Source organism: Bubalus kerabau, chromosome 1 (assembly GCF_029407905.1).
Source record: "Bubalus kerabau isolate K-KA32 ecotype Philippines breed swamp buffalo chromosome 1, PCC_UOA_SB_1v2, whole genome shotgun sequence".
Lineage (NCBI taxonomy): Eukaryota > Metazoa > Chordata > Mammalia > Artiodactyla > Bovidae > Bubalus > Bubalus kerabau.
The window spans coordinates 14,038,874-14,110,962 of NC_073624.1; the positions used below are offsets into that span (position 1 = coordinate 14,038,874).

At 45.5% G+C, this 72,089-nt stretch overlaps 1 non-coding gene across 1 annotated transcript; it reads right to left on the minus strand.

Moving 5' to 3' along the window:
* Positions 1–20,630: 20,630 nt before the first annotated feature.
* On the minus strand, positions 20,631–20,737 carry LOC129642468 (U6 spliceosomal RNA). Its single transcript, XR_008709738.1, has one exon. It is a non-coding gene; the product is annotated as a U6 spliceosomal RNA (small nuclear RNA).
* Between the last annotated feature and the right edge of the window lie 51,352 nt (positions 20,738–72,089).

Genomic DNA, 72,089 nt, shown 5'->3' on the forward strand with positions numbered 1-72,089 from the left:
AGCTACGATTTTCATCACTATCACCCTGGCTTTTCCTGTAATAGGAGGATGGGGCGGTATAAAACTTAGAAAGCACTTTGGACTCTTGGGGAAAGGAACTCCTTTAAAATGAGCTGGTGACTTTATTACTTTACAACGCTTGACAATTAATGGCTTAATCTTAGGGCAGTGCGAGCAGCCAGTCCATGACCCTCACTCTGGAGACAGGAAGCCCCCAGGGGATCCAGAATATGCTGCAGGAGGTTGGCCAGGGTGGAACCTAGAAGCACTTTTCCTGGACTTGTAAGAAAGTGAAGCAAGAGGAGGGCTCTGGGAGGATCATGACATTTGGAAAGCTGGAGCTTTCTTTTTTTAAAAAACATTTTATTGGAGTATAGTTGCTTTACTTCGTTGTGTTAGTTTCTGCTGTACAGCAAAGTGAATCAACTATGGGTGCGTGGGTGCTCAGTCGTTCAGTTGTGTCTGATTCTTTTCAACCACGTGGACTGTAGCCTGCCAGGCTCCTCTGTCCATGGGATTTTCCCAGGCAAGAATACTGCAGTGGGTTGCCATTTCCTCTCCAGGGGATCTTCCTAACCTAGGAATGGAACCTGCGTCTCCAGCGCAGCTATACGCATACGTATACCCTCTCTTTCTTGGATTTCCTTCCCATGTAGGTCACCACAGAGCGCAGAGTAGTGTTGCAGCTTTCTATAATCTGCAGAAGAAATGGCTGGAGGGGATGGAGAGGGGTACAGAGGGCATAGTTAATACGTTCCAACTCAAAGAGGGACGGTGCAATGGCCACAAAATGCAGCGAAATTTCTGCTTCTACTCGCTCCGTGGTGAGTGGGAGTGGCCACTGGATGAAGCACAGTGAACTGAGGCTCCTGGGGATGAGGACTGAGGCAGTACTGGAGAGTGCAGAATTCTCAATTGAAAGTGTAGGTAAGTCTTACTCTAAAAGCCTATAGGTGCCTATGTTAGCCATTCTGGGGGAATATAATTGCTTTACAATGTTGTGTTAGTCTCTGCTGTACAATGAAGTGAAACAGCTATGTGTATACATATATCCCCTCCCTCTTGGACCACCTCCCATCCCACCCCTCTAGGTCATCACAGAGCACTGAGCTGAGCTCCCTGTGCTATACAGAAGCTTCCCACTAGCTAGCTATTTTACACATGGTAGTGTATATATCGACAGATGAGTGGATAAAGAAGATGTGGTTCATACATACAATGGAATATTACTCAGCTGCCTAAAGGAAAAAAAATAGAGTCATTTGTAGAGACATGGATGGACCTAGAGTCTGTCACGTGGGAGCATGTGGGTGGAACCCTACCTTCCAGGATGGATGGGCTGACCTCTGGGGATGTATTCTGCCGTCATTCGAGAACCCCCTGGGTCTCCTGTTTCCCGGCATGTTACGGATATTTAAAGTGCTGACGTCTAGGGGTCGGGGGTGGAAGGGTGATGCTGGAGCATGTGCAGAATCTGGCATCGGGACCCCCTTGTCCCTCAAGAGGCTGCTCCCTCTTCCTCTGTCACCGCCCAATAAACCACAGCTACTCTCCCACCTCTCCGGTCTGACATGACTTACAGCAACCTTTTGGGCACCAGGGACTGGTTTCATGGGAGACAATTTTTCCACAGACCACAGCAGCAGGGAGATGGTTTCAGGATGATTCCAGTGCACTACACAGATTGTGCAATTTATGTCTATTATTATTACATTAGCTCCACCTCAGATCACAAGGCATCAGATCCAGAGGTTGGGAACCGTTAACTTACAGGATTCCCTAGAACATTGTCATCCCACTAGGAATGCCTGCAGTACAGCAGCTTGTGGTTGACCGCATTCCCCTTGATCCAGTGTACATGCTCTGACCACAGCGTCCTTCCCGACAGAGCCGCCAGCGGGGATGTGCTCAGCTCTCTGTCTTCCCACGAGACTTGGGGCCAAGGGCCTGGACCAGGTCTCTCTCAACTGTGCTTTGTTCAGCAGCTCCTTTCAAGGACAGGTGCTAAATCAATTATTATTATGTTTTTAATCACTGTCCTGATGATACAATGAAAAGTGCCTTGGATTGGAAGTCAGAAGCTCTGGTGGAGTCCCTGCCTGGCCCCAGTGACTTTGGTGTGACCTTGAATCAAGTCTTGCTTTGCTTCTCCAGGCCTCAGTCTCCAAGAGATTCAAGGAGGTTTAGACCAGAGCATCTTGAAGGGTACCTCCAGCTCTGACATCTTCTGCTTTCTCAGGGGTGCCCCCCTCCAGAAAGACTGTGAGTTCCTCGGGCAGGGGAGACCCTCACCTGCAGGGCTCCTGGAGTGCCCAGCCCTTGAAGGTGGGGGTGGAACGGTGGGAGATAGACCCACCCACCCAGTTGCCTTCCAGGAGAAAGCTGACGATGCTCTAGGAAGAAGAGGCCTCAGGAGAGGCTGGAGGGATTGCCAGCTCCTGTTTGCATGCCTACTGTGTACCCCATTCTTTATCTCCCTCCATAGGGAGCTGCTCGGTCCGAAACACCACCCAGGATCTGGAGGAGAAGGAACGAGACGCCAACCTGTTCTTCTCACGCCCCAAACCAAAAATTGGGGCTGAGCTGTGAAGACCTGTAGAAAAATTCTCCTTACCTCTCCAGGCACTGGGAGAACACTATTTTTTTCTCATGATGGGGCGAGATTTAGGCTTTTTCTACGAAAATGTTCATGTAAATAGAAAGAATAGGCTAGAAAGTTCGGGCATGGAGCCGAGCCTTTTGTGAAGGGTAGGATTCCTCAGCTGTCATAAATATCAGTGGAAGGGGAAACAGGTGGCGAATCCGGGCTTTCCTGACACAAATATTTTAAGTGAATCATAAACCCCTCTGTTCTTCCAACCAGTTAGTCCTCACTGGGTTTTCATGCTCACAGCTTAGAATACCAGGAGCTTATTTTTTACCCCAATCATAGCACATCACTCTGCTAGTGCCTGCTGGTGTTTGCGATAAATAGATTTTGGTTCGAGAAGGCGGGCTTGGGACCTAATTCTCTCACTTCGATGACCGACGATGAAGAAGCTGGCCCGACCTCCTGGGCTTGACGGACTGATGGTTTGTCGGTGGAAATGTGTCTCGTTTTCTTTCCAACACCCGAGCCCGAGCACATAGGAGTTATGTTCGCCAGACAGGCAAGATGGGGAGTCTTGGCAGCAGCTCTGGGCGAAACCAGGAGGACGTGATGAGGCTGACTGAGAGAGGGCGTCGCTGGTTTCTGATGAGGGGGTGTATGTCAGGGGAGCAGCGCCTGAGGGAAGCCTTTTCTTGGAAGGGGGAGTGAGGTCCAAAGGGGATCCCATGACCTGTCCAGAGGAGGAAGATGCTCTGAGAGGTAGAAAGGGGTGTCAAGTGAGGAGACAGATTGTGGGAGGGTGTTTCAGAGTCATCAGATCTTGCTGAGAGAGGCAGATGGTAAAGCTCATTACGTCAGCATGCGAGGAGTCTGCTCACACCAGTCAGAGGGGAGAGAATTCTGGAACTTAAAGCTGCAAGGTCTCTTAAAAGTCTCTGGGTACTTTATTTTATACACAGCAATTTGTATCTACTGGGCTTCTCAGGAAACTCAGTGGTGAAGAACGTGCCTGCCAATGCAGGAGACGTGGCTTCAAACTCTGGGTCGGGAAGATCCCCTGGAGAAGGAAATGGCAACCCACTCCAGTATTCTTGTCTGGAGAATCCCATGGACAGATGAGCCTGGTGGGCTACATTCCATGGGGTCGCAGAGTCAGACAGAACTGAGCGACTAAACAACAAACAACAGTTTGTATCTACTATAAACTACTAATGTATAAAATAAACAACAAGTATATATTGTACACCACAGGGAAATAAAGCCATTATTTTGTAATAACTTTAGGGTATAATCTATAAAAATATTGAGCAATTATACTCCAACTAAGGGCTTCCCTGGTAGCTCAGTTGGTAAAGAATCCGCCTGCAGTGCAGGCAACCCTGGTTCGATTCCTGGGTCAGGAAGAGCCGATGGAGGAGGGATAGGCTACCCACTCCATATTCTTGGGTTTCCCTGGTGGCTCAGCTGGTAAACAATCTGCCTGTAATGCAGGAGATCTGGGTTCTATCCCTGGGTTGGGAAGATCCCCTGGAGAAGGGAACGGCTACCCACTCCAGTATTCTAGCCTGGAGAATTCCTGGAGAAGTCCATGGGGTCACAAAGTGTTGGACATGACTGAGTGACTTTCACTTTCATACTCCAATTAAATTAATTTTTAAAATAAAGTAAATAGAAATATTGAATCACTACATTTCACACCTAAAACTGACATAATGTCAATCAGTTATATTTCAATAAAAAATATTGCTTGCATTTTTCTTAGAAAACGTCTTTTGGACCAGTGCTTTCATTTGACAGGTGAAGAAACCAGGGTTTATTCCAGGAGTAACTGAGTGAACTTTTTCTAAGATAGGTGTGTTTAGTACAGCAGTGTGATTTGCGGGGGGAAAGCATGGAATCTTGTGTCAAACTGACTGGAGTGGGAATACCAGTACCTCAGTTACTAACTGTGATCTTGGAGGATGAAAATACCTGCATCTTGGGACTCTTGAGAGAAGTAAATAAGGAAATGTATGTGAAAGTCCCCCAAACTTGGCTTGTGCCTAACAGATTCCATCTAATGGATGGTCACAGCTCCTTTGTTGGGACTATGATGCCCTTTTCTAAATAATTTTTTTTTGGTGATTGCTATAATTTTTGGGATGGTTCATACATTTTCCAAATTCTTTTAAGTTTATAACTTTTATCTTTTTTTTCAATTGTGTACCATTCCGTATTGCATCTTTATTGCAAAAGTCAACACGCTTCTTAGAAATTCAGATTGTAATCAGTAAAACAAACATTATATATATGAATTTAAATGTAGAAACAGAAATTCCACAAGATCTCCTATTGTACTATTCCACAAGTACACAGTTCTGTAAACACTATAATACCGGTGCACTATACCTCTCATCGGAGAAGGCAATGGCACCCCACTCCAGTCCTCTTGCCTGGAAAATCCCATGGACAGAGGAGCCTGGTAGGCTGCAGTCCATGGGGTCGCTAAGAGTCAGGCACAACTAAGCGACTTCCCTTTCACTTTTCACTTTCATGCATCGGAGAAGGAAATGGCAACCCACTCCAGTATTCTTGCCTGGAGAATCCCAGGGACAGGGGAGCCTAGTGGGCTGCTGTCTATGGGGTCCCACAGAGTTGGACACAACTGAAGCGACTTAGCAGTAGCAGCACGCCTCTCATACCACGCTCCTCAAGGCCTGCAACATTTCCCTGACCAGGGACTGAACCTGTGCCCCCTGCATTGGAAGCGTGGAGTCGAAACCACTGGACCCCCAGGGAAGTCCATGACTGTGATGCCCTTGGCTAACAGCGTTTACTATCTTGAGAGTGAATGAGCAAACTGTACCTGAGTTGCTGCTGTTTGTCAGGCACACTCTTGTTCTATTGTAGGCATTTCATTAGTCACTAAGATCATATTAGTCTAATGAGCCATTATGAAATGATTAGCCATCGTGCTAATAAATAAATAATAACCGCCGTGGTGGTGGCAGTGGGGACACTGACTGCTCTAGGTACTGCAGGTGAAATGAGGCCAGAAGGAGGGCTGCCTTGGGGACCTGGTACCTGAGTCAGCTCCAGATTTTGGCTGCAAGGGATCTGAGGATTAAGAACCTTCCACATCACCCGTTCATCAGGCAAACATTTACTGAGGACCTACTACATGCCAGTCGCCGTCCTAGGATTTGGCGACTTGGTGGTCGACAAAAACAAGATCCTTTCCCAAAGTGGAAAATCCTGAATGCAGCATCCCGGTATAGGCAGTAAACTGAGAAGGAAACAGATCTGTTGTGAGGTTGTGGTGAGAAGTATGAACACCTGGGACTTGCCTGGTGGTCCAGTGGTTAACAATCCACCTTCCAGTGCTAGGGATGCAGGTTTGATCCCTGATCAGGGAGCTAAGATCCTGCATACCTCAGAGCAATTAAGCCTTGAGTGAGTATTGCAACTACTAAGACCCAACACAGCAAAAAATAACTAAAATTTAAAGAAAAAGAAGTGTGAACATAAGTGGATCAGGGCAAGGGGACAGGATGGTAGAAGGGAAGGCTGCCTGGTGAGGGACTGATTCTCTGAGGAGGTGACAGCTGGGTAGAGTCCTGAATGAGGCGGGACACGGTCGCGGGAACACCATGGGGTGGGGGCAGGGCGTGGACGCCAGGCCAGTGGAGATGCTCTGAGCCACAGGGAGACCACGTGTCTGGAATGTGCCTCCATCTGTGGCTAAAGGGAAAGCTTCTGCTCTAGCCTGGATGCAGGAAAATGAGCAACTCACTGTTAAGAGACTTCCTGCAGAACTTAAGAGACAGACCTGGGGCCGGGGGAGGCCTGCATGCATCTTGAGACTTTCCGAGAGATGAGGAGAGGCCATGAGGACTGCCCATGACATGGCAGGGAGACTGAGAAATAGCCGCTGGGTCAGAACACAGAGCCACGTGGCTCTGTCTCAATCTGGAGTCTGTCACCATCTGGCATCCGAGGCAGGGTTGGAGGAGGAAAAAATTGAACCTGGTATCAGCCTCTGAGAACTGGGAGCCTTCCCCAACTCCCCAGTTTTCCACTAAACTGCTTGGGATCATCAGGTATGACTTTCCAGTTGCCTTTAAAGATTTTCCCCAATAGCAAAAATTTCCCCCAATTTGTGTCTTAAAGTAGATCCAGGAGGGCAGGGGCCCTGTCCAATCATAGAATTCCCCTGGGGGAACTTCCCTAGTGGTCCAGTGACTAAAACTCCGAGTTCCCAATGCAGGGGACCCAGGTTTGATCCCTAGTCAGGGAACTAGATCCCACGTGCTGAAGCTAAAGATCCTGTGTGCCCCAACTAAGAACTGGTGCAGCCAAATAAATAAATATTAAAAAAAAAAAAAAAAAAAGAATTCCCCTGGGAAACAAACATTAGCACAGTGGGGCTGGGCGACTCTGCTATTTCTTCTCTAATAAGGCTCCGCAAGCTTACTTCCTGCTCACCTCATGAGTCCTGTCTTTTTCTTTGCTCCCCATTTTATCTCGTTCAAGTTTCCAGGGCCTCCCTGGTGGTCCAGTGGCTAAGACTCCATGCTCCCAATGCAGGAGGTCTGGGTTAGATCCCGGGTCAGGGAACTAGATCCCGCATACTACCATTAAGATCTGGCATAGCCAAATAAATAAACAAAATAAGAAATAAAAAATCTCCCATGATTACCCTGAAAAGCAATCTAGAAGTTTGTGAAGGCAGAATGTTTTCACCAGTCATGGACCTTTGTGACTCTGTAAACTTGTCTTTATCCACAGCCTTCTCTCTGCCAGTGATGAATTCTTCCAGATCCATGGCATAGTGACAAAAGCACAGGGCCAGGGCCAATGTCTCTAATGTTTGCTAGCCATGCACCCGTATAGCACAATCTCTGGGAGCCTAAGTTTCACCCCTGAATTTTACAGGGTGCTGACTAGACATTAGGACAATCCAGTCAGTATTATACCCATTTTATAAGCCCTGAAGTGTACACTTTAGGGGGTTGCATTCACACCAGCAACATCTCCCACCAACCTGCTCCTGATCATTTGAATTGTCTCTTCCTGAACTTTCCATGTGAGAATTTTTACTTCTTTCAATGGACAAGTGAACCGTGGATTTGTCCTAAGAGGAAATATTTTCCCCCTCAATTCTGGTTTTGCCTTTCCTCCTCTCTTCCCTTCCTTTTAGGAATCCCTGGAGCCCACTGGGTTGAAAGCATCAGGGAATAATCTAGAAGGGTCCCTAGGTTCGCTCCAGGGATGTGAATATTCAGAGCCTATTTCCTGGACATTCGAATCATTTCAGCTCTGAACAGGAGCTCCGGGTCTGGGTTGTGCGTTATAACTGGAGGCCATAGGAGTTGAAAGGTGAATGAGGGGCCATCCCCAAGCACAGGTGGAACGGGAGTGACGATGCACACATCACCCATCACTGGGAGACCTTGCACCGTCAAGCAGGCGGTGCTCCACCGGAGCAAAGTGCTGGGGGACCCGGAGGTGCGAGCCACCAGAATTGGCGGAGGGGATTCGGGTCCCCTCCTCAAGGTGGCCGTTTCCCGCCCCCCGCCCCCGGCTCCGCCTTTGCGTGCGGCTCCTCTGTCCTCTCTCCCAATAAAGCCTGATGGAATGGGCCAGGGGCCTTCCTTACCACCCAAGGAGAGGGTCTTATGGAGAAAAGGTACTCCATCCTGAGAGCAAGAGCCTCTGGACCAGTGGCTGGGGAGAGGCGGGGAGGTCAGGTCAGGGCTTGGAGGAAGGAATGAGCTTGGCCTGGCAGAGGTCTGCCCTGTTCCCAGACCTCTTGGGGTTTCACACCAAGGCCTGCACCACGCCACTCGGCTTGCACGAGCCCTGTCGGGAGGCTCCACTCGCTGGGAGTGAGAGAGGCTGGACCCGTCATTAAGACCATCCAACGGAGCTCGCTGTCCTTTGTCAGGCCCTGGAGGCTCCGTGTCCTTACCCCGTCCCCCACCCCCTACCCCCCAGAGCACTGGCTCCCCTCCGGCCTCATTACGCAGTGCATTAGCTGTGGGAACTAAACCCATTACAGAAAGGAGGGGGAGATTGGCACACCAGAAAAGAAGGCTTCTCAGCTCCAGCTAACAACTTGTGCCTGTTAACTAAAGAAGATCATTAGAAAACTCTCATCTCCTCCTCTCCTCTCCCCTGCCTCCCCGATCGTTCCCCACCCCGTCGCCGGCCACATCCACGTCAGCGGGGAGGGGAGAGAGGGAGGCTCGCATTCCAAGATGGCTGTTTTTGGCTCGGTTGGAGGCACTGACCAAAATAAACGAAGTCCCGCTTCATAAACATTTTACAACAAAATAGACCAGGGGAGATGCTTTTATTTCCTCTTTTCCCCCTGTGATGAGCGTTTTTAATAGTTACGCCCTTAGCAACTTTCAAACTGACAATACAGTGTTATTACTCTAGTCACCGTAGCATACATCACACCTCATTTGTCTTCATTTCTCTGTGGAGAAATAAGCTTCAGTAAGTAATCGCCCAGTGTGCTTGACCACAGCAAAAGAGGATTTTAATTTAAGGAGAATTCTTTGGTTTTAGTTTAATTTTTTTGTATTGAACTTTAGTTGATTTACAACATCATGGTAGTTTCAGGTGTAAGCACAGTGATTTGGTTATACCTATATGTATATCTAGTCTTTTCAGGTTCTTTTCCCTCTTGTGTGTGTGTGTGTGTGTGTGTGTGTGTTAGTTGCTCAGTTGTGTCCAACCCCTTGCTACCCCATGGACTGTAGCTTGCCAGGCTCCTCTGTCCGTGGGATTCGCCAGCAAGAATACTGGATTTGCAATTCCTTTCTCCAGGGGATCTTCCTGACCCAGAGACTGAACCCGGTCTCTTATACTGTAGGCAAATTCTTCACCGACTGAGCCACCAGGCAAGCCCTTCCTTTCCCTTACAGGTTATTAAAAAAAATACTGAGTGTAGTTCCCTGTGCTATACAATAGGTCCTTAATGGTGGGAAGCTTTTGTTTCTACGATTCAGTAATGTAAATATCAGAGCTGGAAAGTCACTTTGAAAGTCATCCATGTAAGCCTGTTTCTGCAGAGGAAGATACCAGCACCCAGAGGGAGTACACGACGTGTCCCACCCCTGGTGAGAGCCACATGTAAGTTGTTTGTAAACCTGGGGTCTTTCCTTTCCAACAAGCTTTCTCCAGTTTGCTCATCTTCTCTCTCGATTTTCCTCCCTCCTTGGCTGTGTTCTCAGCTAGGAACTGGACAGTGTCTTCCAAGACATTCAGTGAAGCACCTTGGACATCTGGCCACATGGGACATGAAGCCTCAGCTGTGGCCTTGCCACTTGCTCTTCTTCTCTCCCACATTAAAAAGCAAAAACCCAATAACCACCCCAAAACCCTCTGCAAAATATGGTTCAAATCACAGGTCTCAGGGCAAAGGTCCGCCTGAACTTTCTCTGTGTATTCCCCACCCGGAACAAGCTCATGGCTCCAGGGCTACCTGGGCGCCTCCCCCCAACTCCCTTTCCAGTTCCTGTGGCAGCCCCTGCCCAGACTTGGAGCTGGCGAACGTGTCTTCCAATGTACATGCACTTCTCCCCCTCTGAATGTTCAAGCTCTGTCTGAAACTACGCAGTGAAAGAGAGAGCTGCAGAGAAGACAAGCGATGCATGGCTATCCCCTGGGGGCTCCTCAAGTCATTGGAGGAAACCCCAAGACCTACTAGTGATGTAGGATGCTGAGAAAAGAGATGTTTCTCCTTAAATCAGAGCCCCCTTTTAATTTGTGTGCATGTGTGTGAGTGGGTGCGTGCATGCATGTGTGTGTGTGTGTTTACTGTACTCTCTAAAAAGGTCTGATTAGCATTTCCTTTTCAGTTGGTCCTTCTCTGTCCCAGCTGCACCAATTGTGGTCAGGAAAACAGAATTGGTGCAACAGCCATTCAGGAAAGCAGCTGAAAGGGAAAGAGTGGAGAACGGACAAGGGGGTGAGTTGTCTTACAGCTTGAAGAGACTCCTCCAATTAAAAACACACGGAGAGAAGAGATGCGATGAGTTATTTGGGGGGAGTAGACAAATGATGCCCAAGATGCAGGAACCTGAATTAAAGCATAAAGGAGGGGAAAAGTGACCTCGACTACCTATGAGAAAAAAAATGAAAAAAATATATAGAAAAATGCAAAAATTTTTTTCAGAGCAATGGGACAGAAAAGGTATGTGTTTTGAGAAATGAAAAAGTAGAGATGGAAATTTCCTTTCCCTGTTCTTTTTCTTTTTAAATGGATGCTTCCTTTAATATATTTTTTCTAATAGAGGGAAATGAAATTGTCTGGTCTTCAGCCCCAAAAGAGAAGTGGCTTCGTGTGTGTGCTTGTGTGTGTTTGTGCTCAGTTGCTCAGTTGTATCCAAGTCTTGGCGACCCCATGGATTGTAGTCTGCCAGGCTCCTCTGTCCATAGCATTCTCCAGGCAAGAATACTGGAACGGGTTGCCATTTCCTCCTCCAGGGGACCTTCCCGACCCAGGGGTCGAACCCAAATGTCCTGTTACTCCTAAACTGGCAGGCAGATTCTTTACCACTGAGCCACCTGTACTGAAGAGTTTTAGACCTTGAGTTAAATAGACCTGTGTATGAGTTTCAGCTCCACCACTTACTGACTGAGCAAACTTGAGCACATTACTGCCTTCTCTAAGTGACTTCAATTTAAAAATGAGGAGATTTGTTTTTACTTACAAAACAGATACTTACAGACTTAGAGAACGAACTTCTGATGGTTGCCAGGGGTAGGGGGAAGAATGGGAGGGTGTAGTTAGGGAGTTTGGAATAGACATGTACAGATTGCTATATTTAAAATGAATAATCAACAAGGACCTACTGTAAGCACAGAGAACTCTGCTCAATGTTATGTGGCAGCCTGATGGGAGGGGGTTTGGAGGAGAATGGATACGCGTGTATGTCCAGCTGAGTCCCTCCGCTGGTCACCTGAGACTGCCACAACATTGCTAATTGGCTACACCCCGATACAAAATACAAAGTGTAAAAAATGAGGAGGCATTCTTTGCTACAAAGAATGGCTGAGATGATTGTTAAAATACATGTTCAGTACCTACCTTGCAATAAGCTCTCAATGAATTCTACGAATATTACATAATGGACAGACCAGGAGATGGGAGATCTGGTGTTGAAATATGCACAAGTCCAAAGCTGGCTCTGTCACTTTCCAGCTCTGTGGGCCAGGATAAGTTAACCTTTCAATGCCTTGGTCTCCTCATCCATAAAATGTGGGTAAAATATCTACCTCATTATGTGGCCAAATTAGATAATTTGTATGAAGAGGATGAGCCATGTCAGGTAGCTACTACATGACAGTGAAAAGTGAAGGGTTAGTCTGCTCAGTCATATCTGACTCTTTGCCACCCCATGTCATGGCCCAGCAGGCTCCTCTGTTCATGGGATTTCCCAGGCAAGAATACTGGGAAGGGTTGCCATTCCCTTCTCCAGGGGATCTTCCCCACCCAGGGATGGAACCCAGGTCTCCAGCATTGCAGGCAGATTCTTTATTTTCTGAGCCACCAGGGACGCCCTCCGATACTACATGGTGATGAGAGTGCTTCTGTTTATTTCCTAAGACTCCGGTGTTCTGCCTGCCACCAACTATGTAGATGACCTTTAAGATGTTGTGTAGTTTTCAATGGCCTCAGTTTATCTGTCTATAAACAGAGTTAGAGCTCTTCGTTCATTCCAACTCTGTGATTACATAAGCTTCCTGCTTTTATGACTTTTCTGTTTCAAAAATGCCTAGCAAGTAGCTGATTGAGTTTCTAGAGCTGCTTCCAGGATAACCTATAGCAGCCCCTTCTCCGTGACCCTCGGTCCCCCAGCTCTTTATTTGTTTTTGACTGTGCGGGTCTCGGTTGCTCTGAGTGGGCTTTCTCTAGTCGCGGTGCTCAGGCTTCTCAGGTCTTCGTGTTGTGGAGCATTAGCTCTGCGTTCAGGCTTTAGCAGTTGCAGCAGGTGGGCTCAGTAGCTGCGGCCCCCCAGCTCCAGAGGCAGGCTCAGTAGCTGTGGTGCACGGGCTTAGTTGCTTCGTGGCATGTGGGATCTTCCTGGATCAGGTGTGGAACCTGTGTCCCCCACATTGGCAGGTGGATTCTTAAACATTGGACCACCAGGAAGTCCTGTCTGCTCCCCTTACCTCTCTGACTCACTGACCCGGGCTTACACAAAAAGCAGAGACTCCTCAGAAGAAGAAATCTTCCTAGATGTGGTGACCTACAGTGTACTGAAGACAGAGGATGGCTAGAGATGCAAGAAAAAGGCAGGGGTTCAAAGCAGATCCATCAGTTCGAATAAAGCTGATTATAGAGAACTGGGATGAAGATCAAGGGCTCTGAAGTTCAAGCCTGGTGACGGGTTCGCATTCTGGCTCCAACCCTGACGACAGCTGGGCTGACTCCTTAACCGTTGACAGAATCTTGCTTTCCCCTTCTAATACAGCAAGGCTTTTAAAAATGGAATCGTTCTCGGGAGGATTAAGTAACCTGATCCATATAAGATGCTGGCAGGCACACTGGCTGGTATTTCTGAGCCCTGGTAATATTTCCTATTACGATTATTAATATTGCTGCTGTTATTATCATAGATAACTGGAAGAGCCTCACAGAAGAGACATGCCATGAACTGGGTTTTGAAGGTGCGGATGGGGAGCCCACGAGGGAGGGATCAGGGAAGTGGTCAGTGTCATGTGGAACGTCCATATGACCCTCCTTAGAGAAAGCCAACAGCTTAGGTCTTATTTCCTTATTTATTTTTGACTGTGCTGGGTCTTTGTTGCTGTGTGGGCTTTTCTCTAGTTGCGGCAACTGGGGGCTACTCTCTGATTGGAGTGTGCAGGCTCCTCATTGTGGCGGCTTCCTCTTATTGTGGAGCACAGGCTCAATAGTTGTGGCGCACAGGCTTAGTTGTTCTGCGACATGGGGGATCTTCCCGAACCAGGGATCGAACCCATGTCTCCTACATTGGCAGGCAGAGCCTTTACCACTGAGCCACCAGGGAAGCCCAACAGTTGTAGGTTTGAAAAGCTTCCCAGGTTTACATATGTCCCCTCACCTCCCACCTCCCGCCCCATCCCACGCGTCTAGGATGTCTATGGCTGACTCGTGTTGTGTGTGGCAGAAACCAACACAATATTGTAAAGCAATTATCCTTCAATTAAAAATAGAGCAATTAAAAAAAAAAAAAAGCTTCCCAGGTAATTCTGACACCAAGCCAGGACTGATTTGGAGCAACACAGTCCCAGGAGATTCATTAGTTGTGAACTCCCAGACAAGGAACTGAAATTCCTGGCCTCTGCCCCTAAGGAGCTGCCTGGCATGGGCAACCACACCTCATGAGATTCCAGTTCCTTCCTTTGTAAAACAAGGCATCTCTCGGTCTCCTCCCAGCTCTCTCCTGTTCAAGCGTAACTTAAATGGCTTTACTTGGCTGAGTGAGAATCCATGTCCAGGAGGTATTCGTGTTACTCACCCCTCCCATCTGTCTTTTGGATGCTTTTCTCAAGCTGACAGGCTCTTAGTGAGCCCTCTGGGTCTTCCCACCACACCCCTCCTAGGACACCACGTGGCTTCTCTTAGTTCATTTCCAGTCTGATGAGCTGCTACCTGGTACCATATTGAAAGGCAGTGTGCAGGAACTTGGGTGACAATCCAGGGACCAGCTTGCTAAATGACTTGGAACTTGGTAATTGTATAACTTGGGGCTTCCTGATAACACATTTTCTTGAACATTTAGGATGTGCCAAGCACTGCCCTAAGAACTTTGACTCTATTACATGGCTTAATCCTCACGATAGCAGGATGATGTCAACATGCTTCTTCCCAGTTTACAGCTATAGATGTACACTCTGAGGCTTAAAGAGATTAAATAACTTGCCCAAGATCACAGAACCGGTGTGTGGTGCAGGCAGGGACACGCCCCAGGCTCCGACATCAAGACTTTCCTTGGGCAGACCACGTGACCTCTTGCAAACCACAAGTCACAGTTTCTTTGTGCCAACGAGTGGATCACGCAAGAGGGGTGCAGGCTTGCTTCGCATATAAGGCGCTGCATTTGTTACCTTCGGTCCAGAGGAGTCTCTAGAAGCCATATACTTGTTCACCTTCCCAAGGAATCTTCCCCAACCTGCTCCAGCTCATCTTCTCCATCCTGGCTGCCTCTGACCACTGTGGTTTATTCGAATTGAGAATGTGCTCTAAGTATAAAGCACTCATCAGATTTCAAAGACTCACTAATAAAAAATATCTAATAGCACATTCATAATTTGTATGTTGACGACATGTTGAAATGATTATACTTTAGAAATGTGGATTAAATAAAATACTATTAAACTGTTCCCCTTTTATTCCTTTTTAGGTTTCCTGCTTCAAATTCAAGATTTAAAATTATGTGCGTGGCTGACATCTGTAGCTCACATTATATTTCTCGGGCCTGAAATAAAACCACCTGCGTTTGAGACTCCACTCTGCCACATCCTGTCTGTGTGACCTCGGGCAAGTTCACGAATCCCCGTGGGCTTCAATTTCCCCATCTGGAAAATGGGGGTAAGAATGAGGCCAACCTCAACGTAAGGTTGTTGTGAGCATTTAACGACTTAAATTTCCTCTCTTGGAAGCCGTTCCACTTCCTCCTCACTTCTTAGGGTTCTGCATCTTCCAAAACAGCACAGTTTCTCGGAACTCCTGGGAACTTCACATCGTCCTTGACTTTCTTGCCTTTTAAGCGGACATTTCAGTACGCATGCCTGAAGCAGCATTCAAAGCAGTCTGTGAGTTCCTTGAAATCAGGTCCCGTGTTTTCATCTCTGTGTTTTCTTTCCTGTTAAGTCTCCCAGGGATTTAATACAGGGCCTGCCCGAAGTGGTGTTGCATAAATGCTTATTAATGGACTAATTGATTAATATGCCTGCCCTGCCCCCATGCCAGGAAGTCAGTTGTGCAGAAAAGGAAGTGATCACCTTTCCTCTGGTCCCTCTCAAGCCATCTCCCCTGGTTCTTCTCTGCAGCATGGAACAACTCCATCTTTTTCATTCTAATCACCCTGCCACTTCTTAGGCTTTCAGAATGGATGGTGGCTCCCGCCGCCCCCCACCACCCCCCCTCCCCGCCACCCCGCCCAACCCCCGCCAGCACGTGAATATTAAGATCAGCTATAATTTGAACCCTTGAAAGAAGTGGCTGGGTTCATTAAACTCTAATTGCGCTGATGGTTAGGCAAGATAGTTGCTTTAATTAAGGAAGCCCTCCCTTGGCTCTTGCTGTGGTTCTGGTGGTACTAGGGAGGGTGCTGCCAGTGCTGCTGGGAGGCTGGCTATTTACATGGTGTTGAAGGGAGGAATTCAGAAGCCCAGGGCCCACCCTCTGGCAGCCCTGTCTCCATGTCTGCCAAGCATCTCAAGTCTGTCATTACCCTTTTGGGAACTTACCCGGGGGGAGGAAACTTCTCCTAGCTTTGGATCCCACTCGGAGTTCAGGGAACATGTCTTCCAGGGAAAGAAAATCCCCCCAGACAGCATACTTTCATACCAGAAAGTCCCCCCAGACTTTCCCTTTGAGGGACAGTATGCTGGCTTGGATGTCTCTCTAACAATATAGTCTTCCCTGGGCCTGGGCAAAGAGACCTCCAACACTGATAGCGAAATTGCACCGCTAATGGCCCTCTCCTTTGTATTAAACACGCCTTCCCTCAGAAACACCTTGAAAATTCTCCTTGACATTTAGAAGATGGCAACCTAGTGAGTTCTGAGCCCTTAGTATGGATTCATGCTGAGATACCAAAGCTCCATGATGCTAGAAGGAGAAGCGGATGTATAGGATGCTGGGGAGGAATGTGAGGGGCACCATGGGAAAATCCTGCCAGGTTTCCCAAGGCCAGTCCAAGAGCAGACTCTAGATAAGCTTTGAAGTGCCTGACAGGCCAGTGCAGGAGATGCTGTATTGCACTGCCCTGCTATCTGTTCTAGACTAAAGGATTAATTCCCATCCCCGGCAGGGGATGCAGCCATCTCCAAACTTGTCCTTGCTGAGGAGAGATGCCTCTTTCATGGACAGGCTCCCTTCTGAGGCAACAAGAATATAAGATGTGGCCCCGTGACCCAGCCCAAGTCAACCCTGAAGGACGTGTCTGCTGTAACTGATGGACTGGCTGAGACTTTGGGACTGCATTGCAGCCCAGCCCACCGTCTGCTCCTACCTGTTTCCTTCTCTTACCTCATAGGAGTTGATCTGAGGAGCACCTCCCAATGAATGTCCTTCACACTACTCTTCATTTCAGAATCTGCTTCCTGGGAAGTCTGACCTTCAACAGGGGGTCCCCTTCTTGACAACCAGGCGACTTTGTGCTGGTGTCCAACACCCTTGCTACCCATCCACCAGCAAGTGGTCTACATTTGCTACTCAGCCACTGCCAGGCGGTCTACACTCACCTTTCCACTGCCAGGTGACTTTCAGGATCCGTGTCTACTCTTGCACTTGGTTTCCTGCATGGGTGGGCTGACATCACATCTGCAGCTCTACACACCAACTGTGAGTTGAGTTTGCACCTTAACAGATAAGCATGTGCTGTTGGATCTCCAAGCCCTCTTACTCCATGGCCAGCTGGGACCACGGTCCCCTCCTCCACCAAGGAAGAGGAATGCGTCTCCTATGCTCAATGTATCTCCCCAATGAACTCAGTTGCAGACCCATTCTTTGGGGCAATAATTGGTGCTGCCTGTCAAGCCTGCTTCCAGAACCCTCTGGGACTCAGTGATGCCCTGAGCCATCACCAAAGCAAGATTCGGCTGTCAGTTTCTGAGGATGTTTCATCCACTTCTCACTGTCACAGGAGTTGTCCTGGGCATCCTTGAAAAGCAGCTGTACTTTATTTGGCTTTTAAATACAAAAAAATCAATGTATGTGTATGGTTGATTCACTTTGCTATACAACATTATAAACCAACTATACTCCAATAAAATTTAATTAAAATTTTTTTAATTAAAAGAATCAAGAATAGTCCAGATGTCATCTTGACTCACTGCCCAGCATGGGTCCTGAACCAATCCTGGCATTTTTGCATCTGTCATTAATCCCAAGCAGAGCAGCTTAGAGAGGTTAAGCCCACTGATAAGAACATTCAGGCAGCCAAATTGTAAGATGGAATTAGAATAAAAGGCCAAATACAGTGTATTTTGGTTTGCTTATCTAGAAGTAAACTTTTTGTTGTTCTTGTTGAAGTCGTATCCGACTCTTTTTGACCTCATGGACTGTAGCCCACCAGCCTCCTCTGTTCTCCATTATCTCCTGGAGTTCTCTCAGATTCATGTCCATTGAGTCGGTGAGGCTATCAAACTATCTCATCTTCTGTTGCCCTCTTCTTCTTTTGCCTTCAATCTTTCTGAGTATCAGGGTCTTTTCCAATGAGTCGGCTTTTCATATCAGGTGACCAAAGTATTGGAGCTTCTGCTTCAGCATCAGTCCTTCCCATGAATATTCAGGGTTGATTTTCTTTAGGATGAAAATGCACATCTAAATCCCACGTACCCTGGCAAATGCGGACCAATCCTCCACCGACCAGCTCCAGCATCATCTGCTTAAGCCTACAATCCCAGGAGCAGCTATGTTTATTCTTTAGACTTCAGTAGCTTCCTCTGACTCCCTGGCCACGCTTGTTCGTGCCTTTCCACCCAGATGGACAGGTGGGAAGTTCCTTCTGTTCTCCAACCCAAATCCTCCGACTTCCTGCAACACCTGCCCTCCACGAAGGGCAGGGAAGAGTGTGTCCTTCATTCCTCACGGACCTGCCTGCACTTGAAATGTCAGTCCTTCCAGGGAAGTGGCTCTGCTGGTGGGTGCCTCTGTGTCCACAGCACCATTCCCCAGGGCCAAGTGCCAAGTGACGAAAGTGTCGGGGCTTTTGAAATTGTCAGAGAAACTGATTTCCTTGTCAAGTCTCGTCCTGTAGAGTTGGAGGGCCAAATTCTACTTTCGTGTCAGCTGCCACGCAGATCAAAGGCTGCTGACAAGGAGCTGAAGCGTTCGTGCCTGGCCTGCTTCAACCTTTCCTCGGCCCAGCCTGCGGAATGCTCCTGGCTTTCGGCTCCCTTGAACTCTCTTATCGATCCCCCTTTGTGGGCCAACATATGAAGGGCCTGGGAAATCATTTTGAGGGACATAACTCAGGGAGCACATTCTTACATTGGTACCAGGCGGAGGCCCTTTTCAGATGCTGTGAACTCCATCAGATAGAAATCCCAAATATCCGTGTTTTTTTTTGTTTGTTTGTTTGTTTTTAATTTCTAGGTCTCTCTTGAGGATTTCTTGGTAGGTATTTAATAGTTACTAAACCTCCCAAAGGTTGGTTATAAAAAAAACTGAAAGTCTCCAAGATAGTCACTTGGCTGGGTAGGCACAATCTCTGCCATTCATTATTACTGTTGCCTTTATCATTGTTTTAACAAAGTATTAATAAAATTTTGGAGCTTCCCTGGTGGCTCAGTCAGTAAAGAATCTGCTTGCATTGCAAGAGACCTGGGTTCAATCCCTGGGTTGGGAAGATCCCCTGAGGAGGGCATGGCAACCCACTCCAGTATTCTTGCCTGGAGACTCCCCATGGACAGAGGAGCCTGGGGGGCTGCAGTTCATGGGGTCGAGTTGGACAGACTGAGCAACTAGACATACACATTAATAACATTTATGGTCAGGTGGTGCAGTGGTAAAGAATCTGCCTGCCAATGTAGGAGACACAGATTTAATCCCTGGGTTGGGAAGATCCCTTGGAGAAGGAAATGGCAACCCACTCCAGTATTCTTGCCTGGAAAATCCTATGGTCAGAGGAGCCTAGTGGGCTACAGTCTATGGGCCACAAAGAATCAGACACAACTGAGTGACTAACACACATACACACACAAACTGCTCTAAACAATAAAGTCTATTTTATAAACATCAACCAGGAGATTGGGGCCAAAAAAATTTAAAAAATTACAGCAGGAGGGAGGCCAGTGTAAATTGGAGATGAGAGTGGAGAGGGGCAGAGTCAGCCATGCCTCGGGAAACACAGGCATATTAGGAGTCCAGAACCGGGGGCCCAACTTCAGCAGCAGTATTGGAGGAGGACATGGGGTGAGACCCCCACAGGTTTCACAAAGCAAGGGCAAGTCTTCCCACTGCTCATTGTTGGGTAGGACACAAAGGAGATAACTTCTGAAGCCCCTTCCTGCAACACGTTTATCCCAAGACCATGAGGTGAGCGAGTGATGGACACGTTCACATTATCAGTAATCCCAGATGTACCTGAAAGTATATAAAAGTCAAGGTTAAGAGAATAGATGGGGTGCAGATGAGCAGCTGTAGAAAGCATCCAGGTGTCTCAGGAAGAGGCATGCCAGACAACTGAGACTGTGGAGCACGGTATCAGGACCATGTGCTTCTGGACTCAAGAGGGACCACCATTGGCTTCTTGATTCAAGCTTTCTCTTTGGTCTTTTTTTTCAATTGGCCATGCTGGATTTGTGTTGTTGCGCGGGGGCTTTCTCTAGGTCTGGTTCAAGGACTTCTCATTATGGTGGCTTCTCTTCTTGTGGAGCACAGGCTCTAGGGCGCCCAGGCTTCAGTACTTGTGTTGCAGGGGCTTAGTTGCTCCACAGCATATAGGATCTCCCAGACCAGGGATAGAACCCATGTCCTCTGAATTAGTAGGCAAACTCCCAACCACTGGACCACCAGGGAAGTCCCTCTCTTCGGTCTTTTGGAGAGTGCTAAGCATCATCCCTTGATTGCCCTCTCACCTATCCCTACTTCTCCCAAATATCCTCAATTTTTCTGACCAGTCACCATCAAGCTGCAGGACTCAACTGAACCAGACAGGGGAGATTCTTGGCCTTTTCTTTGAAACCACATTCAGGCACTACTGGAGACAACAAAATCTCAAAAAAAAAAAAAAATCTCCAGCAGAGATTCAGCACAGCATTGAGACTCTTCACTCAGAAAACTTCCTTTTTACATAGCTTGACTCTGGGAACTGTATTTTTTTTTTTTTTAAATATGGAACGCTTCACGAATTTGCGTGTCATCCTTGCGCAGGGGCCATGCTAATCTTCTTTGTATCGTTCCAATTTTAGTACATGTGCTGCCGAAGCGAGCACTCTGGGGACTGTAAAATCCACAGCCGGGAACCCTTATTCCTCTTGGTGGTCGTTTCTTCCTGCTCATTCTCAACTCATTCTCCTCCACAGCACTCACAAGAGTGCGCTTTCCCAGTCTATTAATTCTTGAGTCTTAACAAGAGGTTGGACAGTAAATCTGTATACAGAGGAGTCCTACATTATCTTAATCTATTTTGTTTCTGAATTTCAGGTAGCAGGTAGTGAGAATCCAGGCAGCAAGGTAAGATCTAAAAATTCATCTGAATCTCATAAGCTCTTAAGTTTGGGTAGCAACGTTTGCTTACACCTTTGCTTATTTCCGTAAAAGTGTCTCTCACTCGACAGCGGGTTTCTTGTGGGCAGACACCAGATTTCTCTTTGTTTCTGCCTGGCACGTCATGTACTAAGTACCTGATAAATAAATTCTACAAAAAGGGTAGAAAACACGAGCTAGACATTCGGATGAATGAACTTGATCAGATGGGATCGGACACAAGAGTAGGAAAAGCACTGGAAAAGATTCAGAATGTGAAACAAAGTTTTCAGTCCCAGCTGTCTGTAAGAATTATCCGGGGAACTTGTAAAACACACTCATGGTTGGGCTCCATCCTGGATCAATTAAACCAGAATGGAGCTTTTGAGAGTTCAAAGGTGATTCCAAAGGGAATTCAAGGTTGAGAACTATCGATTTTTCCTAACTTGCTGCTTCACTTGGAAAGCTCCACAGTGTGTCTCTCCTACTGGCACTAAGTTTAGCCTCTACCGGTTGACACATGTTAGGAAAATCTTTCCATTCACAGACATTTGTTTATTTGCATGGAGCCAGACAGGCAGCACCCAAGTTTGGTGAAGCATCTGGGCCATTGAGAATGTCAATATCACTCGATGACTGTCTCCATTTCATGAGGATTTACTAAGCCCAGCAGAATACTAGATGCAGCTTATGAAAGGATCTAAGGCAGAGTGCCCTGTTTCCGGGAAAGAAACAAGGCTAGGGCGGGACCTGCAAGCCTTTACAATGTGATGCGTCAGCAATCACATGCCAAAGTGGGGATCAAGATGACAACGGGAGTTCAGAGGACGCAGTGAGTTACACCAGGAGGTCGGTCTTGAGCTAGACTTTGAAGGATGAGTAGGGTATTTTTTTTTTACTTGTAGTATTTTTGCTTTACAATGTTGTGTGAGTTTCTGCTGTACAATAACGTGAATCAGCTACATGTATACATATATCCTCTCCCTTTTGGGCCTCCCTCCCTCCCCACCCCCACCCCACTCATCTAGATCACCCAAAGCACCGAGCTGAGCTGAGTTTCCTGTGCTTTATAGCAGGTTCCCACTGCCTCTCTATTTTACACATGACAGAGTGTATATGTCAATGCTACACTCTTCGTTTGTCTCACCCCCTCTTTCCCCACTGTGTCTGTAAATCCGGGACTGGACTGCATCTCCAGTCCCGCCCTGCAGATAGGTTAATCAGTACCATTTTTCTAGATTCCTCATATATGCTTTAATATATGATATTTGTATTTCTCTTTCTGACTTACTTCCCTCTGTATAACAGACTCTAGGTTCATCCACATCTCTTCAAATGACCCAGTTTCATTTCTTTTTATGGCTGAGTAATATTCCATTGTCGATATGTACTACATCTTCGTTATCCACTCATCTGTCCGTGGACATCTAGGTTGCTTCCAAGTCCTGGCTATTGTAAATATTGCTGCAATGAACACTTCAGTGCATATGTCTTTTTGAATTATGGTTTTCTCATATGGTATATGCCCAATAGTGGGATTGCCGGATTGGATGAATAGGATCTGAAGAGGTGGAAGGGAGGGACAAAAATACTTCTGATTCCAGGACTGGTAGTGTAGGACTTGAGAATGATGAATTTCTTTGACTCCCTCTGGCCCTTGGGATGCATCCAGTTCTCACTGATTCTAGATGAAAGTCAAACAAGAATGCAATATCTTTTTTTTCCCTGTGAGCTTATGTTTATTTTATTTTGAAAAATTCATTTACTGTAATTGAAGGATAATTGCTTTACAAATTATCCTTACCAAATATTACCCTCACCAAATGTTGTGTTGGTTTCTGCCATAGATCAAAATAAATCAGACAGGCACACATATGCCCCCTCCCTGGTGAGCCTCCCTCCCCACTCCCAGCCCTCCAGGCTGTCACAGAGCACAGGAAGGATGCAGTATCTTTCAGAGTCCCTTCCTTTTGTCCTCTCATCAGCTCCCCAGTGTTCTCACTTCCTGGTCCTTCAGGTCTCGGTCTGAAACTCCCCCCGTCCCTGTGAGTCAATAACAGATCTAGACTCCTTGATCTAACGGTGAGATGCTTGGCTCTTCACTTTTTTCCTTCAGCATCTTTGAGTTTGTTAACTGAGAGATACTCTCTCTTATGAGTGGCTCCTGGACCTCTCTCCAGCCAGGCTAGTCCAGCCTTCTGTCCTCCCCACCAGCTGTACCCCAGAATTCTAAGACATTGTCTCAGCCAGGGCCATGAGGAAGGTAACAGTCAAAGACCAACCCTAAAGAGCGCCTCTCAACCTCCCTCAGCATCGAGGGATGCGTGGAAAAGATGCGACAGTCACACAGTAAGTGGAGCTTCCTGCTCTCTGCTGTCTTGCGGAGGTGACTGGCCCTGAGGGGATGGCTATTTGCTCCCTGCAACCGAGCTGTTGAACACCAAGCCATGTCCCAAGCAATTCTGTTGCCAGCTGATGCCCTGACCTGTGCCAACCTCCAGACCATTACAACTGAGAAGTTAGGTAGCCCCCACCTTTGGGGAAAAAAAGAGGCAAACTTTAAAGAGATACAAACTTTAAAGCCAAAAATGAGACATTTTGGCTTGAAGAACTAGGCTTTGATCGTTTGGTAGGACACAGAAAACTGGTTCAGACTTGACTGAGAATGTACATCTTGTCACAGTTCCGAGAAAAGATGGAAATCCAAAGGGTGCCCCAAACGTTGCTTCTTCCAGATGGGGCAAGATCCTTCTCTTGCTAAGCTGATATGTTGTCCATCCACTTTCAGCTGGACCCTCTTGGCAGCCATGGAGGAAATGTGATCAGGAAGTGGGAGCAAGATGGGACGGAGGCAGGGGCCCAGCGCTGCTGCTCGGAGGTTCCATCTGGAGGACACACCAGTGTTCAGGCGTCCGTACAAAAGTTCACCGGGGTCCAGGCAGGAAGTGGGCACAAGCACCTAAGTTGACACAGTAGGATGTTCCAAGGATGGACACAGTATCCCAACAGGTGAGGGAGAAAGGCAGCAAGCAGCTCTAGAAACTTGATGTTCACCCAGGAGAGTGACTAGTGAGCACTGACTGTCAGACCCCTGAACCTCCAAGGCTAAGAATTAGTAAGGATACAGGAATTCCGTCTTCTCCCCTATGCTACTGTCATGCTGGGGACAGCCCAATGAAGGGGATCCCAAAGCCAAAGAGAATCACATCACCAGCCAGGCAGTCTGGATGGACCAGCCAGAGAGAGAGAGAGAGAGAGAGAGAGAGAAGCCTGGAATTGGAGAAGCAGGGAAAATCTAAGCTAGGGTACCAAATGGGCTTAAAAGTAAAGCAAAGAAACAGTCAAGAGTAATCGCATTGAAGTTTGGGGTCATGTGTTAAGTATCTCTGTGTTCCTATGCTAGCACAGAGCTGCCATGCGGTTGAGTTTCCTTTTTGTAATGAAGGGATGAATATAGAGCTGAGCCCAAGGTCATAAGGATCAAATGTCTAGAGGCACAGAATCAAGGGCTGCAGGGGCTGGGAAATCAAGTCAGGTCGACTTGCTATGTACTAGAAGCCTGCCCAGGTCATCTGGAAGCAAGCTGGGCTGGCGGCAAGGAGGGCATCACCAGTCTAGAGAGAACCAGGGCACAGGTACCGATGACAACACCACCTTACGGGATTCTGGGGTGCTTTATGGTTCACAGAGGACACTCAGGACCTTACCTGGAGCATCCAACCTGCACAGCGGCCTGCTCAGCATATCCAAGAGTGAGTGAGAACTGCTCCCCATCTTCCCACCTGATTTTACTTCCTTGAGTGCCAGCCAGTCAGATGGCTTGGATGCCAGTGGCTTGTTTACCGACAACACATGTGGAGTGGGAAGTCAAGAGGTGGGTAGGAGGGACCTTGGCTTCATCCGAAAGCCAACTGTGCAGGGAGTCCTGGTGGACAAGGCACAGGGGAGCCAGAATAAATATTGAACTTTCACTTTGAAACTCTGCGCCGCTGGGGCAGTCGCTGTTGTGATGGGCAAGCCAAGAGGGCTAAATATTTACACTTTCTGATTGTTCCCACCAACCTGCTGCATGCTCTCACTCTGCTGAAAGTTATCTATTTGGTCATTCATTCATTCACCTACCTTCTTATTTTTAAAATGTGTTTGTTCATTTGGGAAAAGAGATTAGGAGGGGTGAGGCGGCCAACTGAAGGTGAGTCAAGATTCTCTTCCATCTCAGAGAAAGGAAATAAAACCACAGATGGAAAGTCAAGGTAGAGAAAGTGCTGACTGACTTCCACATCATTTACTCGCAGTTCTTTTTTTTTTTTTAATTTTTTTTTTTGGGATAATTTTAGACTTATCAAAATATTGCAAAGACAATAGAGTTCCTGTATGTCTTTCAGCCAGTTTCCCCTTAAGTTAGCATCTTATTTAATCAAGCTACTCGTGTCAAAAGTGAGACAGTGACACAGGGGCCACACTGTTACCTAAACTCGGTGTCATCGGTTCCCCCATTTCTGCCCTTTTGCTGTTCCCGGAGCCAATCTAGGACCCCGTGTTACTTTTAATCATCATAGCTCCTTAAGCATCCTTTGATCTGGGTCAATTTCCCAGGCTTCTCTTGTTTCTTATGGGGCTTCCCAGATCGTAAAAAATTCGCTTGCAATGCAGGCGACCTGGGTTCGATCCCTAGATTGGGAAGATCCCCTGAAGAAGGAAATGGCAACTCCAGTATTCTTCCCTGGGAAATCCCATTGACAGGACCCTGGCAGGCTACAGTCCACAGGCTCGCAAAAGAATCAGCCACCACTGAGAGACTAAACAGCAACAGTGAACATAAATTTGAGGGGACACAAGTCAACTCAGTACAATCCATATGGACTCAAAGGTTTATTCTCTGGATTAGAATCTGTTTACTTCCTCAAATTGTTCCAGCTTTGTCCTTGGGGAGCTCTTCCAGCTTAGTGCTGGCATCTTTTTCATAAGTCTCCATCTTGCCTTCTCTTTTCTTCTATTTTCCTTCCTCTTTTCTGTCTTTTCCAGTCTCTGTCTGTCTCTGTGTATTTTCCTTACTTCCTAAGACTAAAAGATACTCCAGGCTCATTTTATATCGTCCCTGTCCCACCCCTGGAAGCAGCCATTTCTTTATACAGCCCCGATTCCTTTTATGGGGAATGTTACTTAGAAAGATCCAAGCGCAGGGGGTGTTTGTTGCTTAAGAATGTGGCTGCTTCTAGGCCTCTTGATAGAATTAGGAAACACGTATATGTGCCAAGTGATGTACACATGCCTATCTATGTGTACTTATTTTTTTTAAACTTTACAAAATTGTATTAGTTTTGCCAAATATCAAAATGAATCCGCCACAGGTATACATGTGTTCCCCATCCTGAACCCTCCTCCCTCCTCCCTCCCCATACCATCCTTCTGGGTCATCCCAGTGCACTAGCCCCAAGCATCCAGTATCGTGCATCAAACCTGGACTGGCAACTCGTTTCATACATGATATTATACATGTTTCAATGCCATTCTCCCAAATCTTCCCACCCTCTCCCTCTCCCACAGAGTCCATAAGACTGTTCTATACATCAGTGTCTCTTTTGCTGTCTCGTACGCAGGGTTATTATCTATGTGTACTTCTGTATCTCTAAATCTCTACAGGTACTGAAATAAATACGTTCTTTCTGCGGTCTGCAGCTGTAACCCAGCACCCAGGACTCTAGCCTTCCCGCCAATGAAATTGTAACTTCTTTTTCTGATGGTGAGAAATCTGGCTCCTTTTATCCACAGTTTATTTACTTATTTGTTCAGCCCCATATCTACACAGAAAGTAGTTTCAGAATTGCTAACCTGTACCCCTGTGAGAAACAAGCTTTCCAACGAGAACGCAGCGTTTTCTACAGTGCCTTTGTCTATAGCCTTACAGTTTCCAGTTAAAGCACCATTTCCCACAGTTACTCAGGTCAGCTCCTTCCCCATCCCCCCACCCACCCCACCGAACCCCCTTACCCCTGGCTGCACCCCCCACCCTCCTTCATGAGGTCAGGTCCATACATCTGCAATACAGTTACATTTATTTGTCAAAGTCTCCATGACATTCTGGGATCCCCCAACCTCTCGGTTGATTTTTTTTTTTTTTAAATAGACGTTATGGTTTAGAGCAGCTTTAGGTTCACAGGAAAGACTGAGCAGAAGACACTGCGATTTCCCATGTTGTCTCGCTCCCACACAGGCACAGCCTCCCCGCTAGCAACCTCTGCTGGTACAATTTTTATGACTGGGGAACATGCACTGACACATCACAATCACCCCAAGTCCGTAGTTTGCATTAGGGTTTACTCTGGGATTTGGACTAATGTATAACGACATTTACCCATCATTATAGAGTCATACAGAGTACTTTTTAGATAATGCAGAAAGCTGGGGGTGAATTTCTGGTTCGGGAAGATCCCCTGCAGAAGGGAAGGGGCAACCCACTCCAATATTCTTGCTTGGAGAATCCCATGGACAGAGGAGCCTGGCAGGCTATAGTCCATGGGATCACAAAGAGTCGGATATAACGGACTAACACTTTCACGCTATGGACTTGGGCGATCTTATTGAAGCATGATTTACATAAAGTACACTGCACTCATTTTGACAAATGTATAACCTACTAGATAACTACTACAATCAAGATACAGAACATTCTACTACCTCCCAAAGTTTTCTCATGCCCCTTTGCAGTAATTATCCATCCATTTCCATCTCCAGGCAATCGCAGATCTTTCTTTCACTATTTATTCCTTTGGCCTGTTTTAGATTTCAGTATAAATTAAACTATATGGTCTATGCTCTGTGTGTGGCTGCTTTCTTATCGCACAGTGTTTCTGAGACTCATTCATGCTGTAACATGTATCAATAGTCTGTTTCTTTTGTATTACTGGGTAACATTCCATTTTATGAATATACTGCATTTTTTAACCTATTCATCTGTTGATGGACATTTAGGGTGTTTCCAGTCTTGGTTATTATGAATAGATCTGATATGAGTGTATGAGTCTCTTTATGGAAAAATGTTTTCATTTCTCTTGGAGTAGAATTGCTGAATTGTATCGTAGGTGAATATTTAACTTTATGAGAAACGGCCAAACTGTTTTTCAGAGTGGGTGTACTCCTGCATTCCCACGAGAGTTTCTGTTGTTTCACGTACTTTTCAACACTTGGCTTTGTCCATTTTTTTTTAATTAAAAAATTTTTTTTATTGAAGGATAATTGCTTTACAGAATTTTGTGATTTTCTGTCATACATCAACAGGAATCAGCCGTGGGTACACCCATGTCCCCTCCCTCCCGAAACTCCCTCCCATCTCCTCACATCCCACCCTTCTAGATTGTCACAGAGCCCCTGTTTGAGTTCCCTGCGTCATACAGCAAATCCCCATTGGCTATCTGTTTAACATGTGGTATTGTAAATTCCCATGTTACTGTGTCCATGCATCTCACTGTCTCCCTCCTCCCCTCCCCCGAGTCCACAGGTCTGTTCTCTAGGTCTGTTTTTCCATTGCTGCCCTGAAAATAAATTAATCAGTACCATTTTTTAGATTCTATATATACGTGTCAGTATACAATATTTATATTTCTCTTTCAGCTAGAACATGGAAGCAACCTACATGTCCGTTGACAGATGAATGGATAAACAAGCTGTGGTACATATACACAGTGGAATATTCAGTTCAGTTTAGTTCAGTCGCTCAGTCGTGTCCAACTCTTTGCAACCCCATGGACTGCAGCATGCCAGGCCTCCTGGTCCATCACCAACTCCCAGAGTTTACCCAAACTCATGTCCATTGAGTTGGTGATGCCATCCAACCATCTCATCCTCTGTCGTCCCCTTCTCCTCCAGCCTTCAATCTTTCCCAGCATCAGGGTCTTTGCTAATGAATCAGTTCTTCACATCAGGTGGCCAAAGTATTGGAGTTTCCGCTTCAACATCAGTCCTTCCAATGAGTATTCAGGACTGATTTCTTTTAGGATGGACTCGTTGGATCTCCTTGCAGTCCAAGAGACTCTTGAGAGAGTATTGAGAGAGACTCTTCTCCAACATCACAGTTCAAAAGCATCAATTCTTCAGTGCTCAGCTTTCTTTATAGTCCAACTCTCACATCCATACATGACTATAGGAAAAACCATAGCTTTGACTAGTCGGACCTTTGTTGGCAAAGTAATATCTCTGCTTTTTAATATGCTGTCTAGGTTGGTCATAACTTTCCTTCCAAGGAGTAAGTGTCTTTTAATTTCATGGCTGCAATCACCATCTGCAGTGATTTTGGAGCCCAAAAATATAAAGTCAGCCACTGCTTCCACTGTTTCCCTATCTATTTCCCATGAAGTGATGGGACCAGATGCCATGATCTTAGTTTTCTGAATGTTGAGCATTAAGCCAACATTTTCACCCTCCTTTTTCACTTTTATCAAGAGGCTCTTTAGTTCTTCACTTTCATCTGCATATCTGAGGTTATTGATATTTCTCCCAGCAATCTTGATTCCAGCTTGTGCTTCATCCAGCCCAGCATTTCTCATGATGTACTCTGCATATAAGTTCAATAAGCAGTGTGACAATATCCAGCCTTGACGTACCCCTTCCCTGATTTGGAACCAGTCTGTTGTTCCATGTCCAGAAATGCGTTTGAGTCAGTTTTAATGAGGAGGACGAACCTAGAGCCTATTATACAGAGTGAAGTATGTCCATGATTTTAATGCTAGCCATTCTTGAGGGTCCAAAATGATACCTTCCTGAAATTTTAATTTGTACTTCTTGATGACAAATAAAATTTTGAGTATCCTTTCATGGATTTATTGACCTTTCATACATCTTCTTTTGTGAAGTGTCTGTTTAAATCTTTTGATCCTTTTTTATTGGCTACTTGTCATTTTATTATATGGTCATATATGCTAGATATCAATCCTTTGATATATTGATTGCAAATATGTTCCCTGAATTTGATAGATTTTTATATACTTGCTGTATTTCAGTCCACTGTAGTCATTATTCTTTTCAATGTTCAAATGGTTCGATTCTTGACAAAGTTTTTTTTTAAAAAAAGAACACGTATTTAAACCATTTTGTATGGGAATTCGTGAAATGCATCCCTGTGGTTTTAAGCAGAATCTACCGAGCCCACAGATTTTGATTAATCATGAGTGTCATAAATACTCATGATTTCCTTTAGGTCTGATGAGGGAGAAGATACTGAGCGTCTCTTTGATAAATGATGCCACATCACCATGGAATATGATTCTAAGGAAATAAAGTTGGGTTTATAACAAACATGCCAGAACTTCCCAAACAAAACATGACTTGTTCTGCATACGACCGGAGAGACGACCAACCTATTCCAAAGACAGTGATTGACGCAACTCAGCACATTTTTGAACCCTTCTTTGGATGACCTTCAGATTCCATTTGAGTGTCTCACAAGAAAATCCTCTCGTGCCCTTCAACTATAACTAAAAGATCCTTAAATATGAGACTTGACTCTGGGCCAGGCACAGAACTAGAGGCTTCTCATCTATTGTCATACTTAATCTTACACAAATCCTGGGAGATGGGTATAATTAGCTCTGTTCTACAGATTATGAAACCGACATGGATGGAGATGAAGTTACACGCCTGAGGCCACACCGTCACTGGGTGGCAGAGAGCGATGCATTCAAACCTGGTTCTTGGCACACCCAAGGCTCTGCCTATCACGGCATAGGATGCATCCCAGCGTTTTGTTTTGTTTTTTTTAAACTGGTTTCAGAAAAATAAAATTCACCTTAGATGGCAGAAGGTTGGTGAAGAATAGCTTGTTACACACTGTGGACTCCAAGGTGTGTTTGGACCAGATCTCAAATCTCTTCTTAGCAGTGGCGGCTCCCAGAGGAAGTGAACAGTCTCCCAAAGCGACCACTTGAGAAGGACCAAGAGCAAGTGGTTCCCAGGATCACTGCCTTATTATTTTCACACCAGCTCTTCCACTTCCTTCCTGTTCTATTACCTGTCGATTTTGACTCCTGCCAATGTTTCCTGGTATTTCTAATCTCGTGTTTTAGTTTTTCTTATTGCAGGGAGAAGGTTTGAGCAGTTACAGATGCTAGGGTCTCTGTGATCCCTGTTGACACTGAGAGAGTCTACGTTGTCTATTGCCTGATTTTGAAAGTGCCTCAGGTTGCGACGTTCGCGTTTTATTTTGTGGTTTTTATTTTGAGATAACTGCAGATTCACCTAATCCAGGGAAATCCGGTGTGCTTTTTACCCAACTTCCCCTAGTGGTGACATCGTTCAGCGTCATAGTACAATATCCCAACCAAGGTTGGACAGTGAGGCTGTCATGACATTTCCACTCCCACGAGGATTCTTCCTGTTGCCCTTTCTGAGCCATACCCACTTCCTTCCCTACCCCTCCCATCCCCAGTCCCTGACAACTTCTCATCTGTTCTCCATTTCTATGATTTTGTCACTTAAAGAATACATAGACCATGTAACGCTTTGGGATTGGATGTTTCCACTCCAATTCACTCCAATGAATTCTAGTATTCATTCACATGTTCTGTGCATCACTCGTTTGTTTTCTTTTTGTTGCTGAGTTACAGTTGATGCAAGCTTCCCAGGTGGCTGAGTGGTAAAGTATCTTCCTGCCAATGCAGGAGACGCAGGTTCCATCCTCTGGTCAGAAAGTTCCCCTGGAGGAGGGAATACCTACCCACTCCAGTATTCCTTTTGTGGGAAATCCCATGGACAGAGAAGTCTGGCGGGCTACAGTCCATGGAGTCACATACCGTCGGACAGGACTGAGTGACTGAGCACGCACACACACACATATTCCATGAATGGACCACGGTTTTAAACAAGCTTAGTTAAACACCATCCGCACAATGGAACACACCTAGCTTATTTCCAGCTGGGAGCTATTACAAAGAATGCCTTGATAAATATTCACACACAAGTTTCTGTGTGAATGTAAGCTTTGGTTTCTTTGGTGTAAATGCCCAGCAGTGCAACTTCTGGGTCACGTAGTGGCTGCATGTTTAATGTTTCAAGAAACTGTCAAACTGCCTTTCACAGTGGCGTGTCATTTTACATGTGCTGTATGCTGTGCTGAGTTGTGTCCGACTCTTTGTGACCCCATGGACTGGATATCACCAGGCTCCTCTGTCCACGGGATTTCCCAGGCATGAATACTGGATTGGGTTACCATTTCCTTTTCTGGGAGCAGTCGGGGAAGAAGGGATCTTCCCAACCCAGGAATTGAACCTGGGTCTCCTGCATTGAGGGCAGATTCTTTACCAACTGAGCTACAAGGAATCTAGTTTCTCTGCACTTTTTCACACGTTATTTTTAAAAATACACTTTTAATGTTAGAATTGAGTCAGATAGACAGAAAAGTTGCAAGGAAAGCACAGAGAGGTCCAGGTACCCTCACCCCGTTCCCTCGTGGTTAACATCTCAAGTTTGTGGGGTACCCTTTTCACAGCTGAGAAAACCACGTTGATACATGGCTTTAAACTCCACAGTTCATTCGTATTTTGCTCGTCTCTGCCCTACTATCCTCTTTCTGTTGGAGGATTCCATCCAGGGAACCACATCACCTTTCTCTGTCACGTCTCCTTAGCCTTTCCTGATCTCTGACAGTTTCTCAGACTTTCCTTGTTTTTGATGACCTGAACAGTTTTGAGGCATGTTGGCCAAGTATTTTATAGCATATCCGTCAGTTGAGGTTTGTTTTGTTTTTCTCCTGGTTAGACCAGCTTAATGGATTTTGGGGGAGGACAGTCACGAAGGTGAAGTGCCATTCTCATGGCTTCACATGGAAGATGCATGCAATCACTGTGATGGATGAGGTTAACCTTAACCATCCGGCTGAGGAAGGGTTTGCCTGGGGTCGCCACTGTCAGGCTACCTCCTCTGTACTTTACCCTTTGAAAGCAAATCTTCAGCACAGCTCACACGTATAAGGCTGGGAGTCAAGTTCCACCACTATGAGAAGGAAGTATCTATGTAAATTATTGGTGATTCTTCTGCATTATTTTTTATTTTTGCCATTCTGAAAAGGATTCTATGATACCTCATTTTTAAATAATAAATACAAGAGTCTTTAATAAATGATACCAAGGCAACTATATGGAAAAAACTATACAAAATTAGTGAATACAAACTATAGGCTTTTGGGAGATAAGATAGAAGAAGATCTTTATTAATTTGCAGATGCAGAAAGATATCTTAGACAAGACAAAAATGTCTACATGTTAAAGAAAATGATAAATCCAAAGACAGTAAAATTCAGTGTTTCTGAATGTCTCGTGATTTCAATTTGCATTACCCTAATGGCTAATGCTATTGAACATCTTTTCATATATTTAGTTACCATCCATAATCCTCCTTGATAAAATGTCTCTTGCCCATTTTTCTAATTGGTTGTTTTCGTTTTGGCTTTTTTTGTTTTGTTTTGTTTTGTTTTACTGTTGAGTCCAGGGAGGTTGTTTTTATACATTCTAGATACGAGACTATTTTCAGATATGAAGTTTGCAAGTATGTTTGCCCAGTCTGCAGCTTGTCTTTTCATTCTCTGAACAGGATTTTTCACAGAGCAAAAAAAAATTTTGTTTTAATTTTGATTCAGTCTAATTTATCAGTTTTTTCTTTGGTGCATCGTACTTTTTCAATGCCAAGTCTAAGAACTCTCAGCCTAGCCCTGGGTTGTAAAGATTTTCTCCTATTTTTTCCTACAAGTTTTGTAAAAGACTTACATTTAAGTCTGTGATCCATTTTGAGTTAATTTTTTGTAGAGCATGTAAGACTTACTTTGAGGTTCATTTTTATGTCTGTGGATAACCAATAGTTTCAGTACCTTTTCTTGAGAAGACTATCTTTCCACCAATTGAATTTCTTCTTCATCTTAATTAAAGAAGTTGGACCAACTTTTGTGGGTTTACTTCTTGATTTTCCATTCTGTTTCATTTATCTCTGTGTCTATCTTTCTGCCAGTAACACGTAGTTTTGATTACTCTAGCTGTATAATGTCTTAAAATTGAAAAGATTGATCCTCCCACTTATTCTTCTTTTTCAGAATGATTTCAGCTTTTCTAGCTTCTTTGCTTTTCTGTAAGTTTTAGCATAATACTGTGAATATACAACAAACGCCTTGCTGGGGATTTTATATATCTGTATACTGATCTGGGAAGAACTGACATCTTTACTGTGTACAATCTTCTAACCCATAAATATAGTGCATTTCTCCATTGATTTAGATCTTCTTTGATTTCTTCCATCAGCGTTTTGTAGTTTTCAGCATAGAACCCTATATATGTCTTGCTAGACTTACACCTAAGTATTTAATTTTTTTAGTAATTGTGAATAGCATTGTGTTTTTAATTTGGTGTCTACATCTTCATTGCTATTACATAGAAATGCAATTGATTTTCATGTGCTTCTCTTATGTCCTGTACTTTGGTTAAACTCATTTGTTAGCGTAGAATTTTTTTGTAGATTGCTTTGGATTTTCTTTATAAGCAGAATTATGTCATCTGCAAATGTGGGCAGTTTTCCTTCTTTCTTTGTAATCACGTCCCCTTTACTTCCTTTTCCCGTCTCATTGCACTAGTTGCAACATCAGGACCACGTCGTGTGAACATCTTTGTCTTGTTCCTGCTCTCAGGGAAAAGGCATTCCCATCTCTCATTATTAATAATAACATTAGCTGTCAGTTTTTCATAGATGTTTTTTATGAAGATGAGAAGTTTCATTCTCTTTTACCGCCCCCATGGGAATTTTTTTTTAAAACATGAATGGGTATTCAATTTTGTATTATACTTTTCTACATTGTTTGATAGGGTCGTGTCATTTTTTTTCTTTTGCATGTTAATATGGTGAGTTGACTAGTTTTCAAATATTAAATTAGCTTTGCATCCCTAGAATAAACCCCATTTGGCTATGGAGCATATTTCCTTTTATGTATTGTTGAACCTTTTTGGCTAATATTTTTTAAGGATTATATGTTGGAATATTGGTCTGTAGTTCTTTTTTATTTTGTAATGTTTTGCCTGGTTTTCTGATCAGTAATACCAGGTTCATAACATGGATTGGGAAGTTTCTTCCTCTTTTATTTTCTGGAAAAGATTGTGTAGAATGCATGTCAATTTTTCTGTAAATGTTTGGTAGAATGCTCCAGTGAAACCATCTGGCTCGGGAGATTTTTTTGGGGGGAGTTAAAAAATAATTATGAATCAATTATCTTAATAGTCGCAAGCCAGTTCAGAATTTGAATTTCATATTGGGTGAGTTGTGGTTTGTATTTTTTTTTCTGTTTTTTGGCCGCATACCATGGCATGTGAGATCTTACTTCCCCAGCCAGTGATGGAGCCCAAGCCCCATCCTCTGGAAGCACAGAGTCTTAACCACTGGACCTTCAGGGAAGTCCTGTATTATCCTCTTGAAGTGTGTTGCTGCTGCTGCTAAGTCGCTTCAGTCGTGTCTGACTCTGCATTGGGCCTGTTTCATTCCTGGTGCCCTGTTACAGCTCTGAGAGAATAGGAGCCTCTCCAAGGCTCCCCACTAGGTTCTCTACTCAGCCTTTGCTAGCCTGGGTGGAGATGGGGCCAGTGTCTTTCTGTGGCTTTCGCTAGAATAGAGCAGTTATTGTCTGAAACTTTTCTGTCCTGTTACATGGCCCCTTTCCTGGTCCCTTGGGTAGAGAGAAGAAGTTTTATAGGGGCTCTGCCTGTGTCCATTGATGTTTCCAGGTTGCCAGCTTCTTCAGTTCCAGGTCTATGATATTGAAGCAAATAATAATAATAACACCACCAATAAGAGCCAGCACCCAGGAAGCTCACCACCGAGCCATTCCTTGGGTCCAAGGTCCCTAACAGACCTGCCTCCTCTGCACTTTTCAGAATCTTCTCACGCTTGTTTTACACGTGATGTCCAGGGGTTTCCATTGTACTTAGTGAGAGAAATAGAGAATACTATGTCTCTTCCATTTTTGTGAACACAGAAGTCAAGACTTTTCACTGTTAAGTAACCAGACTGGTGTCTCCTAGAATCTCTTACATTAAAAAAGTTTATAGTTAAGTCAAGGAAATGCGATTAACACCTAGGAACAAGGGATCCATATAAGACCAAGTTTAATTTAGGACTAACTTGGGCTTCCCGGGTGGCACTAGTGGTAAAGAACCTGTCTGCCAATGTAGGAGATGTAAGAGACACGAGTTTGATCCCTGAGTTGGGAAGATCCCCTGGAGGAGGAAATGGCAACCCACGCCAGTATTCTTGCCTGGGAAATCACACGGACAGAGGAGCTTGGTGGGCTAGAGTCCAAGGGGTTGCAAAGAGTTGGATACGGCTGAGCAACTGAGCACAAAGCATGCATGATAAATCATATTTTAAGGAGGAAAGTGGGAGGGAGGCTCAAGAAGGAGGGGACATATGTGTGTGTGTGTGTGTGTGTGTGTGTATATATATAGCTGGTTCATGTCGTTGTACAGCAGAAACTAACACAACATTGTAAAGTGATTATACTCCAATAAAACGATTTTTAATAAAAATAAAAAAGAATGTTTATATACGTATAACTGATTCACTTCACTGTACAGAAGAAATTAACAGAACACTGTAAATCAATTATACTTCAATTTTTAAAAAATGAATTCACTCCAAGCAAAAATATTCTCAAGCGGCCAGGCTACGGGGAAAGTCCAGGGATCCAAGTGGCTGAAATCAAGGGCAGAAAATATTGGCTGTTATTTCTCTTGTTGCTTCTCTACAAGCTCCCATTGGTCATCTGAGCTGGTTCAGCCCTAGATATGTTCTCTAACACTGTGAAGCCAGGACCCTAGCGCAGTTCAATTCACAAAGCTGTTTCCTAGTCGTGACCCCACTGTGGGCCCCAGAGAGGTCGGGGTAAAAGGCTTTCCCACCACTTTTCAGGTGAAGTGGAGCAGACACGGCTGGAACACGCCTGCCTGTGGCCACACCGTTGGGGGGCCAGGACCCCCGACCTTCTGACCCCAACCTCATACTCCTTCCCCAACACCAGCTACCTAGACAAGTGACGTCCTTGTAAGTTTCGTAATGTAACGCGCACGCGTCTGCCTCTGTTGTCTCGTGTGGTCCTGTCACAGACACTATTAGCTGTGAACTCTGCGATGGGATGCCGCGCAGAGCTGGAGGCCAGCGGGCAGACCATGATGAGACCTTTATATTGGGCTGTATTGAGGCCCTTCACACATTCACACCGCGATCCAGCTGCAGGGTGCTCTGTGGAGATGAAACCCAGGCCGCCTCGGGCTGCTGGGCTGGGAGAACCAGTGGGTATTCCCTGTTGCTCTACTTCCCTCCACCCGCCCACAGGGCCTGGAGGCCCCTCCTGCCCACCGTGGGACCACAGGCACCCCCAGCAGCCCCGACGTAAATCACAAGGAGGAACAGAAAGTTTCCCGTGGGATTGCCCCAAGAAGTGTTGTCTTTTCCCAGGAAATATATTTGACAGCAGATAAAGGGCTGTACTGAAAACAAACTTCCCGATGCCGCGTTTGCTGTCACTGCTTGCACGGTCCCTCTCTGCTCCCCCGACTCCCTCCCCACCCCCCACACTCGTGCATCTGAAGACACCACACTGGAAAACTCCCTTTGGGGGAGACTGGCTTTCTGGAAAGCCTCCCTCTCTGGAACTACCTTCCCCCCTCTGATTACCTTCTGGGCTCAGCATCCCCAGACCCCACTACCCCTCCCAATGGACCAAAGCCCTAGCCTTGCTCACAAGTGTCCCAGGGAGGGACATCTCTTGAGACAAGCCGCCTTTGGAGACTTCCTGCGAATAGTGACCCGATGCCTAAGAATGTGGGGCCAATCCTTAACTCCTGGCCCAGATGCAGCCAGTGTCAAGGGCAACAGAAGTAGCAGCCAGCCTCCTCCTGGCCCTCGTGGAAGGAGCTCGCCAAGCAGGCCGCCCAGGCCCCCAGCATCCCAGCAGGGTTGGGGCAGAGACTCCATCTCGCCTGCCCTTTCCCATCCCAAGATGTGGACGAGTGTCAGAATATAAACACCCAGCTTCTAGAAGAGTTCCACTGGGACCTCAGAATAACCAGTTGGAGCATTCTGTGGCAAGTGGGACAAGAGAGTCCATCTCTGCTTTTTTCCAAGAAGCCCTCCTTGGTCTGCCCACTTCACAGTGAACATCTCTCTTTACGTTTGGGATGTTTGTCTCCTGCGTCACTCATACATGACGCCTGGGGACATTCGCTTGTTGATGACATACTTGCATTTGCCTGGCAATGTGCTGGGTATTTTGTACATATGCTTTTATTTTAATGTTCCCTACATCCCATTACGGGCTTCCCTAATAGCTCAGTGGTAAAGAATCTGCCTGCCAACGCGGGAGACTCAGGTTCGATCCTTGGGTAAGGAAGATCCCCTGGAGGAAGAAATGGCAACCCGCTCCAGTATACCTGCCTGGGAAATCTCTTGGACACAGGAGCCTGGTGGGCCGTAGTCCATAGGGCCACAGAAGAGTCAGACACAACTTAGCATCTAAACAACAACAACATCCCAAGAAGGAGGTTTTATCCTCCATCCCCATCCCCACTTCAAAGATGAGCAAAGCTAAGGTTCATGATCATTTGGTTTCCCAGTGACACACACACCAAGATTTGAGCCCAAGTCAGTGATGGAAGGTTTGGGGCCAGCAGTGTGGGTTCTTCGGCTCTGCCAAGGGAGTGGGGTCCTCACTCCTGCAGTGACTCCCTTCTGCTTCCCAGATCTGGGCTGTTCTTCCTGCTGAAGAGGGGTACAAGGACCAGAGTGACTCCTTTGGTCTATAAACCTTGCCGTGAGCAAACTGCGCAGCCAGCAGGTGACTGGTGAAGACCCTAGTCCTCGCTCTGCACCAGGGCCCCACCTCTTCCTCCTCCAGGCAGCCCTCCCATGTCTGAGCTGGGACAGCTAGTAAAATGCAGTTCCCCTCCATTCATGAAAAGGGCCCCAGCTGAGTCCTAACAGAGACCCAGGATGGCTGTCCAAGAGGGCTTACAACACTCTCTGGATCCCTTCCGTGCTGAGAAACCCAGCTGGCTGACATTCTTCTCCCAGTGCTCATAAAGTACAACAATCAAGAGGAAAGGGCCTGGCACCCACTGCGGGCTTGGGGTGGAGCACAGCCCAGCTCTGCAGACACTGCCCAAGGCCCGTGGCGACCTCCCCACTCTGCCCCCCTGCACCCCTTTGCCCCAGATGACAGGGCTCCTCCCCCTACTTCCCAGTTCAGTGCCAAAATGCTGTGGGGCAGTGGTTGGGACCTTGGCTGGTTTTGGTTTCATTTTTGCAATCTTACAAAAGAAGTAGTAGAATTTAAAAAAAAAAAAATAGAAAAACTGGGTTTGGGAGGTGCAGATTTAACCCCGGGTGAATGAATGGTTTTGCTGGTTTCAAATCCCACCTCGATTTCCGAATCTGTCAAAGAGAGGGAAAGCCCAGCTCTGAACCTCACAGCATGTTACAAGGCAAAGTGAACAGTAGGGTGATGGCCATCTGTGAGCCCCGAGTTTCTGGTTTCCTGTGAGCCCCGAGAGTCAGCGTGTGAATCAGAGCCCTGGGCTGCTTCCCCACCCACAAGCGGGAGGGCACTTAGGAATCGGAGGTTATAAAATTACCCTGAGGAAACCATAATTAGGAAGACAGATCTGCTCTGAAGATACACATCGTCAATGTTCAGGGCTCAGGGGAACCTGAACTTCATTTAATAAAATGATATCAAAAGTAAACAGAAATTGTGTTCAGGGGTTTTCCATTCCTTTAGCACCTAGAGTAGGGCTTCCCTCATAGCTCAATTGGTAAAGAATCTGCCTGTAATGCCAGGAGACCTAGGTTTGATTCCTGGGTTGGAAAGATCCCCTGGAGAGGGAAAGGCTACCCAGTCCAGTATTCTGGCCTGAAGAATTCCATAGACTGCATAGCCCATGGGGTGGCAAAGAGTCAGACACAACTGAGTGACTTTCATTTCATTTTCAGCACCCGGAGTGAGGATCTGACCAGGGCACAGCATCACAGCAACCTCCTCTCCCTGAGGACCACCCTTCATAAGGATCAAAATATTGTCCCATAAGACCTCTGTGGAGGAGAAGGGAGGCAGGATCCTTATCCTAATTTTTGCAGACTTGGAAACTGGGGACAGAAAGACAGTAAACGGCTTTGCCAAAGTCACACAGGAAACGGAACGTGGAACCGAAATCCCGTTCAGGTTCTCTTGACCCCTGATAGGGAGTCATGTGCCTCAATTACAGTGAGCTCAGAACTGTAACAGTCCCCATGTCTAAATAGGATACAGGATCTGCTTGTCACAAAGCATAATTAGAACAGGAAAAGGGCCCCTAAAAATAGCTCCTGGGATTTTGCAGTAAATAGTAAAAAAAAAAAAAAAAAAAAAAAAAAAAGATGAAAAATTATGCTACAGATTATGAAAGTATGCACTGAAGAAAATGAAATGGGTGTTGTGGTTGTCACTACATGTAAAATCACAGAATAAATAGTGAGTAAAAAATTGATTTGCTTGGACATCATTTTTCTTGCATGATTTTATAATGGCACCATGAAAAATTCATTTCAGTTAACTTTTGCCTTTCAAAATGAAGCTGTACAGAGAGCCCCTTCATTGCTTATCTCAAGGGCTCTTCCTTCATTCTTTGATATGCAAAGCTTTCTCTTTGGAAGCTCAGCCCCCTCTTTGTGGGTGGCCCCTTGGTACCGGCTCACTGGCTAACTCAGTCATGTCCTCTCCCCATGGTGTCTCTACCTGGGATCTGAGTGGTTCTCCAACATCCCTGTAGTTAACCTGATTGAATTCATCATCTTTTGTGAGATTTGTTGTTTTATTTTGTGAAAATATATTTGTATTAAATAGGGGTGTTGGTATACCTGAGACTAACACAGTATTGAAACTCAACTATACTTTAATTTTAAAAATAAAGTAAGATAGAATAAAATAAAATTTAAAACAGAAGGGATGCTTGGAGATGGATTAACGTGAAAAGAGATCGTTTGTGTTTTTGTGCTAGGGTGATTCTCCTTGTTTGTCTAACTCAAGGCTGGTGGAGTAGGCAGGACAGTCTTTTCAGATGACAAGGGCTGTTCCTCGATGTGCCTTCTCATTCCTGGCCAACCCCAGGGAGGTCTGGTTGGTTGGCTTATTTTTGACATGGGCCGTATGAGCTTGTCCATGAAGCCACGTGAGCCACGTGGGCTTCCACATCCACAGTGGCTCTGCTTTGGAGACCAAACAATTGGGCTAGATTCTCTGCAGGAGCAAAGTCCTTGGAACACCTGCTTTCTTTGCCCTGGACATCACTTCCAGGCTGAAAGTCTATGTTCCCTTGGTACCACTGCTGTTTTCAACGGTCATCCCCTTTCGGCTGTTAGGCCAGGTGAGGACTAGGGCCACACAGGTAGAGAGAGGAAAGATGGAGTCTTGAAATTGCAGGCCAGTGGGTAATGCCCCCTCTCCACCACTTCATCCATTCATCCACTCATTCATTCACATGTTCCCTCATTCATTCAATGAATATTGCTTGAGTGACCTGGAAGGAAGCAAATGGTTCCCCTAAGTCAGGTAGCACTTCATCCTTCATCCATTCATGTATTCAAGTCAATACCCATTCGAGAAACATGTATTGAACAGCTAGGAAGCAGTAAGCATCATTCTCAGTGATGCAAGGATAGAGATGAGTGTGGCATAGTCCTTATGTCCATTGAATTTAAATTTGGGAGGCGGATGATGGTAAGAGCTGCACAACAGTGTGAACGTACCTAGTACCTCTGAACCGTGCAGTGAAATAGGTTAAAACAGTATGTTTGTACGTTATGTGACTTTTACCACAATTAAAAAAAATTCAGAAGGAGACAAGATATATACACAAGACGCTAATTGTTACTATTAGTAGTCGCAAGTCGTTGCATAATGTATTACTATGTATAAGTATTTCCTTTTGTCTCCCAGTCATTCTGCAAGGTGAGTTTGGTTCGAATGATAATCACTTGATTTATAGACAAGAAAACCGAGGTTCAGAGTAACTCCCTTGCATTTGGCAGAGGCAGGTGCCTCCTCCTTGACTCCAGCGATCTTTATAGAACAAGTGTTAACCTTTATAAAAATACCAGAGTCGTTAGTCAGCCATAAAAAGAACGAAGGATCGATACCTGCTAGAACACGCATGGACCTTAACACGATGCTGAGTGAAGGAAGCCAATCATCAAAGGTCACGTGTTGGGTGACGCTGAGTGTGTGGAATACCTGAAAAAGCAATTCCATAGAAACAGAGAGCTGATTGACAGTTGCCAGGGGCTGGGGCCGGGGAGGAGTGGGCAAGGACTGCTTGATGATACCTGGATTTACTTGGGGTGATGAAACCGTTCTGGAACTAGAGCGGGCTGTGTGGCAACATGAGGCGGATGAACTAAATGGTCACTGCATTGTTCACTTCTCCGGTGGCTCAGATGTTAAAGAATCTGCCTGCAATTCAGGAGACTCGGGTTCCATTCCTGGGCGGGAAGATCCCCTGGAGAAAGGAATGGCAACCCACTCCAGTATTCTTGCCTGAAGAATTCTATGGAGAGAGAAGCCTGGCGGGCTACAGTCCATGGGATCACAAAGAACTGGACACAACTGAGTGACTAACATACACATTGTTCACTTAAAAATGGTTACGTGTATCTTCTGTGACTTTCACTTCAATTTAAAAAAGATGTGGAAGAGATGATAGGAGCCAGGTCTCAGCAGGGCCAATGGCCAGGGGCAAAGCCCCAACTGTGCATGTCACGGTGACTTTCCTATGATGACCGACTTCCCCTGTGACGGAGGACCTAGGTCGGGTGTTCCAAGTTGCTTCTTCCCAGATTCTCACGACCCCCCGGTTTCCTCCTTTGTGACACCGACTATGTTGGACTGCATAATTTTTTTTAAATCCCTTGGTCTTAATTGAAGGAATTAAGCTATAAATGCTGGTGGATAAGATAGTTTTGCTAACCTTGGTACCCTGGCTACCTGAGGATGGCTCTGCTTTTGAGAAGCTGAACCTGTGCCAATGGATAGCATCTTTTGCCTTTTAAATAATGTTCTTTTAAAAATGAACTTGCTCTCCTATGCATGTTTATGGGCTCTTTGGGTGGGGAAAAAGGAACTCCCCAGACTTTAAACTTTGTCATGGAGGCAATTTTTTAAAATCAAGTTTTACATATCTGGAAAAAAAAAAAAGTAGTTAGATGTCTGTCTTCCCTCTTCACTGCTAAGCTTCATGAAGGCGGGACTATCTTTCTCAGCACCCATCACCACAGTACCTGGTACAGAGCAATGACTAAGCAGCTCTGGTTCCAGCATCTTCCATCCCTTATTGGTTGTGTTTCTTCATCTCTCTGGACCTCAACTCCAGCTTCAGCCCTACGGTCAGTGGTATTCCTCAACCCTGCAGACACAATGTGGACCGTACCCCTGTTGGCGTTGCCCTGATGTCCATGCTGCTGGGTATTTCATCATTGCCAAAGATTCCGTTTGTTCTGTGCAACCAACACCAATACATTATTTTTGTGGCATCAGCAGGAATATTCTTCTAGTAGGAAGTATTGCCACCTCCCACTGTCTTCACTGGAGGAGGAAATGGCAACCCATTCCAGTATGCTTGCCTGGAGAACCCCATGGACAGAGGAGCCTGGTGGGCTGCAGTCCATGGGATCGCAAGAGTATTGGACACGACTTAGCGACTAAACCACCACCGCTGTCTTCATAAGGACAGAAGGAGCAGGGAAGACAAGGTGTTATTTCCATAAGCTCTAAAAGAGTTTTTAAACCTCTTCAAAGATCTGACAGTGAAAAGTTCCCAGGCCTTGGGCACCCTGGCCTCTGCCTGGGCACAGAGCTCTTTCCTGTTTTGTGTTAGGACTTAGTCTCACAGCAGCAAGGCAGGGCTAACCTCCCTCACTTTACAGATGGGAAAACCGGGACCCAAGACAACAGACTCTGATTCGTCGTGAGTTAGTGACCTGAGGCTGTGAGCTGGGCCCACCCCTGGAATGAGCTGCTGAGTCAGGCTCCGGGGGTCTCTCCCGGCAGTCCTCAGCAGCCGGGGACAGTCACCATCTGGAACGGGTTATCTTCCCTCCTGCCTGGAGGCCGGAGGATGGACTCCATGACCCCTGCAGGTCCCTTTCTTCCCTGGGCCTCTCCAATTACCTTCTCTGGTTTCCAGCAAACATGCTTTCTCTGGGGAAAAATGAATCCGGGGATCCGGCTTCCCTGGGGAGTCTGTAAATGATTTCACTTTCCAGTTTGGGGAATCTGAGCTCCATGAGAGAAAATGCCCAGCAGACTGTCAGAAGGAAGCGTTTCAACAACAACACGCTATATATTTAGATTCTTCCTAGCAGCCCCTGCTCCCGATGGGTGCGAAACTAGCTGGGAGGCAAACCCAAATCCTCTTCCTGGGCCCCCGGAACCCTCCCAGGCTGTAAATCAGTTCACTTCCCTGCTGGCCCCAGGGCCTCCACTCCCTCTGCAGACTCTGGGCCAACATCCCTGCCCCTCCCACCTGGCCTGGGCGCTGGGGGCTGGTGCCGTCCACAGTCCTTGTTCACTGGGGGCTTCAGCCTCACATCCTATGAGGGGGCTGGCCATATTTTCTGTGTATCTACCCCCCTCACCCTGCCCCATTCTCACTTCTCTGAATTCCTATTTCCTGAACCCAGTCTAGGACACATGGCCTGGCAGAGGCTTTTCCCAGAAGCTTTGGGGTTCATGATGATCACGGCTTCAATTTCAGCTATTTCCCAAATATCTGTTTTGCTGAGACCTTTATGTGCATTGGGCTTCCCTGGTGGCTCAACAGTAAAGACTCCACCTGCAATGCAAGAAGCTCAGGAGACATGGGTTCGATCCCTGGGTTGGGAAGATCCCCTGGAAAAGTAAATGGCAACCTACTCCAGTATTTTTGCCTGAAGAATCCCATGGACCGAGGAGCCTGGTGGGTTACAGTCCGTGGGGTCGTGGAGTTGGACACGACTGAGCACGCATGCATTACATATGTTATTTAATTTAATCTCACAGAAACCACGTGAGCTTCAGAGACCTCTGGAGTGAGTTGTCCAAGGTCACCCAGTTGGGGCTCCCCTGGTGGCTCAGTGGTTAAGAACCTGCCTGCCAATGCAGAAGACATGGGTTCGATTCCTGATCCGGGAAGATCCCTCAGACCAACTAAGTCCAAGAGTCATAGCTACGGAAGCCTGTGCACCTAGAGTCTGTGGTCCACAGCAAAAGAAACCACAGTAAAGGGAAGCCTGCACACCCCAACTAGAGTAACCTCCGGTTGCCATGACTAGAGGAAAGCTGGAGCGGCAATGAAGACCCAGTACAGCCAAAAATAAATAAATAGAATTTTTTTTTTTTTTTAAAGATCACCCAGTTAGCAAGCAGCTGAGTGAGGGTTACCATCTGGTCTTGCCCGACTCCACACTCACTGTCTTTAACACTGAACTCGGAGGTGTAATTATGGGCTTCGCAGAGAGTCACATATCATTTTGACACCAAAACACTGGCATTTCCCAGACCTTTTCTGGTTTGCTTTTTTAATATATATACTAAAAGTCTTTAGTTGTACAGTAAACTCCCATCCCCTGGGTTCAACAATGATCAACATTTCCCCACACTTACATCTCCCCATTCCTTCCTCTTCTCTCTTTTTTTCCTACAGTACATTAAAGAAAATTCCTGACATTTCATCATTTTGCCCCTAAATACTTCCATATGTAGCTCTAAACAGGGGGGAAGGCGAGGGAAGGAGGGATTTCTGACAGAATCACGAAACCAAACACCTAACACAGGTCACAGTTTCTGAATATCGCCAAACACCCAGTTGAACTCTAATGTCTCCTCGTGTCTCAGAAAACACTGTTTCACATTTGATTTGTCTCAAGAAGGATCCAAACAAGATTCATCTACTGTGTTTGGTTTGATGTCCCCTTTGTCTCTCCATTCTGACTTGAATCCTCTTTTTTTTTCCGGCATCATCGGTTATGAAAGAAATGGTGCCCACTGCCACGGATGTTTCACTCCCTGGGTATGTGGGGGTTACTTCCTTGTGGTGCATTTGACTTCTTCTTTTATCCCCTGTACTTCCTGTGGAGTCTAAATGCAAAGACTTGGGGAGGTGCATGTTTCAGCAGGAACACCACACGGATGGTGCCGTTATGAAATCACTTCAGGACAGAGGGTACACGGTGCTCCCAGTTTTAGTGCTGAGAACTATTTACATGTTTAGATGGGTCCCAGATATCTCAATGGCTTATAGAGACAAGAGATAGGCTATTTAAAAAAATTCGTCGAAGCGTAGTTGATGTAGAATGCTGTATTAATTTCCGCTGTGCAGCAAAGTGACTCAGTTATATACACATGTATTCTTTTGCACATTCTTTTCTATTATGATTTATTAACATCATAGGATATTGAATATATTTCCCTGTGCTATACAACTGTGTTGCTCAGCCCTAGGTTGTGTCCCACTCTTTCCCACCCCACAGACTGCAGCACGCCAGGCTTCCCTGTCCTTCACTATCTCCCGGAGTTGGCTCAAACACATGTCCATTGAGTCGGTGATGCCATCCAACCATCTCATCCTTGGACACCCTCTTCTCCTGTCCTCAATCTTTCCCAGCATCAGGGTCTTTTCCAATGAGTTGACTCTTTGCATCAGGTGACCAAAGTGTTGGAGCTTCAACTTCAGCATCAGTCCTTCCAATAAATATTCAGGGTTGATTTCCTTTAGGATTGACTAGTTTGATCTCCTCCTTGTCCAAGGGACTCTCAAGAATCTTCTCCAACATCACAGTTCTAAAGCATCAATTCAGAGACAGAATATTTATTTATTAAAATGTTTCAGCCATGCCACGTGGTGTGTGGGGTCTTAGTTCTCTGACCAGGGATCAAAACCATGCCCCCTGCATTGGAAGTGCAGTCTTAACCACTGGACTGCCAGGGAAGTCCTGAGGTAGAGTATTTAAATCTTTCATTGTCGTAGACTATCTGGACTACCTGCTGGCTTCTCTTGTGTGCCAAGTTTGAAGATAAAGCCTGGTAACACGGGAAAGCTAAACTTTTCTGGCTTCAGGAGGGCTGTACCTTTGGGGATCTGAAAGCCTGTTCTATAGAGGAGAGAGGAGTCACTCCTAGGTGTGGAGGATTTGCCTTTTAATAGATGTAAGCATCTTCTCCCTGGAGTGTTATCCTGTGGGTGTGGTTCACAGTCATGAGCTAAACAATCCAGGAATTAGAAGGTGGCTGGCTGATGCTGGCAGGGGAGACAGGAAGGATGAGCCAAGTCAAGAGAGGCAGGTGTGGACCCCATGTGCTGAGGGAGATGCTGGAGGAGAGAGCTTGAGGGGAATATTGATGCTCTTGGGGAGAGTGAGCAGGATACAAAAGACAACAGAACCTGGACCAAGGAGTTGAAAAGACTCCAAGCAAGGAACTTCATGCAGAGTGAGGAATACCAGCAAATCATGAGGAGAGGGAAGTTATTTGTGAAATCCAGCTCAAAGAGTCTTAGAGTCAGGGAGTCCTCAGACTGAAGGGACTGTGGGATAGCCCACTGTACCAGGAAACAAAGGATGTCGGGGCCATGAAACCAGCAGCCACTGCAGCTGCCTGACCGTGCACCCTGAGGGGATTCTGGATGGAGAAAAGCAGGATCCTGGTAACAGGTAGCCAAGATGCACATCAAAGCCATGATTTCAGTGAGCCCAGACTCTCGCGTCTTTCCAGACATAGAAAAGCACTAGACTCTAACTCGAGGTGTCTGGTTTTTCTTTAACAGTGATCTTTTAATGTGGGTGCTTATACCTGGGACATACTTTCCTTAACCCATCCAGACTACTGGTCTTCAGTCCTTGCTAGCTTACTCACCACCACTTCAGTTCAGTTCAGTTCAGTCGCTCAGTCGTGTCTGACTCTTTGCGACCCCATGGACTGCAGCACGCCAGGCTTCCCTGTCCATCACCAACTCCCAGAGCTTGCTCAGACTCATGTCCATTGAGGCGGTGATGCCATCCAACCATCTCACCACCCTTCTCCTCCTGCCTTCAGTCTTGCCAGCATCAGGTTCTTTCCCAGTGAGTAATTTCTTCGCATCAGGTGGCTGAAGTACTGGAGCCTCAGTTTCAGCATCAGTCATTCCAGTGAATATTCAGGACTGATTTTCTTTAGGATTGACGAGTTTGATTCTCCTTGCAGTTCAAGGGACTCTCAAGAGTTTTTTCCAACACCACAGTTCAAAAGCATCCATTTTTTGGCACTCAGCTTCCTTTTATTTTCACCACCAACTACACACACACAATTTTTTTTTAACTGCATATTCTCTTTCATTTGTAAGTTAACATCCAAAAGTTTACATCAAAATTTAATATGTAGGTTAAACCCTGGTGGTTCAGTGGTTAAGACTCTGCAGTTCCAAGGCAAGGGGCATGTGTTCGATCCTTAGGCAGGGAACTAAGATCTCACATGTCACGCAGAGTAGCCAAAACATAAAACAAATTAATATGTAGTTAAAATGGATGTAATTTCCAGAGTACTATAAGCATTTGCAGTTTAAAATAAAATTCTTTGATCAGACTTTTGCATGCTTGCCATGGAAAAGAATTGTCACAATTATTTGCTATACATTATATATTTGAAAATGTATAAGCAAATTCTTTAAGTTTGTGAATCTTATATTGTATCCTTTTCCTTTTGAAATTGTATTTCTACTTTGCCTTGCTCACTGTAATTCAACAAAAATATGTCTAGAATTCCAAAGCTCCTATAACCGTTATGTCCTACGATTGTCCAAATTTTGTTCTGTATTAATAATAGGTTTGAATAAGAATTATTAGTAGTACACAATTAATAAAAACAGTATAAAATATTACATATTTTGATAAGAAATTTTAAAATGTAGAATAGAGAATACTCTGGGTCATAAAATAAACCTCAGCACATTTAGAATAGTTGAAATAGTATAGAATGTGATTTCCATCTACTGTGGAATTAAACTAGAAATCAATAACAGAAAGATAACAAGAAAATACTAAAACACTTGTACATAGTCCATGGGAAGAGAGGAAGTCTCAAAGGAAGTCCAAAAATACATTGAACTCAAAGGAAATGAAAATACATCATAGCAAAAGTTACAGAACACAGCCAGGCAGAGAGGAAAGTATGTGTAATTAATGTTTATATTAGAAAAGAGGAAAATTCCCCTATCAATAACCAAATCTCCCATCTTAAAAGCCTAGAAAATGAAGAGCAAATAAATCCAAGGGTGAGCAGAAGGAAGGAAATCAATAAAGATAGTAGTAAAAATAAATGAAATTTCAAAACAGAAAAGAGAAATTTAAAAAGAGAAAATCTGTGAAATAAAGAGATCATTCTTTGGAAAGTCAACAAAATTGATAAGCCTTCAGCAAGACTGACCAAGAGAAAGAGAGAGAGAAACAGAAATGACCAATATCAGGAATGAAACTAAAGTTGTCACTACAGAGCCTAAGACATCAATGTGCTACTAAAGGAATTCTACAATCAGCTCTACTCTTGGTACACTTGAAAACTTGTATGAAATGGACCAATTCCTCAAAAAACACAAGCTTATAAGTAATTATAAAAAATAATTAGAACTCACCCAATAGGAAAGGGATAATCTAAAAGAACTCTATAACCATTAAGAAAATTGCATTTGAAAATTTAAAAATAAAAAATAAAAAAATCTTGAGGCCCGATGGATCCACTGAAGAATTTTCAAAATGTTTAAAGAAGAATGAACACCAGTTCTATACAATCTCTTCCAGAAAATACATTTCCATTCATTTTATGAAGCTAGCACTATCATGATACCAGAACCAGTACAAAAAACACACACACAAATGGAAAAGTATTACAGATCAATAAATCTCTTAAATATAGATAATATTTCTTAATAAAATATTGGCAAACAGAATTCAACAATTAGAAAAAGAGTTTCACACTATAACCAATCTGGGTTTATTTCAGAATTGCAAGGGTAGTTCAATATTTTACAATTTATCAATCAAAGACAATAAAACATAGCCAAGATCTGAGGCTTGAAGGCTTGATCAGTGGCTATTTATTCTTTTAGAATGAAAATGGCTGTTTGCTATTTCCCTAGTATACTTCCTTATTCAGGAAAATTGGGAAGACTCACACTTGGAAAGCTTTGCTGCTATTTTTATAATAAACATATTAATAAATTCATTTTATTAAACTTTTAAAAAATTCATCATCAATGTAATCAACCATATTACCTAAAGAAGAAAAATTATATGATCATATTAACCAAAGCAGAAAACACATTTTATAAAATTCAGCATGAATTCATGATAAAATCTCCCAGGAAGAAAAATATAGGAACATTGTAGAGAAGAACTTCCTCAGCGTGGTGAAGAACAAGCTACAGCTAACCTTATCCTTAAAGTTTAAAAACTAAATGTTTTCTCCATAAAATTGGGAACAAGACAACAGCTTCTGCTTTCACCACTTTATTCAGTATAGTGCTGGAAGTTCTTGCCTGGGCAATAAAGCAAAAAAAGAAAAAGAGATAAAAGCATGCGGATCAGAAAAAAGAAATAAAACCATCCCAATTTGCAGATAATACTATTGTCCATGAAGAAAATCCCAAGGAATCTACATAAAATTCATAGGACTAATAAGGAAGTTTGGCAAGGTCACAGATTATTAGATAAACATTCAAAAATTAATGAGTTGTAGTCCCATATACTGGCAACAGACAAATGGACACATCTACAAACTGGAAAACCACGTTACAGTTGCTGGGAAAGCTGAACTGTTTATGTATAAATCTAATGAAACATGTATAGGACTTATACATCTAAAATTATACAATGCTGACGAAAGAAATCAGTAAGATTTAAATGGAGAGACAGGTTGTGTTGATGTATTGGAAGACTCCACATAGGAAATAGGTCAGTAGTTCCCAGACTGGTATACATGTTCAACACACTTCTCAAAACCCAGCAAGATGTTGGTAAATATTCACAAGATGATTCTAAAACTTAAATGGAAAGGCAAAGGAACTAGGAATGCCTGAATAATTTTGAAAAAGAAGAATAAATTGAGAGAAGTCAGTCTAGCTGATTTTAAGACTTATTTATAGCAACAATAAATCAATAATTAGGACTGTGCGCCATTAATGAAGGAACAGAGAGATGAATGGAACAGAACACAGAACACAGAAACGGACACACACATATGTATCCATCTTCCTTTTGACAAATGGGCAAAAGGAACACAATGGAAGAGAGATAGCTTTTTCAACAAATGATGCTGGAGCAGCTGGAGCCATGGACATGAAAATAAACAAGTGAAAATACAAACCCCTCAACATAAGTCTCACACTTTATACAAAAATTAACTCAGAATGGATCCCAGACTTAGATGTAAATTATGACTACAAATTTTTAAGAAAAAAAATAAGAGAAAATCACCAGAATCTAGGCTAAGCAAAAGAGTTCTCAGGCTTGACACAAAAAGTATACTTGGTACTAAAAAACCTAGTAAATTAGATTTTTTCAAAATCTTAAACTTTTGCTCTGCAAAAGATCCCATCAAAACCATAAAAGTCTTGCTGACAAATACTAGTATCTAGAATATATTTAAAAAAAAACACCTCTTTTAAAAAAATAAAACTTTTCTACTTAACAGTAAAAAAAAAAAAAAAATGGCAAATAATCCAATTAGGAAAAGGGCAAAAGACATGAAAAGGCATTTCACCAAAAAGACTATATCAATAGCAAATAAATACATGGAAAGAGATCCAATATCATTAGCCATCAGGGAAATGCAAATAAAATCACAAGTTATCATTATGCATCCATCAGGATGGTTAAAACAAAACATAAATGAATCAATAAGGCAAAAATATTCCTTCTCACCACTCTAATTCAACATTATAATGTAAGTCCTAGCTAAAGTAGAAAAGACAAGAAAGGAAGTAAAAGGTATACATATTGAGAAAGAAGAACTAAAACTTTCATTGCTAGTAGAGAGCACAACTGTATATGTAGAAAAATCCCAAAGAATTGACAGCAACAAAAACAAAAAACTTCAGTAACTAATAAACAATAATAGCGAGGTTGCAGAATCTAAGATTAATACACAAAAAGTTCATTACTTTCCTGTATACCAATACTGTTTGGAATTTAAAAACTAAAAACCTACCACCATTTACGTTAGCACCTCCCCTGCAAAATGAAGTATTTAAGTATAACTCTTATAAATGTATGAGACAGCTATATGAGGGAAAGTACAGAATTCTGATGGAAGAGATCAAGGAACAGTCAAATAAGTGGAGACATATGCCAAGTTAGATATGAACTTGATATTGTTCAGATGTCAAAGTAGACAAATGAGTTGTAGTTGCAACACAACTCCTATCAAAATCTCAGAAGTTATTTTGTGATTGTCAACAAACGAATTCCCAGGTTTATATGGGTCAAAAGACTCAGAATAGGCAACACAGTGTTAAAAAAGAACTAAATCAGAAGACAGATGCTATTTGACTTCAAGACTTACTGTAAAGCTACAGCAATCAAGACAGTGTGGTATTGGTGAAAGTATAGACAAATAGATCAGTGAAACAGAATAGAGAATTCGAAACTAGACCCATACTGACATAGTCAACTAACCTTTGACAAACGATTAATGGCAATTTAATAGAGAAAGGAGGGTATTTTCAACAAATAGTGCTAAGAATGATTGGACATGCAAAAAAATTAATCTAGACACAGTCTTTATGTGAAACTGTAAAATTTCTGAAAGATAACATGGAGAAGACCTTCATAACATCCAATTTGGCCTTGACTTTGAGATATAACACCAAAATCCAATTTGTGAAACAAATACTTAATAAGTTCTACTTCGTTAATATTAAAAACTTCTATTTAGTGAAAGACACTGTTAAGAGAATGGAAAAGACAAGTCAGAGGCTTGAAAAAAGTCTTTGCCAAACACACATCTCATTTTTTTTAAAAAATCTGTTACCTAAAACATATAAAGAATTCTTAAAACTCAACCATTAAAAAATGAGGGGAAAAAACAAACAATTAAAAAGTGGGCACAAGATGTGACCTCACCAAAAAAGATTTACAAATTACAAACAAGCATAAAAAGTTGTTCCACATCATAGATCCTCCATCCATGGGATTTTCTAGGCAAGAGTCCTGGAGTGGGGTGCCATTGCCTTCTCCCTCATAGATCATTAGGGAACTGTAAATTAATAAAAAAACAGGTACTACATACCTATATGGTTAAAACCCCAAACGCTGACAACACCAAATGCTAGTAAGCAAAGAGCAACAGGAGCTCTCATTCATTGCAAATGAATGAAAAATGGTGCAACCACTTTGTAAGAGAGTCTGGCAGCTTCTTACAAAGCCAAATGTAATCTTATCATGCAATCCACAATTGAGCTCCTGGGTATTCACCCAAGTGAGTTGAAAATTCATGTCCACAAAAAACTTTATGCCCATCAACATTATTCACAATTGCCGAATGATGAATGTCCTTCAATAGGTAAATGGGTAAACAAGCAGCAGTACTTCTCTATACAATGAACTATTATTTAGCACGAGAAAGAAAAGAGTCATTAAGCCATGAAAAGAAGTGGAGGAACCTCAAAAACATGTTGATAATTTTAAGAAATCAATCTGAAGAGGCTACACACCGAATAATTCTAACTATATAATTTTCTGGGAAAGGATTGTGTGGATGATTAAATAACTATGATCCATTGATATCATGAACTATCACTCAGCAATAAAAATGAATGAACTATTGATACATTATAACATCTGAATGAATCTCGAGAGAATATTGCTCAGTGTAAAAGTCAATCCCAAAGGGTTACATAGTGCCCGATTCTGTTATATATGAATAATATTGTTGAAATGACAAAATCATAGAAATGGAGAACAGATTAGTGGTTAAGGAGGAGCAAAATGGAAGGGAAATAAGCGTGGTAATAAAAGGACACCAGGAAGAATCCTCGTTGTGATGGAAATATTCTATCTCCTGACTTCTAGTTATGACATGTTATGACACTGTACCACGGTGTCAAAAAATGTTACCATTGGGTAAAAGTACACAGGATATCTGTGTATCATTTCTTACAACTGCATGCCAATCTATTTTCTCAAATCGTGTGTGCTCAGTCACTCAGTCATGTCCGACTCTTTGAGACCCCATGAACTGCAGGCTGCCAGTCTCCTCTCTCCATGGGGATTCTCTAAGCAAGAATACAGGCGTGGGTTGCCATGCTCTCTTCCAAGGGATCTTCTCAATCCAGAGATTGAACCCAGATCTCCCACATTGCAGGCGGATTCTTTATCATCTGAGCTAACAGGGAAGCTCTTCTCAAATTAAAAAGTTCAATTAAGAACTTTTATTAGCAAATTATCTCAATAAAATGAATATGGCTTTTATTTTTAATGACCTTATATATCCATTTGTGATATTACCTGTTATTAGAACTAGGCAAGGAGCAGTATCCATTCCATTCCTACATCTCATTTTTACAGAAGAAATGCTGGGAAACTTTGTCCACATAAATCATTTGGAAGGAGTTTTATTATAGCAATATGATTTAACTATCTGAACTCTTTCCAAGTTCTATGCCAAAAATAGCATACTGCTCTATCATCAAGAATTATTTTTAATCATCTATCAGCTGACAACTCCATTAGGTCCTCTTCTGATATCACTGAAAGCAAAGAATCAGAAAACATCTGACTTAAAAGTACCTATTTTCCAGTCTATGCAGTCATTGTGTGTGTTAAGTTGCTTCTATTGTGTCTGACTCTTTGTGACCTGCATATTACAGCCCGCCAGTCTCCTCTGTCCATGGGATTCTCCAGGCAAGAATACTGGAGTGGATTGCCATTTCCTCCTCCAGGGGATCTTCCCGACCCAATGATCAAACCTGCGTTTCTTATGTCTCCTACATTGCAGGCGAGTTCTTCACCACTTGGGAAGACATTGACTTTCCCTAGTTCTGAACAGTCACTTAAAATGCTTTACTCATCAAATGATTATTAATTATCCATGTTATTCTTTTTCTTAACGGTATCTTCTAATTTGATATGCCTAGAGTTAGAGAAATTCAGATATTGTCACTTTAATATATATTTGCCAAAACTTTTTTTATAAAATTATTTTATATCATCATAGGCTTTATTTTTATTGTCAAGCTCTTAGAAGCTGCAGATTTAACATGTAAATTTACAAATAACATCCACAATTTAACCTAATAATTAAAGGCAGTCATCATCTTAAAATGAATCACCCAGAGTAGATTTACTCTCTATCCAAAAAACAAAAACAAAAACAAAAAAGATAGAAGCCAAATATCTTCAGAAGTAAAATAGCCCATGAGAAGATGACAGATGGAACTCACATAAAGCAAAAGTATCACACATGAATCGTGGTTAAGAAGATGGCAAATATATTTACACTTCTAATTGGAAGAGAGTTTGGAGACTATTAGTGGGGGTGAAGGAACTGGGAATATGGAGTCCCAAAGATACGAGAGATTTCAGGAGCAGTTGCATTTGTTTCAGAAGTTCAGAAATGGGCAGTCCAATGGGTTAATTTATACTAAAGTGTTAATGGCTTACAACGATTATGCACATCACAGATCCCTTTCAGCTCAAAGGCTCTGTGAAACACCATGTATATTATGGAATCAAAGTTTTTTAGAGGACTTTTTTAAAAAAGAGAGAAAAGGAAAATGAGAGAAAAGGAAAATGAGAGAAAAGGAATAAGGGAGATGACCGGTCGTCCTCACTCAAGCAATCCAATCAGAAAAGTCGGGGCAGTAGCAGTAACTTACCGAGCTCACCAATTGGGCCGATAGATACCATCTGCCAGTAGATGGCGGTCTTCATATTAACTGACTACTCACTGGGACAGCCCTCCTTTCCAGCGGATTGTATTCATAAGGTCGGGTGGCTTCAGGCACAGGTAGAAGGGGAGCCTACCTGCACAGGGTGAATGGGAGAGCCCTAGGTGAGATCTCCGCCCGCTCAAAATGAACTCCTTCACAGACCCTGCCATCCATGTCTAAAGTTCAAATTTATCCAGCCCTTTGGGGAGGGGGTGAAAGATGGCAGGCAGGAAGGGAGCCGAGGTTAGTCATTAACACTTTAGCAGGAACTAATCTGGTATATTAACTCAGGAGAGAAAGGACCTCGAAAAGGTATAACCAAAGAGTGGTAAGTTCTTAGAATCTGTGCAACTTTCGTGGTTTATTAGGTGGGAAACTCCATGCATAAGCTGGAGTGGTGTGTAGGTACTGGGTGCCTTTACAAGAAGAAGAGATAGGAAGAAAGTAAGTAGTGGATTGGAACAGGTCGAGTTTGCCTAAGGTCAGACCTGAACTCCTCATATTGTATCCTTCAGTTCCCATCTCAAGATGAGAACTGAAACCCCCAAGGTTTGCCGAAGAGCCCGTAAAGCTCCTTATACCTTAGCTGGATCCAAAGCCTAAACTGTCTCTGTTCCTCTCTGTCTGATGCCCATAGCCCTGGATCTGTTAGGACCAGCACTTCCTTCATTCCTAGGACAGCCCAAGATGTCAGGGGACACAGAGGACACAAAGAGGAGTTATTTGGAGAGGGACCAAGATGGTGAGAAGCTCAGAACTGGTTCAGTATCTATGTCAGGGTAAACTGGAGAAAACCCGCGGTCAACAAGACTCCACTGGCTGTTATGTGGAACATTCCAGAAACATTCTGTGCAAACCCAAGGGTAGAAACAGATTTATAGAGAAATCAGTCGTAATGAAATGTAAGAATAGTTTCACCTTCTGTGATGATGATTATGGGAATAATAATATGATTAACTCACACTTATTGAACCATCAGGTGGTGTCAGTCACCAGGTTTCATGTGCCTGATATCATTTAATAATGACAGCCTTCCTGTGAAGTGGGTATTATTCTTATCACATTTATAGGACAGGAACCAGAGGAGCTAAATAACATACTCAGGGACCTGAGAATTTGACCCCCGAGGAGGTTGTCACCTTAGTCTGACAGACAGCAAGTTCTCCATGGAGGCTCTGAAGCATAGGTAGGGGACATCTGGCAGGAATGCTGTAAAGGAGACTCATTGGATTGGATGACCCTAAATGTCCTCCCAACCCTTAGGGCATATGGGTTCCTTCAATCATTCAACAAATGTGCCTGGAGTGCGGGGCAATGTCCTAGGAACTAAGGAACTCCTTTACCAAAAGGAGGAGGGGTAGGGGAGGGAGAGGTGAACGAGTAAGCAGTTGGATTTAGATTGACTTACACACACTATGCGGAGAAGGTGATGGCAACCCACTCCGGTCTTCTTGCCTGGAGAATCCCATGGACGGAGGAGCCTGGTAGGCTGCAGTCCATGGGGTCGCTAAGAGTCAGACACGACTGAGCGACTTCACTTTCAGTTTTCACTTTCATGCATTGGAGAAGGAGATGGCAACCCACTCCAGTGTTCTTGCCTGGAGAATCCCGGGGACGGGGGAGCCTGGTGGGCTGCCGTCTATGGGATCGCACAGAGTCGGACTCGACTGAAGCGACTTAGCAGCAGCAGCAGCAGCATGCACACTATAGGTACTGTTCACAAAATAAATAACTAATGAGAACCTCATGTAGAACACAGGGAACTGTGCTCGGTGCTCTGTGGCAACCTCTATGGGAAAAAAATTCGAAAAAGAGGGGATATATGTATACATATAACGGATTCACTTTACTGTACAACAGAAACTAATGCTACACTGTACAGCAACTATACTCCAATAAAAATTTAAAAAATAAAAAAACCCGAACCACCGTAGTGATAGGCACTATCTTAAAAAAGTGGGAAAGTCTTATGAGAAAATCTAACAGGGGTAGTCCTCTAGTCTGAGGAGGTGACATTTAAGCTGAAATCTGAAAGTGAGTATGACATATTCAAGCAAAGAAGCGGGGGAAGGGAAGGGAGGGTTCCAGGTAGAGGGGACAGTCTACGCAAAAGCCCCAAGGCTCAGAAAAACCACTGTGGCTGGAGTCAGATAGAGGGAGAGACTGCTGATGTGAAATATTGCCAACGAGTGAGCAAGAGGGACCACAACCTGCAAGCAGTTATGAGCCATGTGAGGCTTTATCCTCGGAGCAAGAAGTGGGGTTTTGAAGTGTTTCAAGCAGGAGAGAGAAATGCTGAGCTCTGTTTTCAAAGACCACAGTGATGGCTGTAAGGGCACTGGAATGCAGGGTATCAAGAGGAGGTCAGTACAAGAACAGAAAATTGCCCTCTTTCCAAGGGGTTCTAGCCATGGGACCTGGTGTAGGTCTCCCCCAGCCTCACCCACCAGTGCTGTCCTGTCTGGTCAACACTCTGCCTGAGACTTTCCAAACTGCATCCAGCAATTCCAGAAGAGTGTGGAGCAGGGCGTGCCTCAGGGCTCGAGCACACCCTTCTCTAATCAGGGACAGCTGTCCTGAGGTCAGACCCAAGTGTCCGCCTCCCACGCTGCCCATAACTGTGGGCTCCTTCCCCACCACCCACAAGCATAGCCAGGCAAAGGCTGGGGAGTCAGCGAGAAGGAGAGTTCATGCTTCCAGAAAAAGTCCCAAGTCAGATCCTTATTCTAAATGTCCAGAAGAGCTCAGAATCAATGCGTGTTTCATGCTGAAGCAGTGAATTATGGTACTGATGGGCCATATGGCGGGCAGAACAAAGTACTCTGAATTAGGAGAGCCTGTCCATTCCTGGTTTCTCCTCCGACTTACGACTTCCTGGGTGGCCTTGGGTAAGACTTCTGACCTTTCTTCGCTCCCTCACTCTCAAAAGGAGATAATAGTATTTGTCACATTTATCTTGCAAGAATATGCTGTAAACCTCAAGCTGGAGAGAAAAGTGCTCTGAAAGCTCAAATCTCGATACAGAAGGGAGGCAGTGGGGGTGTCGGGATGTGTAATGAGACAGCAGAGCTGGTGAAGAGTCAGACTCTAAGCTGCCCATGATGGCATTCAGGGCTTTCCATTGGAAGTCAAGCCTATGTGTTCTAGTACTTCTTCATAGAACCTCAATCTCCAGTGTCCCCCAAAAGCTCTTTTCCATCACTTGTCTCTCACCCGCTCTTGCTCCTGCAAGCCCCCAGGGTTTCCAGACCTTTGTGAGACACTGCAGAAGTAGCTTCAATGCAGTTAAAAGAGCCTATTCCCTGCTAAACTCAGGTAAGCAACCCCTCAGATACAGCAGGCAGCTACTACATCTAAGCCAGTGTTGCAGGAGAGGACTTCAATGATATGGTGTGGGCCATGAATGAGCTCGACAGTGAGCACAGTAGAAGTTATCATTGTGATGTGTATTCTCTAGAAATTATTGAAACCTGACTTCTTTGGTTTAAGTAGCACTCCCCATCCTCCTTCACTCTGGGCACATGTCCCTGTTTCTTTTTCTTTAAAGACTCACCATATCTAAACTAGTTAATCCATGTCTTCATTCAGTTGGGAGACTTGGGTTTGTCTCAACACTTTATCTCCAAAACCTAAACATGTGTTTGGCACAGAACAGAGCAGGTGCTCCATAAGTATTTAAATTGAATCTTGTTTTTTCTTTAACATGTAAGTTATTATCTCTGTCCACCAGAATACAAATCCCATCAGGGCAGGGACCTTGGTTCTTACTCTCTGCAATATCCTCAACACCTAGAACCCCCAGCACTTGGAAAGTATTTGCTGAATGAATGAATGCTGGTAACAACTATAGGCTGAGGAATGCAGGAAGACTTCCTGGAGGAAAGCAAACTTGACCTGGTCTGGGGAGGATGAGTAGAGTTTGGATACTATCATCATTTCAATCTTGTTATTTTGGGTGTGCTAATACTCATAATAATGAGCTAGCATATATTTGTTAGCTAGCTTGAGTACTTGCTATGTGTGAGGCATGATCTCGGGGCACTTTATGACCATGTTGTATATTCCAGAGGACATATTTGGACTAGTTTGTAAGTCAATCTGAAATAATTTTCTGAGTTAAAAAAAAAAAAATCGGTCTTGACACATTCTTGTTGTGGAAGTCAACCATTGTTCCGGGGATGTTCTGAACAGCTGCAGTCCAGAGGAAGCCAGAGGAGGCTCCCTCACCCCCCTCCCCCGCCTGCTGTTGAAGCAGCTGGCGGGTTAAGAGAGACCACCCCAGACTCTGCAGCTATCCGCAGCTGCTTGAGCCCATGGAAATTCTGCCGCCTATAGCGTCCAACAAATGAGAACCAAGGGAGGGGACATGGCCACAGGAATGACCTGTGTGTGTCCAACGGAATGTGGAGGAAGCTTTTTAATCCCTAAAGGGCAACCAGTTAGCGTGGCTCAGAGAAGAAGTTGTAGCAAGGACATCTCTGGACCATCTCTACCTCCAGATCCCATCAGAGCTGCCCCACTGCAGGGTGGGGAAGGTCTAATGGCTTAGCTTCAATATACCCTCAGTTTACATACTTCCTTCAGCCAAATATTTAGCATTGTAGGATGCTGGAGCTAGAAGGAGTCACAGAGTTTATTTAGACCAAGCCCCTCGTTTGAGGTGACCCAGAGGGACACCAGGCTTTCTAGGTGGCGCTAGTGGTAAAGAATCCTCCTGCCAATGCAGGAGATGTAAGAGACACAGGTTCGATCCCTGTGTGGGGAAGGGTTAGGAAGATCCCCTGGAGGAGAGTATGGCAACCTACTCCGATATTCTTGCCTGGAGAATTCCATGGACAGAGGACCCTGGTGGGCTACAGTCTATGAGGTCACAAAGAGTCAGACATGACTGAAGTGACTTAGCATGCATGCATGCTGAGGGACACCATCTTGCCCAGGCCACAGAGCCAGCTGATGGTAGCTGAGTCAATCCTCTTAATCCATGACCACTGCTCTTGTGTGAGTTTTGTTCTGAGTAGGTCTTTGTAGTATTATTACCAACAGTTCTGCTGTTTTTATTTTTGGCAAGCAGCAGTGATTAGTATGTAATTAATGAATAATGCTATTATTAATAATAGTATCATCATTTGAACAATTCTATGTCAGATTTTTACTGCTAAGGTTTTGGTTTTTTAAAGTTTTGTTTGTTTTTTTTTTTAATGTGGACCATTCTTTTCAAAATCTTTATTGAATTTGTTACAACATTGCTTCTGGGTTTGTGGCCGAGAGGCATATGGGATCTCAGCTCCCTGACCAGGGGTCGAACCTGCATGGGAAGGCAAAGTCTTAACCACTGGACCACCAGGGAAGTCGTGCGAAGATTTTTATTTAACATTAACACATTTATGATAATACCTCTTCATTTATTCAGAATGAGGGCAAGTTTCAGGTTGGCTGAGGGGAAGACCTTGTAGAAACGATGATTTTCCTACAGCTTAAAATGCAAAATTACTCTAAACAGAAAACCAAACACAATTCATTTTTTCTTGGGTGGTAGCACCATAGAGTAGAAAATTCTCAGGCTTTGGAAATGGAAGATCTATATCTTATTCTGGATTCCACTGCCTTCTAAATGCTTGACCTCAGGCAGGTTGCTTCACCTCTCAATGTCAGGTCCCCATATTTAAACGGGATAAGGCAACTGAATCACCAGTTGGAATCAAGATTGCAGGAGAAACATCAACAACCTCAGATACTCAGATGATATCACTCTAATGGCAGAAAACAAAGAGGAACTAAAGAGCCTCTTGATGAGGGTGAAAGAGGAGGAGTGAAAAAGCTGACTTAAAAACTCAGCATTTAAAAAACTAAGATCATGGCATCTGGTCCCATCAGTTCATGGCAAATAGAAGGGGGAAGAGTAAATAGCAGCAGATTTTATTTTCTGGGGGCTCCAAAATGACTATGGACAGTGACTGCAACCACAAAATTAAAAGACACTTGCTGCTTGGAAGGAAAGCCATGACAAACCTAAACAGCATATTAAAAAGCAGAGACAACACTTTGTCGACAAAGGTCTGTATAGTCAGAGCTATGGTTTTTCCAGTAGTCATATAAAGAGGGCTGAGCACTGAAGAATTGATGCTTTTGAGCTGTGGTGTTGGAGAAGACTCTTGAGAGTCCCTTGGACAGCAAGGAGATCAAACTAATCAATCCTAAAGGAAATCAACCCTGAAATATTCACTGGAAGGACTGATGTTGAAGCTGAAGTTCCAATATTTAGGCCACCTGACATGAAGAGCCGACTCATTGGAAAAGACCCTGATGTTGGGAAAAATTGAGGGCAGGAAAAGAGGGCAACAGGATGAGATGGTTGGATGGGATCACTAGCTCAATGGATATGAGTTTGAGCAAACTCTGGGAGATGGTGAAGGACAGGGTAGCCTGGCGTGCTGCAGTCCATGGGGTGGCAAAGAGTCAGACACGACTGAGTGACTAAACAACAACAACCACAATAACACAACTGAACCCATATGCTTTGGACCATATTTCCCTGCCATCCTGACCACAATAACTTGGAAAGGAGATGGGCTCCTGCGGTCTCGTATCAAAGGCCAGCTGCTTGAAAGTCAGGCTGGGCACTCTGACTCTAAACTAGGTAGTCACTAACCCATCAGAGCCCCTGGCAGGACATTTGAATGTGAGATACTGAGAGGACTTGGAGAGTGAGGTGGTCCAGGAACTTAGACACAGAGAGAAGGGGAACCATGGAAACCACGAGCAAACAGGACCATCATGGCTCAGGAAAGGAGTCTGGAAAAAGCAGTCACAAGGCAACTGGGCTCCATCCAGATAGATGGTTAGGAGGTCAGAGGAATTTGCAGAGAGAAGGCAGGAAATGGGGCCAGGAGCCGGAGAAGCCCCGACAGGTGGACTTGGAAGAAGATGGGGAAGGAGAGAGTCAAAACCGTGAACACCAGCTGGAAGAGCAGGTCAGTGGCTGTGGAAGAGGTGTTCCTACCAGAAGGGCAAGGTCCAGCCTTGCTCTTGGGCCCCTGTGACCCTAGACCCTCCGCCGGCAGCATATTCCTGCACATCCTCCAGCCTCAGCAAATTCTGGCCGCTGCCTTTTCAAAGAGCAACTGATGGAGAAAAAGTAAGACCTGCCCTTCCCCTCCAGGAGAGCTTCACGTCTCCTTCTCATAAAAGTGGAGCTGATAAGGAGCATATGAGAGAGAAGAGCTAAACCCACGGGCTTCGCAGCTGAGCAGAGATGGGCTCAATTCCCAGCTCTGCCATTTGCTCGGCGTGCAAGCTGGGAAGGATTTCTTGGTCTCTCTAAGGCTCTTCATCAGTGTCTGTAAAAAAGGCACAGTGATAGGGCTGGGCACAGGCGGCTGCGAGGATTACGGGAGATAGAGCGGCTTTCATGATCAGAGCCCTCAGACCAGCGGGCATTTCCTCACATCACTGCCGTCAGAGCGCACACTCCTCAGATCCTCTGCACTGCATGTGTTGGGTGGGTGAGTGTGTGGGGGGGGGGCGGCAAGCAGAGGAGGGAGAGGGCACCAGGAGAATGGGTCAAGAAGGATGCTCCAGTTATCCCAGGAGAGGTGCCCCGGAGCCCCACTTGATCATAGGAGAATCCCACCAGCCCCTCCTGGGGTCCACTGGCATCAGTCCACCCTCCACTGTGAGCAGCATCCTTTCTGTGCTCCAGGGAGGACCTAGTGACAGGGACACTGCAGCTGCAGGGGAGTTCCTAGAAAGTCCGATGGAATGGCTGTCATTCCTCCGCCGTGAGTCATCAGCCCCAACAAAGCCCACTGGTATTTCCGAGTCTGTTCCCAGTGCCCGGAGCTGGGCCCAGCGGCTCGGCAGCTGCAGGGAGTGGAATGCAGCTCCCCCCAGCACTGTGCCCTGGGTTTCGTTTTCGGGAAAGGCTCGTGGCCCCGGAAGTGGGGAGGCACCCTGAAGGTCATCTCGTCCAGGCTCCTGCCTCTGGGCCCAAAGATCTTAAGACCTGGGGTGTCTGGGGACCCCCTCTGACCCATCCGAGTGTGAGGACCAGGGGTACCAGGGTGGGGACAGGAGAACGATGTCCCTTTCTCCGTTGTCTCCTTGATCTTCCGCTACAAGGGCTGCAGGTGACGGGGGGCAGGGGTAAGGAACTCACAGGAAGAATAGCTTAGCCTCGAGGGTGTGTCTGCCCCCCACGTTTCTCCTTCCTCTTCTGTTTTGGTGTCCAGGCCAGGCCACCCCTACTTCCCTGTCCATCCAGGCCATGCATCAAAAGCCTGTGGCAGCCCCGTGTCCTGGAAGCTCAGGGCTGTCCTGACTCTGTGGACGGTGGCTGCAGGTTTTGCTGACCGAGCGCCTGTGGCCGGGACGGGTACTGGACAGCCAGCCTCTGCTCTCTGAGTCATGCCAGCACCCCTGCGGGAGGTGTTCTCATCCCATCTTTCCCAAGTACAGCAAATTTCAATGACTTCATCAAGATCTGCAGCCAGACTTCCTAGGACCGAGGCGAACCCTCTGGAACCAATTTTCAACCACTGACAGCAGCTTCAGTGGTGCCCAGCTCCTCAAGCATCTCCCATCCGAAGTGAAAGAACAACACCCTCTCAGGCCACAAACCACAGCCCACTGCCCCTCAGCCCTGGCAGGAAGAACTCGACGTGTCCCCTCTGGACCATGAGGCTCATCCGCCAGCATCATTTACAGCAGGCGAACCCTCCCAGCGTGCAACCCCTGGCCGGAGCATGACTCTGCAGGTAGTGCCTGCTCTCCTTTCTGAGTTCCCTGGGCAGTAATAGCAGCCCCCCAGGGAGGGAGCCATTGTTGTGGGGGACCCAAGGGTCAGTGCCCCTCCAAACCCGGTGTCCTACCAACACGCTGGTCAACTGCATTTACCAGCTCACAAAGGAAGATTCTTGTGAGCACACAGTTGTCTGTGGTCAGGGGACGATCTCCAACTGCTCCTCGTTCCTGGGCCCGCAGCCAGCTCCCTTGGACGGTCAGAGGTGAAATCTGAAAGCTGGTGAATGGGAGAGCGGAAGTCCGGCCGGGCTGAGCTGAGCCCATTCATGAAAAAGGTCTGGTCTCACTTCCTTATTGCCAGGCGTGGTGTGCGTGTGCGTGCACACGCTCTGTCGCTTTCCGCCTCACTTCTTCCCACCCTTTGCTTTTGTCTTTCTTGTTTTTTTTTTTTCCGCTCTCTCCACAAAAATCTGAAGTTCATCTTCAGGAAACTGCCAAAGAATGTGTAGCTGGTCTGTGGTTTGCAAAAGAAAGACAGAAGGAAAGAAAGAAAGGAGGGAGAAAGGAACCGAGGGAGGAGGGAGAGATTTCTACAAAGGTATACTCTCTTCCTCTATGTAAACCTCTCTGTCTCCCCACCCCCCCCCCCCCCCACCACGTCCTATACACAGAACATTCAGCATCATGCTTATGAAAGAATGAAAACATCTTCCCCAGATCATGCAACAGCCCTCTCGCAGCCCCTCTGGCTTAAGGTGGAGGAAGGTGAGCCCTGCTGGAGGGTCCTCCCATCGTAGGTGTTCAAAGCTGACCCCAGGAGAGCTCCTCTGAGGTTTAAAGCAAGGCTTTCCCTTTGGGGAATAATTCACCTCTGCTCTGTTGGGCCCCCCTCAGTGGGTCGTGTGGTTTCCGATGGGACATGCCTGTCCCTTGTGGCCTGACATCTGACCTCACTGAAGGCCCAATGAGGTTGTGAAACCGAGGCATCCTGGGGCCTCAGTCTCCTTATCTGTAAAATGGGGATGATGATACTTGTCCCACCTTCTTAGGTGGTGCTAGTGGTAGAAAGCCTGCCTGCCAATACAGGAGACAAAAGAGATGCCGGTTCAATCCCTGGGTTAGGAAGATCGCCTGGGAGTGGGAACCCACTCCAGTATTCTTGCCTGAAGAACCCCATAGACAGAGGAGCCTGGCAGGCTACAGTTCATGGGGTCACAGAGAGTCGGACATGAATGAAGTGACTTAGCACACACATAATTTTTCCTCTTCAGAAGGCTGTGGTGATGATGGAGATAACCCACTAGAAGGGCCTCCTTCACACTGTGACCATGATGCGAACAGCTCCCATGGTTGCAGACCTGGGACTCACCGCACCTGAATGCGATCTCCACTCCCCAGCCACACCACCAAGACCCGCAAATGGGGCTGGGCTTTTAGAGTCTCAGGAGGTATGAAGGCACCTCCTTGGCTTTTAGAGATAGCAAGCAGGAGGACCACCAAGAAAAACTGCACACCCAGCTCAGCTTGGTCCACTCTCTGATTCACAGGAGCCTCACAGCCCCTCAGGTGAGAGAAAAAAAAAAAAAGGATGTGTCTTAGAAGAGGAGATGAGACCAGAAGCCCCGAGATGATGACCCAGTGCTGGAAGTTTTGAGCCCAAAGCAGGTTTTGGTTGTTCTCTAGCCGAGAAGTGCTTCCTGGGCGCCCACACTCATTTCAGAGTCGTCGGGAGGAGGTGAACCTGCCCTCCAGCTGAGGCCCCTCGGTGCTGCAGCAGGTGGTGGGCCCCTCGGTGCTTCCCCGCCTGCCAAGACACCCCCTGTGCCGCTGCCCCGTGAAAACTCCCTCCCGCTGATCCTGCACATTTATGACAGTTCTTAACCCATGAAGTCCTCGGTGGGGGAGTAACATCCTCTGGGCAGGTGTGAGTACTCTCCCCATGTTACAGATGGAAAAACTGATGCCAGGAAGATTCTGCTGGTGGATTTTGAAGGTGCTGGACTCTCCAACCCACTGTCTCTGCCTCTCAGGTTTTCTCCGAGCAACACAGATGTCACAAAGAGCTACTCTTTTAACTATTTTTAAAATTGAAGTAGAGCTAATTTACAATGTTATGTTAGTTTCAGGTATTTCGCAAAGTGATTCAGTTATGCATATATATGTGTACATCTATATACGTGTTAATCACTTCCCAGGTGGCTCAGTGGTAAAGAACCTGCTTGCCAAAGCAGGAGGTGTAGGAGACACAGGTTCGATCCCTGGATCCGGAAGATTCCCTGGAGGAGGGCATGGCAACCCACTCCAGTATTCTTGCCTGAAGAATCCCATGGACAGAGGAGCCCAGAGGGCTGGGGTCCATGGGGTCGCAGAGCCAGACCCAACTGAAGAGACTTAGCACACACACATATGTACATATATATTCCTTTTCAGATTCTTTTCCATTACAGGTTATTACAAGATAGTGAATACAGTTCCCTGTGCTCTACTGTAGGTCCTGGTGGTTCACCTGTTTTATACAGTCGTGTGTATATGTTAATCCCAAACTCCTAATCAATCTCTCCCCCACCGCCTGCTCTGCCCTGTGTTACCACAAGTTTGTCTTCTATGTCTGTAACTCTATTTATGACAAAGAGCTAAGCTATTCTTAGCCTCTCCTCTCCTGAGTTAGTCTTCACTGAGATGGGCAAATCTTCTAACCAAGCTCCAAGTTCCCTCTCAACGGGGCTCCTCCAGGAAACCGGCTGTCCGACCCCTCTGTGTGGCCACACAACTAACATCGGCGGCTCCTAGAGCTGCAGCGGGCAGAGGCTCCAAGAGGCAGACCCGCGTGGAGGAGGATGGGTTCCCAGCAAAGGAATCTGTCCCTCTGCCTGATTTCCTGCCCTCTCCCTGCCCCCGTGTCGCCGAGCCCTCCATCGATGGCGAGAGAGAGGAAACATCTGGTCCCAGCTCGGCTCCTCTGCCCTCGAGGCAGGGGGAGCTTGTAGGAAGAGATGGTTGGAGGTCTTGCAACCTTGAAATAAACCAACGGTTCAGCTTCAGTTCTCCCCCCACTGCTGTCCCTTCCTCCGCCCCCACCTGAATACTATCCATCCCTCCACCCCCTACCCCCACCCACCATCACCACCACTCAGCGGGCAGCTGTTGCTGCCACTTCCAGAAACCATGACCAAAGCAGGGGCTCCAGGGTGTCTCTGCCAAGATGACAGACACTGACGGTCACAGGGCCGGGTGAAATGGCTCCAGACACGCTTCCAGCCTCCCTGAACGTGGTCTCCCTCCAAACTGCCTCTTCCTCTCCTTGCCTTCTCTAATCCTAATGGACTTGTCTTTCCTGGAACATTCCCTCTGGGCCAGGCACTTACACATTATCTGATTTTATCAGCATAATGACCCTGAAGGTAGGTACTCAACCCCCTCTTACAGGTGACAGGGTAAAAGCACAGAGGGGTTCAGTAACTTGGCCAAGGTCACACAGCTGTAAAGGGGGAGAGCTCAGATTCAAGCCCTGTCAGACTCCTAAGCCTATGTTTTCTGCATCAATGCCAAGCAATTGCTCAAAATACTCCCTCAATCCTCCTTTTCCTCCCAGGAAACCTTCCTGTATTCAGGCACCCACCACCATCCTTTGACAACTGGTATTTTTCAGCCATCTTCTGCCTTACTCACCAGAAATTCTTCATTTGTTGATTTCAATTGTTCATTCATAACCTAAGTAGAGACTTCGTGTCTACACGGAGTCAACACATGCTACATACAGAGGAACAGCATCATTCCTAACTTCCACTGGATGCATGGTCCTTAGGAAGCTTGGCCAAGGGGGGCCAACACACACAGTGAACGGTCCCAGACCCTAGAGGAGGGGAGACCCGTGGTTAGCTCAGCCCTGTTCTTACCTTGGGGCTTCCCAGGTGGTGCAGTGGTAAAGAATCTGCCTGCAATCCAGAAGACCCGGGTTCAATCCCTGGGTTGGAAAGATCTTCTGGAGGAGGGCATGGCAACGCCGTCTAGTATTCTTGCCTGGAGAATCCCCATGGACACAGGAACCTGGCGGGCTACAGTCCACGGGGCCACAAATAGTCAGACACAACTGAGCGATTGAGCACGTTCTCAACTTCCTGCCTCGCGGTTCTTTTTGTGGTTTCGAAAAATAAATATATGGTAAGTGCCAAGGGTGGGTGGTCTGATGGGGCGGCTGTTCAGAGCACGTCCAGGACCCAGGGGCTGTTGGGTGACACGTGGTCTTGCTGCAGTGCTGGACTCTGGCAGGTCTTTGGGTGATGGCTGGAAACCATTCTCAGTCCAAAGAGAAACGGAGAGACTGCTTGGTGCTGCTGGCACAGGGGCAGTAAACCTAAGAGATGCTGAAGAAGGCAGACGGTAGGCGGCAGAAGCTGTGGTTTAGGTCTGTAACTGTGTTGAGAATTTACAGAAGGATGCCAGGGCCTCACTGCAGAAGGCCCTGAGTGGCTGGCAGGGGATGAGCCTGGATCCCGCAGGCCACAGAGAGGTCACAGTTCACAGGGCATCACGAGCTTGTGTTTGGAGAACTGGAGGAAGGAGGGGTGGGCTTAGAGGCTGTCTTGTGGGTACAGCGCCTGGAGGTTCTGGTGCCACTGTTTCTGGGCAGTATAATCATGCCTGCACGATGCTGACCACACACACACACACGACACACAGACAGACACACGTACACACACACGCCAAGAACTTCAGTCAATTTCCAGGAGGAATGAGAGAGCCCCTGATCTACGTGGAAAGAGAACAATTATCAAGAACACACCGTGGGTGGTGGGATGCAAGTTGGGGATGGAGATGCCCCCCTTCTGCTCTGCCCCCAAGAATGTGGAACAAAAACTGCTCTCGGAGGGTAAAACCGTGACATGAACACACACGGCCACAGTGCAGAGCCTGCAGTGACTTTCAGGAGAGAGTGACTCTCTGGGCATCCAGCCTCCATCTACAGAAAATGTGGTCAGTCCTAAAGAGTAGATAGGTCACACACGTGCAGAAAAAGCAGGCCTAGGGTGAATGCAGAGCGCTGGCCTGGAGAGAGCATCTTGGTGTTAAAGGCAGTTGTGTCTTTCTTGTGGAGATAGATGCATCGAATTATCATCACACAACAGCAGGATGCATCTTCATTGTACAACTGACCTATGGGTTTTCATTCTATATCCACCCACCAGCCAGGTGAGTGCAACCTGACTCCCCGAGGACTTAATCCCCGGAGAAGCATGGGTGTCAGCCCCAAGCAGCTCCAAACAGGTGTCCAGAGCTGTCTCTGACAGGTGAGATGGGCCCGTCCACCCTGAGACACAGGCCAAGACCATGCTACCACCAGGAACTGGTCTTCCAGGAAGCCGCCCCCCCCCACCTTCTCTGCCCCTTCTACTTGGGCCATCAGACTGTATTTCTCTATTTCCAAACAGATCAGAATATATCAAAGTCCTACAGGTTGGGTGGTTACTATGACCATTTTTATCAGCAAGCAAATAGAGACTCAAAGGAGTCATTCCCTGACCCAGAGGGCACTCAGCTTAGTCAACCAGCCTGGATTCCAAAACTGATCTGACTCTGATGTGCATGTTTTTTCTATTACCACGTCCTCCCTGCCTTCAAGGACAATCCTCTCCAGCTTGTCTTTTTTTTTTTTTTTAAGATTTTTTTTGATGAGAAGAGCCGACTCATTGGAAAAGACTGATGCTGGGAAAGATTGAGGGCAGGAGGAGAAGGGGGTGACAGAGGATGAGACGGTTGGATGGTATCATCAACTCAATGGACATGAGTCTAAGCAAGTTCCGGGAGATGGTGATGGACAGGGAAGCCTGGTGTGCTGCAGTCCACAGGGTCGCAAAGAGTCAGACATGACTTAGCAACTGAACAACAACAAATTTTTTTAAAAGTCTTTACTGAATTTGTTACAGTATTACTTCTGTACCACCTTTTGGTCTTTTGGCTGCCAGGCATGTATGATCTTAGCTCCCTAACCATGGATCAAACCTGCTCCCTGTGCACTGGAAGGCGAAGTCCTAGTCACTGGACCACTGGACCTGGAGGGACCAGGTAAGTCCCTCCAGCTTGTCTTTAAGTAAGAAATTGGGACCGGTGGATAAGGTAGGGGTCAGTATGGCCAGCAGCCTGGGGCTCCCCTCTGGGGCCAGTTGCCATCTTCAATCCCAAGGGCAGGCTGGGGAAGGCATCAAGCTACCTCTGCACCTGCTTAGCAAAGGAGCATGAAGAACGATGCTCCAGTGTCGATGAACAACGTCAGTCCTTCTCTTCTGTGCCAGATCCCACGCTTTTGGTCACCCCAAATTCCCCCGAGTCCCTCCTACATGGATGATTACTCCAAGCCGAGAGGACAGGGTTAGTCTTTCTCCTCTCCCCTTTCTTCCAAATGAAATAATCTTATTTCAACAATCACAATGGAACAGGAGTTCCATTCCATTTCTATCTGAAGACACATCACTCTGTCCAAACTTGAGGTCACTTGTGTGTGTCTCTAAATTCTATAGAACGTCCTCACTCTCAAAAGCTACTTGCTTTTAAGCATAGCTTTGCCATTCATGGAGGTATCCTCATAGCTCAGTTGGTAAAGAATCTGACTGCAAAGCAGGAGACCCTGGTTCGATTCCTGGGTCAGGAAGATACCCTGGAGAAGGGATAGGTTACCCACTCCAGTATTCTTGGGCTTCCCTTGTGGCTCAGCTGGCAAAGAATCCACTTGCAATGCAGGAGACCTGGGTTCGATCCCTGGGTTGGGAAGATTCCCTGGAGAAGGGAAAGGCTACCCACTCTAGTATCATGGACTATATAGTCCATGGGGTCTCAAAGAATCAGACATGACTGAGTGACTTTCACTTTCACTTTGCTGTTCTTAGAGGTATAAAAATCAGGGTAGATGAGGTCAAATTTACATGCAGTACAATCACCCTTTGGAGGGTTTAGCGTTCTAGGAATTTTGACAACCCAATGGATGGTGTACCCACCACTACAATCCAGATGTAGGACATTTTCATTACATCCCCCCAAATTGCTTGTGCCTCTTGTGAACAAATGTGCGTCCCCACCTCCTAGGTTTTGGCAACCTCTGATTTGTTTTCCAGTACCTGCAGTTTTGCCTTTTCCAGAATGTCAAGAAGGAAATCTTTAATGTTTTACTACCGAATATGTAATTACAAAAACTGAGTTTGTGCACACATGCAAGCTCACACGCCCACAAGTGTGGGCCACAAAACCCTTATCAGGTTAAGGAAGTCACCTTTGGTTCCTAGTTGAGAAGGACAAGAGCTTTTTATGGTAAAGCAAATACTGTATGTTATCAAACACCTCCCATCTCTACTGAGATGATCGTATGGTTATTTTCCTTTTAATGAACTGTTAA